Source organism: Quercus lobata, chromosome 9, assembly GCF_001633185.2.
Source record: "Quercus lobata isolate SW786 chromosome 9, ValleyOak3.0 Primary Assembly, whole genome shotgun sequence".
Lineage (NCBI taxonomy): Eukaryota > Viridiplantae > Streptophyta > Magnoliopsida > Fagales > Fagaceae > Quercus > Quercus lobata.
The window spans coordinates 47,655,051-47,727,139 of NC_044912.1; the positions used below are offsets into that span (position 1 = coordinate 47,655,051).

Sequence of the window (72,089 nt, forward strand, 5' to 3'; positions counted from 1 at the left end):
TCTCATGTGCATTTACTTCTCCCAATTCAAATATCCCACCCAACCCCATGTGCCCATCCACCCCACTCAATAGACAAGCCTCATGCCTCATGCCCCCAATCACAATAGCCAACTACTAGTGGTAATATTGATTAAATGATAAAGTAATTTAATCAATGAATTTAATGGGCTTAATTAATATTCTAACAATTTTGAAGGCAATGCCACCACCAAGGAAAATGAAAAGTGAGATAACTTTCTATAATGTTTTTTGACGAAGTGAAAATGAAATTATTATACAAACCAGACTTTTGCTTAAGGCATTGACTGGGTTATTTGGGTAACTTCCAAATTTAAAGGCCAAATTTGACTTTGTAAGAGAATGGTAAAGTTTGACTACAAAATTAATTGTAGTCAATAGTTACAATTCTCACAACAATACCTGCTCTATTAATGAAAATTGAAATACTTTTTGGTGAGAAATGCCAACACCCTGTATTCTCAAAACCTCACCATTTTTTTTTCTTGAAACTCTCGTGTATGACTCTCTCCTTCAATTTTGTCGCAAAATTAGCATCAAATTCCAATAAAACAATATGGGTTGTCATTGGACCCTTAATGCTACAAGTATCTTGAGAGATTTAGAACCTATCCCAAAATTTCAAATAAAAAGATTTGTTTGCTTATGTTGTAAATTCAAACTCACTCCATAGAATCCATATGACATATCAAAGTTGACCATATCGGCTATAATCATCTCTTTTTTTGGTAAGGGTAAGTGAGGCTTTGTCTTAAGTATTTTTTATTTTTTTTTTAATCTTTTGTCTTGTTTAAGATTCTAACTTAAGAGCAAACTAATATATACCTATTTAGTAAAAGATTTCTAATAACATTATTTAAATTTTGTGAAAATATATATGGTAATATTTAAATAATAATTTTTATTGTTTAAATATCATTACAAAATCGGTAAAACTACACCGACAGAGAGAGATCAGAGAAGGGACACGTGCACGTGATCCTACATAACGATAAATAGATGACACAAGTCAGCGGTTAACCCGTGCAGCCTCGATCGATCATCCGAGTTCGCATAGGAAGACATTTGTGTGATTCACATCATACATTGTGTGTGTCTCTCTTGCTTGAGACTTGGTTAATGGTTGGTGTGGGATGTGGTTTGTGATCCACAGTCTACCTTTTTAACTGCCGCGGGGACGTTTATCTGTGGAAATAAATGTGAGCAGTTGAGGCATTAAATGTAATGTCACGACCTTTCTTTTCATGTTGTCATAAGACTCATAAATGAATGAGTCTGACAAAGTCTTACCATTTTATCTGTCTGTGGAAATAAATGTGAGCAGTTGAGGCATTAATGGTTGTCGTTGGAGAATTAAGATAGCTATAAATATCACAACTTTCTTTTTCATGTTGTCATAAGACTCATAAATGAATGACTCTGGCACAATCTATCATTTTAGCTGAGGGACGGTAACATTTTCTATATATTTTGAAAATATGGGTAAGTAAAAGGATGTGAAAAAAATATGTAATGTAGTTTAGAAACTGAAAAACGTTGATTAAATTACCATATTAAACCGTTTCAAGAACAATACTTTTCTCACTTTTTACTATCAATCATTTATTTTAATAACTACTGGTTAGTATGACTCTAAATATTACTTGGGAAATGCTAACGAATGCGCTTAGAGTATTGATTGACAATTCTTTTACGTTTTGTTTGTTTCTACATTAATGTTTTTTGAAAAATTTCTCATTTTTCAAAGAGCATTTTCTAGAAAATTCTCTTATTTTCTAGTGTTTGGTAACGACCTTGAAAATGAGTTTGAGAATGTTTTCTAGTGTTTGGTATGCAATTTTTTTTTTTTAAATATTTCTTTTATAATTTAAAACATGTATATTATGTAAACTAACTAATGTAATCATTATAAATAAAAAACCAAGAATGAATTTGGTTTTCATACTAAAATTTTGACAATAGATACAATCAAAATTAATTAGTTGTCAAATTTTCATGATCTCTACCACTCATCTTGCTCATATATATAGACAGTAACGTACGTACACACACACATATATAAACCTGTAAGGACACAATTCTTTTGCGGCCCAATAATGATGTTGGGCTCGCACATGAAAGATCCCTCACAATATGATTTGTAGAGAGTGGGCTTGAAAAACTAGTCGTTGGTCACGGGGCGGTGCCCGGTCTTGGTTTTAGAGGAATTCATTGTAGAAAAAGGAGTTGGGCTTGAACATTTAAGCCCTACGGCGTCGCACCCTATGGGATGGGACTCCTCGGACTTGATCCGAGGACCTTTAAGGTCTTCCCCGGTTACCCAACGGTGGGCTTTTTCGGTGAAGTCAGGTGTTGTTGAGGCATTCTCACCCATGTAGTCTTTCTTTTTTGGAGGTGGGATGGGACTCTCCCTTAGATTTACTTACTTCCTTCTTTTATACTCGTCTGCGTTAACTGTCCTTCGTCCACGTGTAGGGTCAATCTTTACAAGACTGATATTTGTCCCATCAGTCTAATCCCAGAATTGTTGGGGATGATTGATAAAACTGAAGAATACGGCTCTGCTAGGTGCAAAGTCTTATCTGGGAAGGGTCATAAGGGTAACTTTCCCAAGATATTTTAGGTCTCTTTTCAAGTTTAGTCCTATGCCAGTTTTACCCCTTTATTCCGGTGGGATTTTGGATCTGCCGAGGACTGAACTGTCCTCGGCTGTATTCCAAAAACAGTCTTGTGCTCTATGTTATCGGGCTTGGGCCATAACTCTCCTCGGCTTGGGCCTTCGGACTCTCCACGAGCAAATGGGCCTGGCCCATAGATTATTGGGCCCCACAATAGCCCCTCAAAACCCGGCTGTCCAACCTCCCGGTTGGAAAGGGGGGTTTTGGCAATGCTGAGCCTTTATTACTGCTCCTTTAATTTAGCCCTCCATTAATGCTGACGGTTTCTCCACCTGCCCAGAAGATATATCGGCTTACAAGGCGCTCCCTTTAATTTGCTCGTGACCCGCTCCTGCCGTTTGGCTGTCCAAGATGCGCCTTTAATGACTTCCCTTTACGAGACTTATTTACGTCCGACGGCTCATCTGATGAGGTGGGGAAGTGGAACGAACGCACCTTTTGTTTTTCAGATTCTTTTGGAAACCAGAACGAATTTAATACCTTCCATTTTGCCCTCCCTATAAGAAGGCAAGTAGGAGGCCATCACTTTCGTACGGAGACCCTTTTGCCTCTCCGAGATCCGAGATCCTCAGCCCCTCCCCCTTAGCGTTTACTTAACCCAATTGTTATACACCCAATCAGAATACGTTTACCATAACGAGTGATGAAGGAGCCATACCCCTCCTCAAAGCACCGTGTTCTAATAAAGCTCGAAATGGCTCGGTCAGGGCAAGGGTGGCGGAGACTTAAGATTCGTCTCACCTTCCCTTCAGCCAAAATCCGAAGTAAGGACTCATCACGTCCAACTTTCGGCGTGACTGAGTCGAGAACTCCCATCATCATAACCAACCGCTCTCTTATGAGCTCACCTAATATGGCCCCAGCGTGTTAGGAGTCAGGACCGAGGCAGGGATTAAGTGTCTCTGCTTCTTCCTCTCTTCGTTCATTGGTGGCCCTCTCCGCCTCCCTCTCTTAGTCTTCCCAGCACCGGATCCATTCTGGTGCTTTATCTTCTCCCTCTTTTGCTCATTTTCTTTCTTTTCATCTCTTCTCTCTTCTTCTCCTCCTTCTTTACTCATGTCCTCCATCTTCCTCATTCATCTCCTCCATCTTCTTCATTGATTTCTTCCTTACTATTTCCTTCTCCTTCATCTCTTTTCAAAGAAGGTTCTTATCGTAATATGAGCAATATTGAGGCAGGGATTGGAGAGACTTTGAAGACGAGTTTAAAAGACGCCTGACTGTTTACTTATCTGTATTGCGGATGTTATCGTTGCTAAGGCAGTTCACATTTTGTATAGGCTTGTTTGAGCCCTTCTTTGTACGTTGTAATAATTTTTCGTATTAATAAAAATTGTTGTTATTTTATTTCGCATGTTCTGTCTCTATACTTTTTTTTTTTTTTTAATTTGCAAACGCTGCTCGGCACAATAATATAGCATTTGAATCAATGATAACTAAAGCCAAAATACTGGCTAATAAAAAGATGTCACCATAACTTTAATAGAATTGTTTGACATAGCAATGCGTACCTGTAAATAGCAATACTTGCCCGAAACAAAGCCGAGATTAGAACTGAATGTTCTACATGGTGTAGGAAGTAATTATTCGAAGGCATATCATCCGCAAAAATGAACAGCCCCCTTAGGCTGCCGAATAGCGGAGCGTCCCGCCATCATCCTAACACTCTTATTGGCCTTAACATTTTACAGTATTTGGGCCGAGGACTTTCCCTATCCGAGCAGTTGGTTTTCCCATAGGCTTGAGTCCGAGGACCATGCAAGGCCTTGGTACTGTCCAACACTTGTAATTTTTCTCTCCTTTTTTTTTTTTTTTTTTTTTTTTTTTTACTTGGTTTCCTCCATAGGCTTGAGTCCGAGGACCATGCAAGGCCTTGGTTCTGTCCAAAACTTGTAAGGTTTATTTTTTGTACTTGGTTTCCCCATAGGCTTGAGTCCGAGGACCATGCAAGGCCTTGGTTCTGTCCAAAACTTGTAATTTTTATTTTTTGTACTTGGTTTCCCCATAGGTTTGAGTCCGAGGACCATGCAAGGCCTTGGTTCTGTCCAAAACTTGTAATTTTTATTTTTTGTACTTGGTTTCCCCATAGGCTTGAGTCCGAGGACCATGCAAGGCCTTGGTTCTGTCCAAAACTTGTCATTTTTATTTTTTGTACTTGGTTTCCCCATAGGCTTGAGTCCGAGGACCATGCAAGGCCTTGGTTCTGTCCAAAACTTGTAATTTTTATTTTTTGTACTTGGTTTCCCCATAGGCTTGAGTCCGAGGACCATGCAAGGCCTTGGTTCTATCCTTGGGCCCCTATGCTAAACGGGCCTGGGCCCCGAATTTATTGGGCCCACAAATTAGGGGGCATTTCCGTAGTCTTAGGTCACGCAGTACTTTTTGGCGTCCCAGTGTTCGAGGTGCGCCTTCACAAGGCTCCTTTAATCTCAGGGTTGCAGACGGCATTGGAAATCGAGCCGGAGACGTTTTGTCTGTAGCGTTCCTTGGGACCCTGCGTGAATTAAATGCCACCACCTTATCTTTTAAATAAATAGGAGAGAAAGTTGCTTTACTTTCGCACAAATCCTTCAGTATCCTCTCCTAGTACATCATGTTTGAGGCGAGGGTTGGGGCAAAGGAACTCTCCCCGCCACAAAGGCGCCGTGTCCTCCTAAGACTCCAGATAGTGAGGTACGGGCAAAGGAGGCATAAATTCAAGAGAATATTCCAGTTTGACAGAGGGGAAAGGGCGTTTCTCCCTCTTTTAGTCAAAATCCGAAGCAGGTTCTGTTCATGCCAGAATTTTGGTGTGTCAGAAGAAAGATTCTCCGCCCCCAGCGCCTCTGCCTTGTCGCAGGCAAATTTTTGGTGAAGGCTCCTCAGCTTCCGGCTCCCTGCATCTTTCCTTCAGCGGTGTGAGGCTTAAGTCGGGTTCTTTTGCTGCCTGAGTTATGGGCGTGCAAAAGCATTGAGGAGGAATAAGGTCTCGAGGCAGTAACCAACTTCTCCTCTGTGCTACCTCCTCGGCTTTATCTTCACTCTCTTGTATTTTTCTTTACTTACGTAGTTAGCTTCAATGTAAGCTTGTTTCAGCTTTTCACTGTACACTGTACTGTTCCTTTGTCTTAATAAAATATGTGTCTATTTCTTTATACATACTTTTCTTCTCCGTAACGACTACTTTGTGCATGAATATTAAATGTAAGCTTGCCCTTAATGATATTCCGGGCAGAAAAATGCCTTAACACAGATTCCTACTGGTTTAAACTCACAAATATTATCAAGTATAACAATGGTAATCCTCAATAAATTAAACTCTTGGAACTAACCGGGATAGTCGCTGAGTGCTGTGCGATGCATGCTAGACCAATGTCCGAGAGGGTAGCCGAGTAGCGAGGGACTTTGATTGTGCTTTAGGGTAATATATTGCACCGTATCACATCAGTCCCTTTGGCGCTGCAGATCCAAAAGCAGACTTGAGAATCCTCGCTATTTAGGAACTAACCCAATTGTTAATGGAGAGTTTTCCTCGGATAAATCCTAAAGTGCATGTAATGTAGTTTTTCCTTACAAGTAGTTGGTTTCCCCATAGGCTTGAGTCCGAGGACCATGCAAGGCCTTGGTTTTGTCCAAAACTTGTGATTTGATCGATTTTTTTATGTACTTGGTTTCCCCATAGGCTTGAGTCCGAGGACCATGCAACGCCTTGGTTCTGTCCAGAACTTATGATTTTTTATATGTACTTGGTTTCCCCATAGGCTTGAGTCCGAGGACCATGCAAGGCCTTGGTTCTGCCCAAAACTTATGAGCTTTCTTTTTTGTACTTGGTTTCCCCATAGGCTTGAGTCCGAGGACCATGCAAGGCCTTGGTTTTATCCAAAACTTATGAGCTTTCTTTTTTGTACTTGGTTTCCCCATAAACTTGAGTCCGAGGACCATGCAAGGCCTTGGTTCTGTCCAAAACTTATGAGCTTTCTTTTTTGTACTTGGTTTCCCCATAGGCTTGAGTCCGAGGACCATCCAAGGCCTTGGTTCTGTCCAAAACTTATGAGCTTTCTTTTTTGTACTTGGTTTCCTCATAGGCTTGAGTCCGAGGACCATGCAAGGCCTTAGTTCTGCCCAAAACTTATGAGCTTTCTTTTTTGTACTTGGTTTCCCCATAGGCTTGAGTCCGAGGACCATGCAAGGCCTTGGTTCTGTTCAAAACTTATGAGCTTTCTTTTTACTTGGTTTATTTTTTTACCATAAGCCCCTATACCAGGGCGGGGAAAGTTGACTTGAGGCCGGAAGCCCCTAGAGATGCCCACGCCCTTGGCACTGCAAGGCGTAGCCCCTAGGAGAAGTTTATGCTGGAGCAGCAACTGTATGTCGCCGGAGACGGAGGAAACCCCAGGAATTTCTGCTTGCTAGAGAGTTGACTCCAACGCCACCCGCGCCAACGCGCAAGCTTCCCACAGACGGCGCCAATTGTAAGGACACAATTCTTTTGCGGCCCAATAATGATGTTGGGCTCGCACATGAAAGATCCCTCACAATATGATTTGTAGAGAGTGGGCTTGAAAAACTAGCCGTTGGTCACGGGGCAGTGCCCGGTCTTGGTTTTAGAGGAATTCATTGTAGAAAAAGGAGTTGGGCTTGAACATTTAAGCCCTACGGCATCGCACCCTATGGGATGGGACTCCTCGGACTTGATCCGAGGACCTTTAAGGTCTTCCCCGGTTACCCAAAGGTGGGCTTTTTCGGTGAAGTCAGGTGTTGTTGAGGCATTCTCACCCATGTAGTCTTTCTTTTTTGGAGGTGGGATGGGACTCTCCCTTAGATTTACTTACTTCCTTCTTTTATACTCGTCTGCGTTAACTGTCCTTCGTCCACGTGTAGGGTCAATCTTTACAAGACTGATATTTGTCCCATCAGTCTAATCCCAGAATTGTTGGGGATGATTGATAAAGCTGAAGAATACGGCTCTGCTAGGTGCAAAGTCTTATCTGGGAAGGGTCATAAGGGTAACTTTCCCAAGATATTTTAGGTCTCTTTTCAAGTTTAGTCCTATGCCAGTTTTACCCCTTTATTCCGGTGGGATTTTGGATCTGCCGAGAACTGAACTGTCCTCGGCTGTATTCCAAAAACAGTCTTGTGCTCTATGTTATCGGGCTTGGGCCATAGCTCTCCACGAGCAAATGGGCCTGGCCCATAGATTATTGGGCCCCACAAAACCATTTGTCTATATATATATATATATATATATATTTGACAAGGGAATACATTTTCAATAAGTATAAATAATAATAATTTTTAATTGTCTACTCTTTTTGTTGGTATACTAATTGTCTACTATGGTCAACCACAAGTCTCCAATATTATTCTAAATTATGTATTTACTTAATGTACTGTATAATATATCATCACTGCATAGTATCTGCCAACAAAAAAAGTATTTACCAACAAATGCAATTATCTTAAACAATTATCATTCATTATATAACAATATTATTAGTCCACGATAAAGATTGTCCTATGTAAAAGCAATTTAGAGCAATATAGGTACTATGTTTAAAATTTTCATCTTTTACTTCATTCTTTCTTTCTTCTTATTCTTCTTTTTATTTTTTTATTTTTTATTTTTTTGTACTTTATGTATGAAAAAGAAGTAACTTTTGCTTGGAATCCATCAAACCGAAAATTTCTTAGAGAAAAAAGAAAATTGAGCTTGAAATTCAAAGCAAAGAATTGGGATTTTGGTAGAGAGGAATGAAATAATTATCACTGCAAATTTGTTCTCCTTTGCAAGTCGGAGCTATTAATCGATTAGTGAAGGGAAAAAAAATCTAATTAGAGAATTGCGTTACAGAGGGGAAGAGAAACATGGAGAAAAGAGAGAAGAGAGACAGAGAGAGAGATCTACGGGAAGAGGAGAGACTAGAGTTAGTGACAGTGAGGGTGTGAGGAGAGAAAAAGCAAAGAGAAGAGAGAAAAAGTGAGAAAACTTACCATGAGAGAGAGAAGGCGCCAAAAAATTACATTTCTCACAGCTATAGACGAAGATAATATTTATAGGAGATGCAACGCATGAGAGAGAGATTGTTTTCCAAAAAAAAATTTTGGAAAAAAAACTTATAGAAAATAAGCATTATTTTTATTAGAGTTTTCTATTGACCAAAGATAGTTTTCTATTGACCATGTTTTTTTTGTGCTACCAAACATTAGAAAATGTGGAAAATTATCTTTACAGAAGGTTTTCCAATGAAACAAACAGAGCGTAAAGAAAATTTTTATGGGAAAATGAAAAAAAAAAAAATTTAATATTTTGGCAGCTTTTTTTCATTTCCCATAAAAATGGTATTAAAATTTTCTTAAAATGAATTGTTAACCAATTGTTAATTTTCCATGAAAGTGTTGTTAAAAACTTTCCTAATATAGTTTATTAACTATTGTCCTAAGAGCATCTATTAACATGACCCTACTTTTATTCAATATCTAATTGGTAATTTCCTTTTCAAATGCGTTAATTTTAGTCATTAAAATTATGATTTTAGTTGAAAATGAGCTGCTCATAATAATATGGATTATAAGGATGAGTACATTCCATTTATTAGGGACCAAATTAATTAACATACAACCTATTTAGAGAACAAAGACATAATTTACCCAAAAAGAGCTTATAATTATGGTAAGTGCCCCTACACAACTTAAACCTTGCATGTGTTATGATGTGTGACTACTTGGACTATTATTGAATTTATCATTACTTGAATTTACGAATTCTCAATTGTGATGAGTCTTAAAGCCTTTCTAGTTCCTACAATTACGCCACCTTGTTACAAACGTTTGTGATCTTTCTTCATTATTATTTCCAATCTTTTTATTTTGGGTCATTATTGGGTACTCCCAGAGTACCATAAATGCGTATTTTTCCCTTTCACATAATTGTGGATCTCACTAATTAAATTTATGGTTGAACTCACAATTCATGTGAGGGGAGGGAGTACACATTTATAGTACTCTCGGAGTATTTAATAATTTCCTTTTATTTTACCACAACAAACTTAAGAAAAAAAAATACATTTCCTATTCCTTCATTACATTAAGGGTGGCAAATGGGCGGGTTAGGTCATAAATGGGTTGGATGTGTAATTACACATTTATCCATTTATGACTTGTTTATATATAAATTAATTATCCATTACCAACTCAACCCATTTATTAATAGCCCACCCATTTAACCTAATATGACCCAAATACCTCTAAAATTACTTAAATACCCTCTTGACCTCCAAAATTACCAAAATACCCTTAAATACCTAAAATGACCCAAATTCCCCTACACTTCCAGAATTACCAATATACCCTTAGACATCCAAAATTACCCATGAAACCTCAAAAATTACCAAAATACCCCCGATATCTCTAAAATTACCAAATATGCTCAAAACCCATTAAAATGACCAAAATATCCCCAAAATCTCTAAAAAGAGAAAAATACCCATAAAATCTCAAAAATGACCATAATACCCCCGATATCTCTAAAATCACCAAATATGCTAAAAAAAACCACTAAAATGACCAAAATACCTCCAAAATCTCTAAAATTAGCAAAATACCCCCCAAAACCTCTAAAGTGTTCAAAATATCCCCAAAACCTAGAAAATTACCAAAATAGCCCCCCAATACTCAAAGATGACCAAAATACCCTCTAAACCAAAAAAATGACCGAAATACCCCGAAACATAAAAATTACCAAAATAGTAAAGTTTCACAATGAGTAATAATAACAAAATAGTGAGTGATTTTCTTAGTTTTCCCATACGATACATAGATTAATTCAAAATTTTACATAAAATAAATTTTAATTTTTACTAATATTATTGAGATTATCATAATAATTAGTGAGTCACTCAAAACTTTTTTTTTTTTTATACAAGATATAAATTTTACTCTAAGCTAATCTAAGTGTATATGTCATTCTAAAAAATAATTTAAGTGTATATACGTATGAAGCCTCCCTCTTTGAGACTTGTTAAGAAGGTGGCTTAAAATAATAATTAATCATTCAAACACATAGTTTAACTATAAAATTGGGTCGGGGTGTTACATTTAATCTCTCATTTAGCTTTAATCTTCATGATTTCTTCCATTATGATCTAGTAAGAAAACAGATTTTGTAAATTGTACTCTTAATCTAGCAAGTAAATTGATTTAACCGTGAATGTACTTTGCTATTTGGAGACCACCTAAACTTGTCTTGTGACATGGAAGAGGAAAGTATAAACTTATGGTCAATATATTTTTATTTGATGTAAATTTTGACAAATTTATCATTAGATTACATTGTCTTCTTATATCCTTTGTATTTACAAAATTTCTAGAAAATCTAAGATCAATAACTATATCATCAATAAAATGTTTAAATTTCAAGTTTTTGTAGTTTAAAATCTTGCATAAAAAAACAAGTTTATGGATTGAATAGTAATAACATCCAATTGACATGAAATTTGGCATGAGTGTTAAGAACACAAAAAACATGCAATTCAACGGTTAGATTTCCAAAATATATAGCCATATTAGTTTTTTTAGTAGGAGTTGTTGCTATTAGCTACAAACATGTTTGTAGCTAAATTTTGTCCTAATCTTATTAATGCATTTTGTTGTATTACTATAAAAGTCTTGATAATTCATTTTGATTCCGGTGAAAAATGTTGGGATTTCAATTGAAAAACCCAATTGATACATATGGGAGGTAGGTTTCCTAAAGGCCTATAGGGTAGGTATAAATATATATATTACTAAAAAATGAAGCGTAACGTTTAATGTTGCTGCTCTCACGTTACACCACATCAGCTGCCACATCATTTTTTTTAAAAAATATATAATTTTTCCTTCAATTTTAAAATGGTTTTTACAATTTTCATTCCTATAAATCCCAGCCCTATAAATGCAGCCCACTACTTATTTATTTACTTCCACTATCACTTTATAATAAATTTGTATAATTAATCCAGCCCACCTCTTATTTATTTAGTTCCACTATCAAGCCCTACCCAAAACCTTTTTAGTTCAGCTTAAAGGAAGGAAAAAAAAAAAAAAAAAAAAAGGTGGAAGCCTTCAGGGTTTTGCGTGACCAAATAGAAACATGAGGAGACAGAGAGTTTAAAAATTGTAACGTGGAGGGAAGCTTAAAGGGAGGGGGAAAAAAAAAGGTTGAAGCCTTCTTGCGTGAGAAAACAAAGAGTTTGAAAGCTACCCACCTTCTTGATCTACCGTTTCGCAGTAACGGCTGCCTCTCTGATTTCCTTCCTTCCATTATTCCTTTCCACACGATGTATAAATATTGACAGAAGTTGTCTGCTTTGGTTGAGGTATCTCTACATCTCAAATCTTTTTTTTTGGGTGCAAAACTTTTATGTTCTGTTTATATTAATATGAGACCCTTTTTTTTTTTTTTTTTCGTTTGTTTGTGTTTGTGTTTATATTAGACGGGCATTCTTGGCATGCCATTGATGTGTTTGTGAGATTGCCTGAATGTCGTTTCAATAGTGCTATAATTTTACAGCCAAAAAAACTATTTTATTTTACCTTGGTTTATTTGGAAATATCTCAGGTCTCTTTTTTAATGTGTTGTGGCTTATTGGAAGAATGTAAGACTCTGAAGTAATGAAGTATAAAGTGTTGGTGACACGTCTCAAATCACCTTCCAACGTATTTCAACATGTAAGACTCCATTTCTTGAATTGATCAAATTATCCTTCTTATTAATGTGTAGTTTTAGAATCAAAGCAAATTATTTTTGGTGTTTCAATTTTTGCGGTAAGATTTCTGCATAATTCTGCATAATTTTACTGCATAATCCTTGACAGCCAAAAAAACTATTTTATTTTACCATTGTATACTACATTATTTAGATTGATATCCACTTCCCACAATTGATATTAGATCGTACTTCATTTGTATAACATGGATTGGGTTTTAGAATCAAAGCAAATTGTTTTTGGTGTTTCAATTTTTGTGGAAAGTTTTCTGCATAATTCCGCATAATTTTACTGCATAATCCTTGGCATGCCATCAATGTGTTTGTGAGATTGTGTGAGTGTCGTTTCAAAAATAGAAGGAGCTGTTTATGTTGCTCATAATTGCTACCAAAGGCCAATCTTCAAAACATGGTTATATACATAATACTTTTTGAAGGTTGATAGGAACTCTTTTTATTATTAGTTTTTTTTAAAGATGACTACAGAGTAATCTAATGTACCTGAATTTAACAGAAATATCCCCCTTGAAGATTTAGGGCTAGCGGGTACAGGTTTCTCTGGCATGCTACCAGATTCAATCGGTAATCTCAAATCCTTACATTCCTTCGATGTTGGAGGATGTAATTTCTCTAGACCAATGCCATTCTCATTTGGTAACCTGACGGAGCTCACTTTTCTAGACCTTTCAAATACCAATTTCAACAGAGGGACTCTTTCTTGGGTTGGTTAGCAAACCAAACTCACCTTTTTGAACTTATATGAGACCAATTTATATGGTGACATCCCATTCTCTCTTGGAAACCTAACCTACCTTAAAACTTTAAAGTCTTTCTTTAAATGAATTAACTGGTCCTATCCCATCTTGGTTAGCAAACCTCACACAACTTATTGAACTGTGGCTTCAAAAAAATAAATTGCATGGTCCAATTCCAACGTCTGTTTACAAACTTAGGAATCTTCAAATTCTAGATCTGTGTTTAAATCGCTTGAGTGGTACAGTGGAATTTGGCTTGTTTCGAGAACTTAGTAGTCTCTTTTACCTCCAACTATCCGATAACAATCTTTCATTGCTTATTGATCCTAGTACTAACATTTCTACTCTTCAAAAATTTAAGGTATTAGGATTGGCTTCTTGTCACTTAAGTGAATTCCCAGAGATTCTCCGAAACCAAGATCAATTGCAAGTTTTACTACTTTCCTGGAACAAAATTCATGGCCAAATACCGAAATGGATCTCAAACTTGAGTAAAAACACTCGTGTCTTTAGATATGCCTGAAAACTTCCTAACAGGCTTTGATCAAGCCCCAAATTCTCTCCCTTGGACCAGTCTACTAATTTTGTACCTTTCAAATAACAAGCTTCAAGAGCCACTCCCAATTCCACCACCATCCACTGTCTATTATAAAGTCCATAGCAACATGTTGAGCGGAGAAATCACCCAAATGATTTGTAATCTGAGTTTTCTTTCTTATCTTGATTTGTCATACAACAACCTAAGCGGTTACCTTCCCCAATGTTTAGGCAACTTGAGTAACCTTTCAATTCTTAATCTACGACACAACACTTTCATGGCCACATTCCTCAAATGTTCATAGAAGGATGCCAATTGAGTATGATCAATTTGAATCAAAATTATTTTCAAGGGGCTTTACCAAGGTCATTGGTTAATTGTACCATGCTGGAAATTATTGATATTGGAAATAATCATATAAGTGATATTTTTCCCTCTTGGTTGGGCACTCTTCCAGAGCTTGGCGTTCTCATTTTGCGATCAAATGGCTTCCGTGGTCCTATTGGAAAACCTGAAACAAATTCTACATTCCCAAAATTACATGTCATTGACCTCTCCAACAATTATATTACTGGTAGGTTGCCACTTGAATACTTCCAAATTTGGAAAGGCATGCAAAGTTATGATGCAAGTGGCTTAACATATATGCAAGCAAGAGTAAAAATCCATATACCAAGTTGTGGATGGTTATACACCTACACTTACCAAATGACATCGACAAACAAAGGCATAAAGACAAAATATTGGAAAATCCAAGATTAGTTTGTGGCCATTGATCTCTCAGGCAACAGATTTGAAGGTGAAATTCCAAAAATTATAGGAAATTTAAAGGCACTTTGTATGCTCAACCTTTCCAACAATGTTCTTACTGGTTCTATTCCATCGTCAATCGTCATTGGTAAACTTAAAAAACCTAGAATCACTTGACCTTTCTCAAAATATGCTTGTTGGAGAGATTCCTCCACAATTGGTAGAACTTACATTCCTTGCTTTTTTTAATCTATCTCACAATCATCTTACGGGAACTATACCACAAGGGAAACAATTTCTCACATTTGAAAACAGTTCATTCAATGGAAATGTAGGATTATGTGGAAGCCCATTGTCAAAACGATATGCCAATTTGAAGGACCCACCACCTCAACCTTCAATATTTGTAGAAAATCAAGATGCGGTGTCTATATTTGAGTTTGATTGGAAAGTAGTTGCGATGGGGTACGAATGTGGATTTATATTTGGAGTTTTTGGTGGGAAAATAATTACCAAGAAGAAAAATGATTGGTTTATGAAGACTTTTGCAATTGGCCATCCACCATGAAGAAGGGTGAATTAGAGCGGACATCGAAAGGCAATATATATGTTTCCATAGTAAATAATTAAATCCATGCATATGTTGTCATTATTTCTATATTTTCCTTTGCTTTTACTTTTAAGGGTTTGGGAGGGGTTGTTAATAATATTACTGTATTTGATGGACATGTTTGCCTACACCAAATCAATGTAATATTTTCTTTTCATTTTTCTTCTCCCACCCTTTTCTTTGGGAGATCTTGGTTTTGCCATGGAATAATGTGATGTAGTGTATGATAGCGTATTATGTTATTTTTAGGCTAAATGGTTGATAGTTTGTTAGTACTAAATGGATACTTATTTGGATTTTTTTCTTCTTCTTATATTTCAGCCTCCCTAGTTTGAAATCCTAAGTTCATCCCTAGATAGTGGTAATGTTGTAGGGAAGGATATTAGGATTTTGGAAAGAGAGTTTAAAGTAAAAGCTGATATTGATGGGAATGGTGATGGGGATGTGCTTGGTGGAAGCATAAATGGGAGATTTCACAGTGGTGGAGGCTGTGGAGATGGTGGTGATGACAATGGGGATGATAAAGAAGAAGATGAGTTTGGGCCAATTTTGAAGTTTGAAGAGGTGATGAAGGAGACAGAAGATAGTCCAATTTTTTTTTTTTTTTTACCCTCTGCTTATGTTTTTGGAATTATTACATTTTGGTTGATGGCATAATGCGATTGTTTACATGCTTTCGATTTAGGTATTTGGAGTGATGATTGATGATTCCTTTGTGAGGTGCTATGTGGTTGATAAATTGATGATTCCTTGAGGTGCTTCGTTTGGGAGTTCATAAACAAATGGAACGGAATGATCATAAGGGAATGGAAAGAAATTGAATGGAATGGAATGCATTTAAGTAAGGGAAAGGAATGGAAAAGAATGGAATGAAATGGAATTAAGTAACCTAAATAAAATGAATGGAATATAAGTAATCTTATTTGGGAATAACATTTGTAAATCACAGTCCAATGTAGCCTCTGTTACAGTTTCAAAAGAAGGAGGTAATAGTGATAGTGGTAGGGACAAACCCACAGGGGGGCCAAGGGGGCTCGGGCCCCCCCTGGCATGAAGAAAAAAAAGGGAAAAAAAATATTTGGGCCCTCTAGCCCAAAGAAAAAAAAAGGAATTTTTTTAATGATTATATGTTTATTTTTATTTCTAGAGTTGTGCCTAGCTCTTCCAAAAACTTAGACTCCCTCTCTTTTAATTAGCTTAGCCCAACTAGCAACTAACCAACTAAAAAACTTAACAAAAACAAAATTTTAAAATAAAAAAGCCTAGTCAACCTAGTATTAGAGTACTAGCATTAGGTGTTCTAAATGGTAAATATTTAGTATTTATAACACCAAATACCAAAAACACTACTATTCGAGACATTTCAAATGCTATATTAAAGTAGCAAAAGTAAGTTTTAGTTTGTGAAAATAATTTTTTTTTTTTTTGGGCAACAATTGATGCTCTTAAGAAACAATATTATTTTGTATTTTTTTTTTTTTTTGGTCTTTGTTGGTAAATGATTGCATCTTAATGTATTAAGAAACAATAATTTTGTGTATTGATCTTGGTTGATAGTTTGTTAGTACCATATGGATACTTATTTGGATTTTTTTTTTCTTCTTATACTTCGACCTCCCTAGCTTGAAATCCTAAGTCTATCCCTGGATAGTGGTAATGTTGTAGGGAAGGATATTAGGATTTTGGAAAGAGAGTTTAAGTAAAAGCTGATATTGATGGGAATGGAGATGGGGGATGTGCTTGGTGGAAGCGTAAATGGGAGATTTCACAGTGGTGGAGGAGGTGGAGATGGTGGTGATGACAATGGGGATGATTAAGAAGAAGATGAGTTTGGGCCAATTTTGAAGTTTGTAGAGGTGATGAAGGAGACAAAAGATAGTCCATTTTTTTTTTTTTTTTTTTTTACCTCTTTGCTTATGTTTTTGGAATTATTACATTTTGGTACATGGCGTAATGTGATTGTTTACATGCTTTGGATTTAGGTATTTGGAGTGATGATTGATGATTCCTTCGTGAGGTGCTATGTAGGTGATGAATTGATGATTCCTTGTGGTGCTTCATTTGGGAGTTCATAAAGGAAATGAATAGAATGGAATGATTATAAAGGAATGGAAAGAAATGGAATTGAATGGAATGTCTTTAAGTAAGGGAAAGGAATGGAAAAGAATGAAATGGAATGAAATTAAGTAACCTTGATAAATTGAATGGAATGTAAGTAATCTTGTTTGGGAGTAACATAAAGGAAATGGAATGGAATCATTTTATGACAATATTACTATTAGATCCCTATTTTAAAATAAATGGTTGAATATATAGGGATATTTTGGGAGTTTTAGTAAAAAATTCATTAAATCTAATTTCATTTCTTCACATTCCTCCCGAAATTGAGAGGAATGAAAATTTGAGGTTTTAAGGGAATATAGAGGAATGAATGCTCCCTCCTACTTATTCCATTCCCTCTCACTTAAACTCTCAAACAATGGAATTGACTTTTCATTCCCTCTATTAAAACTTCCAAACAAGGGAATGGAATAATATTCTAAAATTATTATTTTCATTTTTTTTTCATTCCATTCTATTCTTTCCTCCCAAACAAGGGTTTAGGGTTTTGGTTTTGGAGATGCAAATTGGGTAATTTTGTTCCTTTTTTAATTATAATTTTTGTTTAAGTTTTTACTTCTAAAATCTGAAATGAAATAATAAAACCTAAATTGTAATAGCTGATGTGTCACTTTAGTTTTTTAATTTAGGCCATATGGCAATCCACATGGGAATTTATATGGCATAAAAATATATTTTTTTTCTTTAGCCTCGTCATCATTTTTCATCTATCACTTAACGGTAATGGCTATTTTGACACAATACCAAAAGGTTAAGGACCAAAATAAAGCATTTAAAAGATTATGAACCAAATTGACATATTTAAAATATTAGGAACCAAATTGACATATAGTGTAAAGGTTTGGAACCAAATATGTGACTTACCCTAATGAATGTTATGTTAGTTAGTTAGTATTATTGAACAATCATGTCTTTTAGATAAGGCATATATATTCATGAAAGGATGTCTATCACCAAGAGGCATGAGAGAGTTTATAAATAGATGGACTCTCATTTCTTTCCGTATATAAATTTCTCATTACAAATACATTGCAACATTGGTAATCACCCCATGAAAGGAGTGCCATCTATATTTGGGACCATAGTGATATCAGAGCCATGGTTGGTTTTTACAGACTGATGAGAATAAAAATTATGTTTAAATGGAAGTCTAACTAAAAAATATCCCATGGCAACCATTTAACAGAGTGTTGCTCCCTTAAGAATTTGGTAGCTGATAAATGATGTCTTGCATTGTTACTCGTGACATATTCCACATCTTTACATTTTGCTAAAATAAAATCATCTAGCAGATCTAGGCACAGATTCCATGAGCTCACACTTTTACTTTCAGGACCAATATGAAAAATTGCTTCATAGACAGGCTCCAACACAGCAACGCTAGCTTTACCACTGATGGATCATTGATAGAAGTATCAAGTTTATGCAGCAAATGGGTCTCATTGCACTTTTTAATACTATTCATGGGTCTCATTGTATTTTTTTTAAAACCCATTTTCTTGGATTTTATCACTAGTCTCTCTAGATTTTTGCAAAAGTTGTACATCATTCACCAACGTGGAACCTCATAAGCTGTGTCAAGGATCCTTTCTCTATTTACAACAATATATTTTGTTTTATGGAAAAAGTTCGGCAAAAAAATTGATTGTAGCTACTACAATTTCTATTAAAAAAATTAACATAACTACATATTTTGAGAATCTATTGTTGGATTGTATTCTTTTTAAGAAAAAAATTAGCTATAAAATTAGTTGTAGCCTAAGGCTACAATCTTATTTAATAAAATAAATATTACTACATATTTTAAAAATCTAATAATTGAAGTACATGTTTTTTATGCTCTTAATACACGTCAAATTTTGTGTCAAATGGATATTATTTATTATATGATCTGTAAGTTTATATTTTGATGATGCACGGAAATCAGTAGGTTGAATACTCCAAGCTACAATGACGATATAATGACTAGAAAAGAAAGAAAAAGGTTGTCGAGAGTGACTGGGGTGAACCGGCCAAGAACCCTCTAATGGTTAAGTCAGTTTTCTCTCTATAACACAAGGATAGTGAGTAGATGAATAATAGAACGTACCTTGGTTGAATGAGGCTTGATCCTTTTATAGAGAGTTGGGAGTGAGTCTACTTGTTAGAAACCACTAATATTGTGGGAGATGTGTGGACTTAGTGGGGAGAGTGGAGCAAATTTCGGGGAATTCTCCCCACGCTCCAAGATGTGGGTTAGTGGTCTAACCATTTAAAGTTGTAGAAAACACTCAGAATTTTAGTAAGTGTTTGGTGGTTGTCCATACTTGAATATGGTATGGACAACTGTGCTCTATTTGGACGATTGTATCTTTTATGGACGACTAGTGGGTCTTTGTTGAATGTTCATGACATGCACTTTACTTTTCCAAAGGGTATTCTAGACATTGTTGACATTGGACGATCACTATGGACGAAATACACCTATTGATCACTATTATTTTTATGCATAATTTTAAACTACAAAAACTTGCAAGTTAAATCATTTATTGATGACATAATTATTGATATTTAATTTTCTCGAAATCTTGTAAGTATAGAAGATATAGGAAGAAGATGTAATCTAAAGGTGAATTTTTCTAAATTCACCTCCAATATTGAGTAAGGTTGTATTCTTAGACTACAATCAATTTTATAGTTAAACTTTGTCATTCTTTTTATATTCTTTACACGCATATCAAATTTGTGTCAATCAGATGTTATTTACAATTAAATCCATAAATTTATTGTCTAAGCATAATTTTAAACTACAAAAACTTGAAATTTTAAATATTTGATTGATGATATAGTTATTGATCTTTGATTTTCTAGAAATTTTGCAAACATGAAAAATATAATAAGAAAATATTATCCAATGATGAATTTTTCAAAATTCACATCCAATGAAAAGATATTGAATGGAATTGTAGCTATTAGTTACAACCAAGTTTGTACCCAAACTTTGTCCTTATTTTATTAATCTCTTTTATCATGATTCTAAAAGGGGAAAAAATAATACTAGTTAATCAACTTGATCTTCTTATAACATTATCAATTTTAAATAGAATTTATCAATTTTAATTTTTAACAATTTCTTTTTATAAAAACAAGCGTAATAAGTATTGCAAGCAATTATATAAGCTTATAACATTATCAATTTTGAATAGAATTTATTATTTTTAATTTTTAACAATTTCTTTCCACAAAAACAACCGTAATAAGCATTGCGAGCAATTATATAAGCAATAAATGCATTTTGGGAAAAAAAAAATCTTTTTATATAATCCATAATTGTTATATTACTTAGAACATTATTACCCTAATGACCATTGTTATCTTTATGTTGTATCATTTTATTATCTTGTAATTTTTTTATGAATTTTTTATTTATTTCTTATATTTCCATTTAAATTATGAATTATCTACTACATTTTTTTATATTAATAATAAAAAAATTAATCAAAAGACACACATATATAATATTTATCTATTACTTATATATGGAATATTTATAATTTTAATTTAATATATGATATTTTATTACCTAAACAAAATATTTACATCAAATAAGTTTTTACATCTTTGCAAAAAGAGAGAGAGAGAGAGAGAGAGAGAGAGAGAGAGTAAGTTTTTATATGTCTAAAAACATACAAGTCAATTTAATAAAAATAAAAATATAATTAAATTACGTATGATATACATTAAATATAATTTTATCTAATGAATTATGTATGACATAAGATTAATTAGAACGAATAAAAAATGCATTACATCTTTTTAGCAAAAATCTAGGAAGGACCATTATTGAAATTTATGTTTTAATTTTTTTTTTTTTTACCAAAAATACCAAAAGGGAGAGGATTTTTGAAAAGTCTACCCCCCCGCCCCCCCTAAAGAATTTATAACTAGATATTGTATAGTAGAATATTAATTCCTAAATATTGTCAAATAATTTAAAAGAAAAATTGATTGATTCTCATTTTTTAGATTGCCATGTGCAAGCATATTATGATACTTTAAATTACGTATGTAGGTGCTTTGAAAATAAAGGCCCAAGTCCACTCAGAACGGTGATGCCTTGTCCTTCAAATCAAGCCCAACAATAAAATTTCTTTAGAGAGTGAGCAAATAATTAAAGTGCAATTCTCCTCTAAGTTTAACTTAGAGACCAAAGAGCCTAGGATAATAGAAAGGCATAACATAAGTTGATAATGAGGAAAAGAGTTCTCCTCGGGAAGGTCTAAGGATTAATTCTTATATATGAAGTTAGAATTATACACCAAATAAAGCACTGTTCATTTTCTCTTTTCTCTATTTTCTCACCCAAAATGTTCATCCCCTTTTTTTGGGAGCCCCCCTCCTTATATATCCCTCTTATTTGCATCATAATCTTCCACCTGTATGCCTCCAAGCGTTCCTAAGGATTCTTGTCCCATCAACACTCTGTTGAAAATGGTAGAATGGGGTTGGTAGCTGTACCAAGAGAGTCAATTTCGTACTAGTGGTCGTTTCGGTTTGGCTAGTGGAACGAAATATTTCGGTACCGGTTGATACCGATGTACCGTTTCAGGATTACCTCAATTTAAAAATTATATTTATATATTGATGAATTCAAATATATATATTATTTTCATGTAATATATATTATTTAATTCTTTGGTAAAAGTCCATATAATTTGTTACGGATATTTACTTTTAATAATAATAAAAAATAATCTTCCAAAAAAAAATAATAATAATAAAATAAGGAAAAAATTTAATGAGAACATTAAATTTTAGATGGGGACGTGGGATTTGGTGAAAGCATTAAATGGTTTGGTAAAAACTCCATTAAAGAATTTTAAAGCATTAACAATTTAACTTTTGAAAACTTAATCAGGTGATAAAACCAAAAATAAACCAACCAGTCTTTCACTTTTTTTCATGTGTTCCCAAGTTTCAACATGCTTTTCTAGCTGTTCCATTCTCACACATTAAACTTATTTCAGTTACTCCCTCCGTCCCATTTTGTTTATCCTGTTTGAAAAGTCAAACTTTTTAAGGGAACATCATTTATTGTTTTGTCTACCTTTTAAAAATGTATAAGTTTCCAAAACTACCCTTAAATAAATTTATCAAAAATTTGAATTATTAATAAAATAGGGGTATAATAGGAACATTAGTAAATTAATAACTTTTATTTTTAGAAACATGACAATATTTTGGGACATCCCAAAATGGAATAGAGGACAAACAAAGTGGGACAGAGGGAGTATTTGGGTTTCACGCCTCCCTCCATCCTTCCTACGGATTTTAGATCTCAGAAACTCTCTCTCTCTCTCTCTCTCTCTCTCTCTCTCTCTCTCTCTCTTGCAAGCTTTCAGCCTCTTTTCACAATCTCAACAAAGCTCTGGTGCCATCGTTCACTGCATATCAGAAGTCAGAACGTAGGATGATCACGATGAGACAGAGGAAGGTCGACTGTCATAAGGAGGTGTTTTTGGTCACTGGTTAGTACCGGCCTGGTATCCACTAATTGGCCGAAATTCGGTATTTATCCTGGTACGGCCGAAACAACTTCGGTATGGCTAGAATTTAAACTGGTATGAAATCAAAGTGTTTCGCTACCAGAACGGTAAATTTCGACAGTATCGGCTGGCATGGTATGAAATCATCTCCCTTGAACTGTATAGTTACTGTTTAGAGATCACTTCCTCATTAATGCAGTTGATAAAGTTGGTGCAGGGCATTCAATGCGGAGGAGGAAATTGTTCCTTCCAGGAAACTTCCTCTTCTCTTCCTTGATCCGCCACTACCCCCTCTCCTCATCATAGAACATTACAAGAGGCCCATTACTTTGAATACACTTCCATAATCGGATGGGTGAAATCCTCGGAGTGCATTTATCACCTCGGATGTAGGTTAGGCAATCTGGTCTTTAATCCAATCCCCATCGGGCCTCGGACCCCTCACAACATAAAATAATAATATGTTAACATGTTAGCTATCAATTTTCAAGATGATTTGTAATTTTTTAATAATAAAAAATTTTCATGTCTCACGTGATAAAATGCCATGTCCTTGCTCCCTTAACCACATAAACAAGGAAAGTAATGGAAGATGATAGACCCCACGCATTAATTAAACTCTAGTGATTAATAGCATTTTACTTAAAACTTCAAAAACCAAAAATGCTCGTTGTGCAAGCTTTAAACATCAACAATATATTTTTGGCTTTAATTTATATATTTTTTATTTTATATATAATTTAATTTTTATACATATCCTATTTTTGTAATTTTATTATTTATATAAATAATATTATCGTATTTCAAAACACTTATTTTCTCAATCTCTTTTATAGAACTCGCATGACTTGCCCTCACTTTTCTCTTGCACATATCTCATTATTATTGATTTGTTGAAACCATCTTATTAGAGATGACAAAATACCCCTAACTTGCTCCAACCCCAATCTACCCTACTCCTGCCCTGAAGAAAGAATAGGACGAGGACATGACTAGAAACCCCTCATCAATGGCGGTGTTAGGATTTTTGTAAGAGGGATAAAGATTAGAAAGAAAATTAATAATATTAATCAACATTTATAAAAAAATAAAAAATAAATTATATTATAATGTGATAGTCATAAAAAATGTAAAGTAATTATAAACTATAATTCATATTTTATATCTAGGTTAATTTACTTAGTTGCCCTCAACGCTTTTTTCATGTTATTATTATTTCTTAAAATAAGAATAACAATCATTTCAAGGGATTAACATAGATACATAAATTTTAAACATGTAATTTAATTATTCAGAAAAAAAAAATATAAAAGTGTTAAAGTATAACAATATACTTAGAAAGTTGTATATTGCCTCATAGCCTTATTGCTATTAAAATAGCTAAAATTCAAATTTATTTTTATATTTTTCTGATTGTTTAAAATTTAAATCTATAGCAAAAAATCATATTTTAAAAGAGTGAAAGTATGAAGAGACTGATGAGAAAAAAAGATTAGTGGTGGAATAGAGGCATAAGAGATTTATTGTTGCGATTAGGTGCTGCTGTTAGTAAAGCAAGTCAGTAGAGCGAGGGACTCGGTTGATTAAAAGAAATTCCCTCTTATGGCACTGCCCTTGCTTTGTGTACAAAATTCCGATCTAGCAAAAGCAAAAGACTTCCTAATGTAATTTGAATGGAGGCTTTATATAGTTATTTTAAGTTTAAAATGCAAAAAAGTCTTGTATCTTAACTAGTACTTCTTATTTTTGTTTAAATGAAGATATTTATAGTTCAAATTTTATTCTCAATTGTTTTATGAAATTATCCAAAAAGAAAAAAAGTTTGAAAATAGGAACCACAACGATGAAAATACTTTTTTGGGATAAAAATAGCATATTTTATTTAATTGAAAAATATCTGTTACAATTAACCGTACGTATTGTATTCTTAGTCATGTGGCAACCAACTAGCACATGCTAAGTTTAATAAAACTTAGATATTACACTCATAAAATCTTTGACAGACTAGCTCCTAGCTAAAAAAATCTCAACCATAGATGATAGATGACTTTGGTTATTAGAACCATGCAGGGGCGGAGCCACATAGTGGCTTGGGGGGGGCCGTGGCCGACAGCCGGCCCCCCTACCCATTTCTCACCCATTCTCCCAGCCCTCAACCAAAAATTAGGAACACCTCAAATTAAAAAAAAAAAAAAAAAAATTATCTGTTCTACTTTCAAGCAAAAAAAAAAAAAAAAGCCCAAAAAAAATTTGAACTAAAATCTGAAAAAAAAAAAAAAAAAATAACAGAGCATAGCCCACGGTGAGCCCAATAGATGACAGAGGTAGCTCGCTCACGGCAAGCCCACGGATTCTCAACCAAAAAAAAAAAAAAAAAAAAAATCAATACAGAGAATCAGAAAATGAACCCATCACGTCACTAGTCACGTCCCTGCCAGAAAAATCAAACCCCAATATTACTGCCTATACAGAGCAAATCAGCAAAAGCAAATCAAACTCCAGCAAAACCAAACACAGACTCACAGAGTGACAAAGGTGTTTATCTAAAAAAAAAAAAAAAAATCCCCAATACACAAACCAAAACCAAACCCAGAAACCCACGGTTACGTCGCTGCGATGCTGCAGCTCGTCGCCGCTGGCCCCTCATCGCAGATCGGAGATCGGAGATCGTAGATCGCAGATCGGAGATCGCTCTATCTTTGCTCCGGTGCTCGGTGCTCGGTGCTCCCTCCGGCCCTCCCTTAAGGTATTTCTCTCTTTTTCTCTCACTGAAATGAAAAAATGAAATGAAATGAAATTTTCGCAGACGGCAGATCGTAGATCGGTCATCGGAGATCGGCTCTACCTCTCTCCGGTGCAGCGGTGCTCGTTGCCGGTTGCTCCCTCCGGCAGTCCAGCCCTCCCTTAAGGTTTTTCTCTCTGACTCTCTCTCTATCTCATTGAAATACTGAATGAAAAAATGAAATGTAATTTATGAACGTTTCTCTCTTTATTCTTTAACTTTAATAGCCTATCTGAATATCTGAGCTCACATATCAGTAAGTCTCTCTCTCTTTTGAACGGTCTCTTATTGGCTGGCTTTTACTTTCTTTCTTTTTTTTCTGTTTTTGTCTTTTTTTAATTTGGCTTTATCTTATCCCATTTTGTTGGTCAGTGTGTTGGTCTTTTTTTTTTTTTTGCTAAAAGTCAGTGTGTTGGTCTTTAGTGTAATGTGTGTTTACTGTGTTGTGATTTGTGATTGGCATTGCGAAATTTTCTGATTGCAGCTAACTATTGTGATTGGGGCGCATGTTGTGCTTGTCTGTTGTCTGTTGAGTGGGGTGGGGAGGGGGTAGATGGGCTTATGGGGCCGAGTAAACAATAATTAAAGCAATGTAATGTGCAACACATTACTCTGCTTTAATTATTGTGTTGCACATGGAATGTACAATGTTCGGCTCTTTTAATGTAATATGTACAAGGGGCTAAACAATATAACAAATTAAAGCAGTATAATTAATGACAAATAAATTAAAGCAATATAGTTTATTGTTACGCTAAACAACAATAATTAAAGCTATATAATTAAATTAACCAATACATTATAAAAGACAAATTAATTAAATTATTTTTGTTTTTGTTTTTGTTTGAGGGATTATTATTAATTAAAGTTGTATTAAAAATGGGTTGAGTGTTTAAATTATAGTGGAAATTTTGTTTTTTTCTTGAGTATGAATAACATTCATATAACTAAATAAAAATTTCTAATTAATATTTTATTTTTTAAAATTCTTTTCAGGTTAATTTTTGAGTCATATTCTTAACCACGTAATTTTTGCCGAACCACGTAAATATTGTCTTGTACGTGTGATTGTTTTACTTTTGGCGTTTTGTTTTCTCTATTTTTTTGTTTCTCACAGGTTTGGAATTTCAGTTGAATTCCCAACATGTTCAAGTAGATAATGATATATGAAAGTTGATAATTTTGTATCCAATAGACTTAAGAATTATATTTAGTATATCTCTGTTACAACCCGACCCCCCCAAGTATGTATTCCTGGCTACGCCCCTGGAACCATGCATGCGGAACACCTTAATTTGAAGGGAAAAATCTGTTACATATAGTGTGTTACACACGCTATGTGCAATAATCAGTGCCCCAAGCAAATACATAAGATTTAGAGCACATCTGGATCTTGCAAGCTAGCAGGGTTTCTTATCACTTTGGGCCTATTTGGTACATGTGTTTAAATACATGTTTTTAGTTTTTAAATAACATTATATGTATTTCTACACATTTTTTTACCCATGCGTATTTCCAAAAAAAACTAAAAACTGTTGTTTAAACACACGTACCAAACGGCCCTTTATGTTCAGAGCTTTGGAAAGACTTAAGAATGCCAGCTTGAATGTGCCCGTTACAATCCACATGGAGAGAGAATCACGAATGATTGGTGGGTCACAGAAAGACACCAACGTTGAGTCGCGGAGAGTTGAAAAAAGTGACACAGCTAATTTCTGTTTTCCCTTTTTTTTGGGGTTCTTGGACTAAAATGTTATACTGATGAGTGATGACCACCAAGCAAGCTCGAATTTGGATCATGGATTTGATCTGTTTCGTTATCTTCGCAAAAAACTCGTTAAATGGTAAGATCCCATAACATGCGGGGATGACTTCGACTGATCCCATGACATGCGGAGATGACTACTGCTTGAAGTCGTGATTTCTTGACATTTCGAGACTACTCAACATGTCATGGGATCTACTTACATTATTCACACTTGCACTGTGGCAAATGCCAGACTCACCATCTCACTGCATTTGCCATATGGGACAACATCGTTACATTAACACCAAACTTATGAAAGAAAAATACAATTCCAATTTCTTCATTACATAGATAGATGCCAGATTTTCTCCTCACCGGTCTTTGTTTCTATCTTACTAAGCCAAATTCTCACGCGGAAAAGTGACTGTAGTCTAACCGGCCAAGACTTTCATAGTTGAGAATGATACATTTATCGTTTAGCATGGATGGCAATTTCTTATGGAAAATGTTAAGGAGGACTGAAAGGAGTAATTGGATAAGAAATGAATGGTGTGTGCGGGTGACGTAGAGATTGGTTTAGAAAATCCCTATTCTCTTCTCTATTTATTTGCTTCTCCAGCATACGTTACAGCAATACAAACTCCAATAGAACATTATGGGCTTATCACTTTCTTTCGTGATGTTCATGCAGTTTCTCTTTCTATTGTCACTGCTTTCTCTTGTTTCTGCTGCCTCTTTTTCTTCATTGCAGCCGCTATGTCATGATGAAGAGAGCTTTGCCTTGTTGCAATTCAAAGAAAGCCTTATCATCAATCAATCCACTTCCGCTTATTCTTAAAGATTTCGTCTTGGATGGCACAAAGTAGTGATTGCTGCACGTGGGATGGTATTCAATGTGATGAAATCACGGGTCATGTGATCAGCATTGACCTCAGTAACAGTGCTCTCTATGGTTTTATCAACTCCAGTAGCAGCCTCTTCCAGCTTGTTCACCTTCAAAAGCTAAGGGCCTGTTTAATTGTTTGATGAGTGAGTCTAAACTCACATTTTCATATTTTAAACAACATTACATACGTTTTCACATACTTTTTCACTCACAGATATTTTAAAAAACTCCAAACAACAATTCTCAAACTACTCTACCAAACACCCTCTAATCTCTCCAACAACAACTTCAATCACTCTTAAAATCCCCTTTGGAGTAAGGCGGCTTTCAAAGCTTACTTACCTTAACCTTGCTTATTTTGGATTTTCAAGTGAAATCCCAGCAGAAATTTTGCAGCTCTCTAAGTTGGTTTCCCTGGTTCTCTATTCAAATCCATTGAAGCTCCACAAGTCTGGTCTCAAAAGTATAGCTGAGAAGTTAACAAACTTGGAAGAACTAGTTCTGAGTGAGGTGGACATATCGTCCACTATTCCCAGTATCTTGGCAAACTTATCTTCTTTAACAACTATTTTTCTTAGAGATTGTGGTTTGCATGGTGAGTTTCCTACCGGAATTTTTCAGCTACCAAATCTCAAGTCTCTCAGTGTGCGCTTCAATCCAAAACTCACTGGTCATGTACCAGAATTTAATAGAAGTAGCCCCTTTGAAAATTTGAGGCTTGCGGGCGCAAGTTTCTCTGGAAAGCTACCAGATTCAATGGGTAACCTCCAGTCCTTATATTACTTGGATGTTGATAGTTGCAATTTCTCTGGACCAATACCATTGTCATTTGCTAACCTTACAAAACTCACGTATCTAGACCTTTCAAATAACAATTTCAACCGTGGGACTCTCTCTTGGGTTGGTAAGCAAACCAAACTCACCATGTTACTTCTAGGAAATATCAGTTTATATGGTGATATCCCATTTTCTATTGGAAACCTGACTAAACTTACATCATTATCACTTGGTTGGAATGAATTAACCGGTCCTATCCCATCGTGGCTAACAAACCTCACCCAACTAAATACTCTGTGGCTGCCAAAAAATAAATTGTTTGGTCCAATTCCAACATCTATTTCCAGCATTTTGAATCTTCAAATTTTAGATTTGTATTCAAATAACTTGAGTGGCACAATAGAATTTGACTTGTTTCGAAAGCTCAATAACCTCTCCCACGTCGATTTATCTTATAACAATCTTTCATTGATTATTGATCCTAGTACCGATTCTACCTTTCAAAAATTTAAGGTATTAGGACTAGGTTCTTGTAACTTAAGTGACTTCCCAAAGTTCTTTTGAAACCAAGATCAGTTGGAAGTTTTGGAACTTTCTCAAAACAACATTCATGGCCAAATACCAAAATGGATCTCTAACTTGAGTATAGATACTCTCTTGGTTTTAACCATGTCAGGAAACTCACTCACAAGTTTTGATCAAACCCCAAATGCTTTCCCTTGGCGTAGTCTACAAATTTTGTACCTTCCAAACAACAATCTTTAAGGGGCACTTCCAATTCCAGCTCCATCCATCATTTATTATTCTATCTCTAACAACATGCTTACTGGAGACATCTCTCAAATGATTTGTGAACTAATTTCTCTTTCTTATCTTGATGTTTCACACAACAACTTAAGTGGCTTCCTTCCCCATTGTTTAGGAGACTTGAGAAACCTTTCCGGTCTTAATCTCCAAAACAACAACTTTCATGGCAGCATTCCTCAAATATTCATGGAATGATGCAAATTGGGGATGATCCAATTGAGTCAAAATCGTTTTGAGGGGCCTTTACCAAGGTCATTGGCTAATTGTACAATGCTGGAATTTCTTGATATTGGAAACAATCATATAATTGATATTTTCCCCTCTTGGTTGGGCATTCTTCTAGAGCTAAAGGTTCTCATTTTGCAATCAAATGGATTATATGGTTTTATTGGAAAACTGGAAACAATTCCAAGATTCCCAAAATTACAAGTAATTGATGTCTCAAACAATAATATTAGAGGTAAGTTGCCATATGAATACTTCCAAATTTGGAAATCCATGCAAAGCTTTGACATAGGTAACTTAATGTATATGCAAGCAAATATTCAGATGCAAAAATATCCAAGCAATGGTTGGTTAATGCCGTCATATGCATACTCAATGACATTGACAAACAAAGGCATAAAGACAGAATATTCGAGAATTCAAGATTTCTTTGTGGCCATCGATCTATTGGGCAACAAGTTTGAAGGAGAAATTCCAAAAATTTGGGGGAATCTAAAAGTGCTTCACATGCTTAACCTTTCCAACAATATTCTTACTAGTTTTATCCCGTTGTCTTTGGCAACCTTAACAAACCTAGAATCATTGGATCTTTCTCAAAATATGCTAGTTGGAGAGATTCCTCCACAACTAGTGGAGCTCACCTTCCTTGCTTTCTTGAATGTGGCTCATAATAATTTTACAGGACCTATACCACAAGGAAAACAATTTCTCACATTTCAAAACAATTCATTTGATGGAAATGTAGAATTGTGTGGAAGCCCATTGTCCAAAAGATGTGCCAATTCAGAGCACCCACCAACTCCAACTTCTAATTTTGAAGCAAAACAAGGCTCAGAGTTTCCATTTGAGTTTGACTGGAAGGTAGTTGTGATGGTATATGGATGTGGATTTATAGTTGGAGTGTCCGTTGGACAAATTATAATCAAAAGGAAGAGTAGTGGTCGGTTTATAAATTCTTTTGCAATTGGCCATCCAGCAGGAAGGGTGAAGTGGAGGAGACGTCAAAAATAAATGGGTAAGAATTTTCCCTTAAAAATAAACCCATGCATATGGTGCTTCCATTACTAGTGTTTCCATTTTATTGCAAGAGTTTGGGAGGGGTATTTGATAATTTATCATACTAGATCGATAATGTTGTTGTTGTTGTTGTTGTTTTTTTTTTTTTGTGAGAAGCTGTGTTTATTGTCTACTCAATGTAATACGTTTTTGTGGTGCTTTTCTTACTGCAACTCTTCCTTTTGGTGATCTTGGTTTTGTCATAAAGGATAAAATGGTGTTGTATAACGTATTTTAGATTTAAAAACTTGAGGAAAAATATAGTCTTTCTAAATCTTTAAATTTAAAGTTTCATGTATAACAATTTTAGGCCTGTTGATAATGAACTAAGCCTATTAATTCCAATCAAAGTAAATTGGGTGGATTGTGTGCCATGTTAATAAAATCAAGGTATTGACCCCGTCAGTGGCAGAACCAGAAATTTTGCTTTGAGGGGGGAGGGGGGATGCCTTGACTACAACCAACACTTTTACTTGAGATCAACCACCTCTTTCTATTGCGTGACTTCAAAGCCTTATTAAAAATCTTGAATTTGATTATGCATTGGATATTTTGCTCCATCACATCACATATCTTACATATTTGAGAGATGGAGTTTGATTTTAATGTCAGTTTGATTTTTTTTTTTTTTTTGAATTGCAATTTTGTTGAGTTTTATTAATTTTGAGGATACACTTTTTTGACATTTTGTATTGTAGGGTGGGAAAAATTGAGTTTGAGAAAGTTTGTTTAAAACTTAGAGAATAATTTCCAAATTTTATATACTTTTTAATGATATTCAAATTGTTATAAATAATTGGGCAAATTAAAACTTTACCCACCTTAGGTTTAACCGAAATTTAAGTTGCCTATTTGTGGTTTGAAATCTCATGATGCAAGTGTTTCGATAGAATTTTTTTTTTTTTTTTAATATCTTATCCAATCTCGTATTTTTATGTTTTTTTGTGTTTTGAAGGAAAGAGACATAAGAGTGGAGCAAAATTACATATTTAATCCTGTTTTTAACAAAGGTGGGTTACAAAAATTTAGCTGAACTAACCTTAGGTGGGTACAATGTCAAATTTCAAACCACAAGTAAGCAACTAAAATTTCGGCCAAACCACATATAAGTAAGTTGTAATTTGCCCTTAGTAATTTTTATTAAAAAATGAATATTTTCACAAACTTGCCTTTTGAATTTTTTAGAAAAATTATACTATTTTCATTTTGGTACTATAGAAATTATATATGTGTGTGTGTATATATATATATATATATATATTTTTTTTTTTTATTTAAGACTTTCCTCTGCATAGTGCATGTTAGCAACTAATTTCTTACAGCAACAGTGGAACCCATTCCAGTCTTGATTGTACATCCATGTAGCTGTTTCCCAATTGAAACATACTTCTCACCTGAACTAATGCCAAACAATTGTTGCTAGAGAAATCTCATCCAAGACAATAGTCATTTGATTAAACCGTTCCAAATCTTCTTCCTCTAACTCAAAATATGCAAGTCCACTGATTAAATAAGTCTATGAAACTGCATTGTGCTCTGTGAAGCTATCAACAAGACTACTACCAACTAAAACATCAAGAGTAGTTCCATTTGAACAATCCAATCATGCAAATTAATACCCCCATTTATTCAAGATCATATATATATATATATATATATATACACAAAACTATATTGTGTTCAATGGCATAGGTCATGGAATTCAGTCTAACACCTTGACTCCACATCTTAACAAAAGTATTAAGGCTCTAAATCCAAAAGTCATGTTGAAAGAAGATCAATAACATTGTGTTCCAAGACACAGAGTCACGTTTAGACATCTAGTTGAACATTTCAAAAGTCATTCCCATCCAATACAATTTGGAGTATCCATAGATCATACTATTCCCAACAAAACGAATTTGGATTTGGAATCTTCAAATACTGTCCTAGCATAACTCACTTTTCCCAACTTATGTTGTAACTAGAAAGTAAAGTTATGTAATCTTCTCTATCTTAGATTGAATCTAGGATCAAATCCTTGTAAAAAACTTTCCAACAAATAAGTGGGTCTACAGAAAGCGTCACGAGTAATTTTAGAAACAATCATCACTTTCTGATGAAATTTATTTCTATACTGTTAAAGTTAGCTGAGCATTGAAATTAGATTATTCCTTAGATGGTGACATGAACTAATATTTTGTAACATATAAATTATAATTAATTGAGATGGGTAGTCTAGACTCTAAAAAACAGAATTTTCAACGAGGAAACTTATGGATTTTGAAACTGTGAGTAGATGAAACTCATACAATCAACCTAAAGCCCATTATTATTAACTCACGAGCCATCCAAGCCTACAGTTCACAAGTACAGCCCACACACTTGAAATAGCCATCCAAAATTAATTCAAGATGGGTCCATAATAAGCCCCATGACATCAGCTTCAAAGCCCATCCATACGGACAAGAAAGTTCAAAAGCCATTCCATGGAATCAACCAATTGAAGCCCACAATATTAGCAACAGCCTATGAAAGCCCACAACTATAAAAAATAAGCTTTAAGTACAAGAATTTCCCTCCATCACTGAGGAGAGAAACAGCCAAATAAGGGAAATAGAAGAGGTAAGGGAAATAGAAGAGCAATGGGTTGAAGGGCAAAATGGCCTTTTCGTGTAAATTTGGGCCCACCCAAAATTTAACAAATGAGCTTGGAGCACTTGTAACCGTTGGGTCTATAGTTTGATGCCATATATAAGTAGAAGAACTCATTAAAGCAATAATGCATCTATTGTGTTAAAGATTTGCGTGTGTTTGGGAATAACTTAGTATTTTTATGAAATTTTTTTGTTAAAATATACTTATACTTTGAAAAAAAATGAGAAAAATTAAGAAAAAGTGAGGTCTTGAAAAGCTTTATATATATATATATATATATATATTTTTTTTTTTTTTTGAGAAGCTGAAAAGCTTTATATTTTTTTTGAAAAGCTTTATATAAGATATAAAAATAAAAATAAAAGATAGCTAATAATCTAGTCTCAAACACACACAAAGTTTCAGCCAATGTCATCTTTGCCTCCACAAAATAAGGGCCAATTATCATTAATGCAAAGCTGCTACAACCTTTGATTTCATCAAGTTCAAATTGGGGTCTTCCCCTTAAGGAAGTAGTTTTTAGGGTAATTAGTTAGCCATGCTATTGTCCCTAAAAACAAGACATAAACAATGCCTCCTTTTGAGGAACACTACTTTGTTGAGAAATTATCTCAAATTCCTATTGTGACTTGGAAAGCTAATTGGATTTTCTTATTGAAGCAAGAAAAATAAAATTTGGTTATTTTCTTGAATTTCCTCAGTGTGGAAGGAAATATTCTTTCTTGAAATTTAAGGAAAGTTTATTCCTTATCAAAGAAGTAATGCATTCCTTGTGTATCAAGGAATTTGATTTGAAATCTTATAAATGACAGTGTTGCAAAGAATGTGATGCTTTTGGCCCAATGGTCCTCCCCTATGAAAAGAGGAGAAAAATAATAGAATTGGGCATGAAACTAAAAGAGAAAAATGAGATTTTTGCCTAGGAGGTACCCCAAGAAGAGAAACAACAAGGTTTGAGTTTTCTCTACAAAGCTTTTGTAAAGCACACAAATCAAGGAAAAATTGTGAGGCTTTAATTCATGTTGTGTGAAGTGAAGAATAGAAAAAAGGTGTTGCCGCAATGTGAGGATTGTGAAGAGCAAAATATCGTGTGAAAAGAAGAAGAAACCATAGTGACCAATTACTTCATTCTGTATTAATTGATTGTTCTGCAATTGCAAGCTCTGGGAACCAAATAGATTTCCAATAGCTTAAACGTTTTTCTTTTCTTCTTTTGTGGGAGCTTGAACGTTTGGTATTGCTTTGCTCCTTTAAACAACAGTAAGTTTCAAAGCTAGGAATAAAATGCTCCATAACTCAAAATAGCATACACGCTATACAATGGCACAATGCTAATGAAATACTGTTGTACATTCTGTACATAAGATCAATATAAATATTATATACAATACATCCATTTGTGGACTTCTAAAATAATTGATACAACTCACAACATCATCAATATAACAAGACTGATAAAATAGGTGACACACAAGACCAAAGAAATAACTGGGTGGCCATGACCATCTAGCATGCTTGGTTAAGTTGGGTGCCCCATCTAGAATTCCATGTTTCAAAGCAAGGCACGCAGATAAAAACAATTAAGTAGCTCTTTTTAACATCTCCATAATGGACTCCGGATCCCGAATTTCCTGGCTTTCTTGTGAATCCTCATTCCCCTGTGAAAAATCAACACTAGTGTAAGTCCGGATCCCCGGGCCATGTCCACTACAATCCCTCTCCCTTCCTTGCTGTGCTCGTCTTACTTCCTTTTGATGCTCAGTTAGTTCCAAACTTTTTCTTTTTAACCTTGGAGACAGCTTCTCCTCGTGCTGAAGTTGATTCACTGTATCCTCCACAAACTCTACTCTTTTGGAGCTCATGTTATGGGTTGCAGTCACCCTGTATCTTTGTAAAGCAGTGTTGACTCCTAGTCTAAAGCGACATCTTTCAAGATATGGTAAGCTTCTCTTGCGGAGGTTTATTTTTCCATTTCTCGAGAGCTTGTCTAAGACATGAAGCAAGCTTTGAGGGTAATCCAACTTGATTTGCTCACCATAAGTGGAATTCCAGAAGGTGATGGTAGGCTCTGAAAAGGATGGATTTGGGTGTTCAAGAGTTATTTCAAGAAGGGGTGACTGCAATTTGAGGAGTACAGAATCAAAGATTATAGGCGGCTGACTACTTTGCAAACAATTAAGGATTTCAGTCCACAAGAGTTGAAGATGATATTTGGTGCTTTCATCCCATATCTCTATATGTGACACCCATTGGAGCAGTGGACAAGATATTATCTGCAAGTACGTGAAAAGATCATATGCTAGTCAAACAGGATAGCAGTTTTCAAGAAATAGAATCTGTGTGTGAAAATATGAAACAAAAGAAGGAAACTTCAAGATCCTGATCACCAACTCCATTGGAAATGTTCTAAAGAAACTTTCAAGGAAGGTGACTCCAAATGTTCACTCCACTTTCTTTTATGCAAACATGTTTTCCATAAAAACACCCCCACCCCTTCTCCAAAAAAGAGAAGGAAAATTGAGAGAGAAAGTTAAAAGCAGGAGTAAGACTTTAAAAGCATACTCCCTCAACATATGGTTCAACTTAAGGGAAAAAATAAATAAAAGAGCATGGTACATGCTTAATTTAGCCACCGTTCATACGTAACTTCAATGAATTATTAGAGATCATGAGTTTCACTCTAGTAACAGTATATAAAATTGCTTCAGTTTTAACTGAAAGCATGATCTAATTATAAAGTTCATTGCAAAAACCTGGCCGGTGCACTACCTCAATGAACAAGAGGATATCTTGCTTCATGTGAAGACAACTGATAACGCATGCCAATGCAGAAAATAACCTGGGATTTCATGGCAAAGTTATATAGGCATAAGGAGATCACATATGTACTGACTCAAGCACAAAGGGCAAGAAGCCAGCTATAAAGTTACCTTGATGTCACAATAAGACCAGTTGGGGGCTCTGTTGCTAACTTTGTACATAATACCTTCAAATATCTGTATGAAGACACTTGGAAACATGAGCAATGGTAGATGGAAGAGACAAAACACTTGGATAGTGAGGGTTCTGTTTTAGATTAAATCATTTACGTGATACTATAAAACTGAATTGAATTTCATTTGTAGAAAGTTCCAAAACTCCATCTATGCACAAATCACAATGAGATAATATGGAACTGAAGGAATAAGCCAAATAACTTTTAAAAAATCAAAACTCATTCCTATTATTTGGATAGTGAAGATTCAATTTTAAATTAGATAATTTACTTGATATTATAAAACTGAATTGAATTTCATTTGTAGAGTGTCCAAAACTCCATCTATAAACAAATCACAATGAGATTATATGAAATGATGGGATCCCATAAGAACCCAAGTCCAGAGTTGGCAGCCAGCCAACCTGCAATGAAAGAATGCCTTAACACCCTATCATGCCTTAACCCAACTCTAAGAAGCAATGTTTGCACCTACCTGGAAGCAAATCTCAAGCTAACATTCATGTTACTGGATATTTTAGAGTCACCAATATGTTTGTGTCTACTTTTGTCTGAACCTACTTCTGAAGTACAGTTCTCTTCCAAGAAACATATTACTACATTGCCATATAAAGAAAGGAGATCCAAATCCAGATCCTTATAACTTAAATCAAGATCATTGGCACCATCAAGCATTCTGGCATGTTCGTCAAGGCACCCATTTAACATTGAATACAAATCCTCAAGGAAACTGTTTGTAGCAGAACAGTACACATTCTGAGAAGTTTTAAGAGAACTATAAAGTGTCTTCCACACTTCAAAAACATGTTCAAAGTCAAGCTTCCTCTGTGGTGAAACATGAGGCTGTTGTGAGAATCCACTAACCAGTGAGGCTGAATTTTTCTGGGGGCAAGAGCATACTGAAAGTGGATACAATAAGAGAGAGCATATGGCAAGAAAACCAGTGTTGTTGGACTCCATTCTCAATAATGAAAGTTCCTTGACATCATCTATGCAGTCTCTCAATCCTTTGGCTATTGCTATCCATACATTTAAGCAGTGGGGACCGACATAATTACATAGTAAACTGATCGTAGCAAGGAGAGTTTCCAGGGGATCATATGAAGAGAATAAAAATTTGAAATACTTGTGGATTCCCTGTAAAATTAACTCTGTTTTGGATGTCTTCATAGTTGATTGAAAGACCACACAGAGGTAGGCTACAAGTAAATAAACCATTGGTGAAACCATATTCATGTGAACGATAGAGCAGATATCCATAAATTTTGCATGTCTAATGTTATTAACTGATTGAATCTTGTCAATGTACTTGAGGTCCAATGAAACCTTGTACAGAGGGGATTCCAATGTAGCAGGTTGTAACTCCTTAGTGACAGCGTCTATAAACTGGAGACAAGCATGATGCAAATCACTACTATCACTGCCTTCTGAACTTACATCTTCACATATCTTCTTTATGAACCTTAATACTGTGCCCAAACACAACATAATATCATTATAATTGGTTGATGGCTCTTCCAACACCAATCGAACTCCTTTCAGAACAGATAAAAATAACCTTAAAGCAGCATCACATGCGAAACTTTTGTATTCATGGTTGACAGTTGCAATTGATGATTGACTGATGAGAATAAAAACTATGTTTAAATGGAAGTCCAACTGATAAATATCCCATGGCAACCATTTAACAGAGTATTGCTTCCATAAGAATTTGGTAGCTGATAAATGATGGCTTGCAGTGTTACTTGTGACATATTCTACATCTTTACATTTTGCTAAAATAAAATCATCAAGCAGATCTAGGCACAGATTCCATGAGCTCACACTTTTACTTTCAGGACCAATGCGAAAAATTGCTTCACAGATAGGCTCCAACACTAGCTTTATCACTGATGGATCATTGACAGAAGTATCAAGTTTATGCAGCAGATAACACCATGTGTTCAAGCATGATGAGTGGACGGATATATCACATTTACTTGATATGATTCCTGTCAGAGGAGTCATTACAAGCCTTATGCTTTTTAAAAACCCATTTGCCTGGATTTTATCACTGGTCTCTCTAGATTTTTGCAAATGTTGTACACCCTTCTCCTCCTTGGATGCATTTGTCTCACAAGCAACTATTGGAGGATGAATTAGAGCATCAATAAGACCTTCCCAAGCAAACTGCAAATTACGGTAAAAAAATCATACAAAAGAATGACATCTAAAGCATTATAACGTAGGACTTATGAAATATTTTAATCCAAAAGGTTACCATAATTGATGGAAGAATGACATTCTAAGTGCTGTAATGGAGTACTGGCATATTTAAATACAGAAATTACCATAGAAGATAATTGAACAGGTAACTAGGCAGTGATTTAGCTTTTTCTATTTGCATAGATTGCCATAAAAACTTGGGTAGACCCAGTCCTATGAGCTTACATGCAAGGACCACAACAACTCAAAAAGTTGATAACTAGACACCCTTTTCTGACTTAAGCAAGGACCATTTAGTCTCTTGATTTGGATTACCGCAAATTCTTTATGCGCCATAATAAATTTGTATCCTTCAAAAGATGTCCACTTCTATGCTATCATTGAACTAAGGAAATGGATGAAAGCACCTTCTATTTTTGAGGTGCTATTTTATTGATAATAAATTCAACAAATAAAGAATTATTTTCTTGGATAATATTATCAGTGATTGGTGATAGTGACCAGATTTCCAAAAAGTCCAACTGTATTAAAAATACCTGTGAAGCAATCTGAACTTGTGGGTTGAGATCTGAAAATGTATTTTCAGGAATTTTCAGCATTTCATTTGTTAATTGCCTGTTCTTCATAGCATAAGAACCTAGTAAGCGAATAAACCATCCCCATGCATGAATGGCTTGGACCTTCATACCCTGGTTTAGCAGCTCCTTCATCTTAGTGAGCAAAATTTGCTTCATATCTTTGACAAGAACCTGTTTAAAGATAGAATAAAGTACATTAGGGATCTTAGAATAAACAACAAGATAGATACAATATTGGAATGATTTTAGGCAAACCTTAACCTTGATACCAGAATCAAAGTTAGACAGAAGGAACCTTTCTCATGGTTCTACCTTAGACATTCAGGCCTGATTATGTGAGATAGGCACACATTAATGCACATGAGAGAGAGAGAGAGAGAGGATCATCGGTATTTGAAACTTTTGTGTCCTAGTCTTTATCATTGACTAAATTGCAATATAAAACTGTTAAGGTTAACTACCTATAATACTTTACAAATCTAATGAGGCACTCATTCATGATAGAAGTCAAGAAGTTTTGGAATTTCAAATTGAAAAATTTTCTACTCCATGATGCAGGGATATGGAATGAACCACCAGTACAGTGACTGGTCTTGATTTTGAGCTTCTAGATACCCATTGTGAATTTTATGAAAAACACTAATTCATATGAATTATGGAAGCTGGATTTAAACGACTGTGACCCAACCTCTTATTGATGGTTTGAAGGGTTTTTCTTTTTTTTGGATAAGTTTAAATATTTTTTTAAGATTTATTTCGATAATTAATGGAATTTTGTTTGGCCTAAACCTTTACAACATTTTGTCTTCACCCTCCACAAACACACACACACACACACACAAAGGGAAAAGAAAAGAGTGCTATTTCAATCTCTCAAAATGTCAAAATCATATATCCTACATTGTAAATGTAGCTACCACTACAGTTTGTATTTGAAAAGGAAATTTCCTGTGATGTTTCACTTTTGAAACCAGATACATAGTCATGGTAAAGAAGATAAGGTAGAAATGGTAGCTACAGGGATATTGAATGAACCACTGGTAGAGTTGACTAGTCTTGATTTTTAGCTTCTGGACACACAATTGGGAATTTTATGACAAACATTTATTCATATTAACTATTGAAGCTGATTTAGATAACAGTCAAATAAATCAATAGATCCAAACAGTCTGTGACACAACCTCTTACTATTGGTTTGAACTATTTTTAAGGATGTAATTTGAATTTTACTGGCATTTTGTGCTAAACCTTCACAGCAGTTTGGCTTCATCCACCAAAATAAAAATTTTCTACTTCATCTCTTAAAACTTCAAAATCATCTATTTTACCACCACTCTGGTTTGTATTACAAAAGGAAATTTCCCATGATGTTTCACTTTTAAAACCAGATTCAGTCACAGTAAAGAAACTGCTAGCTGTTTAGGCTCACAAATTTTCCTAAAACAAAAAGTTACACCTCAGATTCTGACAAGCACCAATAAGATATACAATGGGCAAAAATTAGTAATGATTTTTCAGATTCTGCAATGTTAGCATCAGCTAGTAAGATGTTTTATTTGAAATACTTCACATGCAAACACATTAAATCCATCTAAATTCTCAAACCTTTTAACAAAAATTTAGTGGAAAAAATATGGTGGAAACAGATTTAGCGAGCTATATCATCATATTAGCATGTTTAAGCTTTCCATGTTTAAAATGTATATCTCAACTATGAATACACCTTGATAGATGCACTTGCAAAATATAAAGAACATAAGCACATTTGTACCTTGGAGAGAACTATTGGAGGAGGTAATATTATAGGCTTAATCTTCGATAGACACCTTTCTGACATATCCCTCTCCTTCTTGTCAAAGCTGAGAAGTCTTCTATATATTGGAGGAGCCCATAAATGAGATGATTCTCTCATTCTCTCACTTAAATTAGATGCTAACTTTATCAAGGCCTATTATAATAGCAAGAAGGGTTAGCAGGAGAGACAAGTTGACCATACTCATTTATTGATTCTTGTTTAACATAAGATGCTAAGTTCAGCTGCGATATATAAAATATAAATAACCAACTTGATTACGCAACAATGTAAAATTTAACACTGGAATCATTAGTTTAGGACAAAAGTTTGACACAATTTGCTTGTGTAGCATAATGTTCCGTCCAAGTTTGGAAGAAAAAAAATTCCACAATTAAGCAAATAAAACCACTTCACTGCCAATTCTCTCTCTTTCTTTCTCCAGGACAAGTTATGCACATTAAACACTTTACAGAAAAGACGATATTGAAATTTATTAGTGACTGACTTAGTCAGTTTATATGCATAGACTTCCACTTAAGAAGTATCACTAGAAGTGCTTGAGGAGCATAAAATATAAAGCTTGGAAGAATTACTTATACCTGAATAGCCTCAAAAGTTGTTGATAAAGAACCAATTGGGTTGTCAAGTGCATGAACAACCGCCTGCAACAGAGAGTTGTAGTGGGAATCTAGAAATGGTGCATTAAACTGTTGGATGGATATGCACCACACTCCTAAGTTACAAACTGACTGAAATTAAGAGGCAGACAAGTCAAATCCACAAATAAATAAATAAAAAGAGCACAGCAACCCTTGAAAACTATCATTATTTGACAATGTGACATTTACCTTCATTTTTGTTGTTGTAATGAGCCTAACTAAAGACTCCATAACCAAATTGGCATCATCCACTACAAAACCAACATAGAGAAAATGCTGATTAAGTACTCATATCCAATTTTAAAGACAACTAAACAATACCAGTCAACTAGGAACATGGTTTAAGCCACTGTTTTGATAGGGTAAATTGCAAATTACACCTCTAAAGCTTGGAGGTGTTTGGATTTTACACCCTGAAGTTTCGAAATTTGGATTTTAGCCTTGAAGTTTGGAGATTTTTAGATTTTACACCCTAAAGATTTAGAATTTGGATTTACCTCTTAAAGTTTGAGGGTGTTTGGATTTTATACCCCAAAATTCTGAAACTTCAGGATGAAATATCCAAACAATCCTAAACTTTAGGAAATAAAAACCAAACACTTAGGTAAAATTCAAATTCTAACACGTTAAGGTATGAAATCCAAACAACCCCAAACTTCAAGTAGTAAAATTCAAATTCTGAAACTTCAAGATGTAAAATCCAAACACTGGGGTGTAATTTGTAATTTACCTTTTTTTTTTTTTTTTTAATATCTAAATTTTGAAAGGCAATAATTTACCAACACCCCATTACTAAAATGTTATACTAAACAATGGTGTACCACTAGCACAACATACCTGCAATTACGGCAACAAGGGACGGATGATAAATCATGAAACCCAAACACTTCAAAGCCAGTGCAGCACTGTCATCAATTCAAAACCAATATTTATACATATATTCAATCACCCTGCATTTGAAAGCTACTTAGATGGAAAGAGGAAACCCAAAAAAAAAAAAAAAAACTAAATTTTTTTTAAAAATCATCTATTTCAGTTCATAATTGTATTCCAAACTTCATTTCCTCTTCTTTTCCTACACATTTCCCAGCATCCAAACATATCATTTTGATTTGAAACTTACATTTCTTCATCGTCGTCTGAGATATCGGCAACGATTAAAGATAGAAGAGTCTGAGAAATTACAGCTAGGGCTTGAATTGAAGTAGGGTCGCCACTGGACTGTTCTTGGAAGTGTAAGAGGGTTGAGTAAGCGAGGCACTTTGAGCCAGAGGAAATTAGGGCTTTGATTTCCTCGAGCTGATCGGAGGAATTGGACATTGTTGAGGAAGAGCGTGAGACGAAGAAGCAGTGGCTCCGGATTAAACCCTAATTTGGAATTGGGATGTGTTTCTAATTTTCGCGCCAAATTCCGGTATTGAGTAATTTAGGGGTGTGCATGGTCGGGAGGGGACTTTTTTTTGACCAACCCACGTTATAAAGGGTCAAAAATAATTCAACCCAACTTAACCTATTATATAAGTTTAACCCAACTCACATGGATTGGATTGGTTCTAGTTGAATCCATGAGTTGGACAATTTTTTTATTAAATATTATTAAATTGAGTAAAAAAAATATATCACACTTACCACCTAAATTAATAAACAAAATATATATTAATATATAAACTAATATTCCAACTTAGTTGTAAATAAAATATGTTTAAGTATTGAACTAAGTTGATAAACAAAATATAAATTAACTAGTATCATAATTCACTTATAAATAAAATATACATGAGTTCCTAACTCAGTTATAAACAAAATAAATCTAAAATTTAAAAAAAAATTATTAATTATATAATATATTTAAATATATATTAAAAGAACTAATAGGATTTTATATTATATATGATAGTAGGACCGAGGAAGTGCTCTACAGCTGGTTTTTTTTTTTTTTTTTTTTATAAATTATTAAATATATAATATATTTTAAACATATATTAAAATATGGGGGTCAGGTCAAGTTTGGTAGGTTTGTAATTTTATGACACAAACCCAATCCGACCCACTATAAAAAAAATAAAAAAAAATGTAACCCAACTCAACCCACCAAGTCCTAAAAATTGACCTAACCCGGCAGGTTGGGTTGGGTCGGGTTTGGTGGGTTGGCGGGTTTTCTACACACCCCTAATTGAGTTTGAGCTACAATTGAATGACCTTGGGCTAGGTTTTGGGCTTTTGGCTCCACTAGTTGCTAGGACATAAAAATATACCAAGGTCAACAACTATAGCCTATCACATAAAAATTAATGAACCTAAATTGACAATAAGAGCAAACAAAAAACTCTTTTTTTTTTTTTTTAAGAGACTTTCAACCTATAGAGTCCACTCATGAAGCAAACAATAAACTTAAGATATTTTACAGTTATAACATATTAAAAATTTATAACTTAGAAAAGAAAAAAAAATTACTTTGGCTTAGATTAGTTCATTGGTGTCTATTTTTTTGTAATAAACAAAGCCAAAAAATCAAAACTATTCTAAGTCTGTACTAAAAGTAGTCAAGTATCACAGAGACCTGAAGTTTAGAAACACAAATTTACTACTCACTTGAAAGAGTGACCAACAATAAAATTACTAAATTTTATTACTTTTTCTTAATAAAGAACTAAAGTGTACTTGGACTACACACCACATCATATTTGTCATGTGAGTTATGAGCGTGGAACTCCTCCCTTCAAGGAACAAATTGCAACACTAAACTCTTGAGGAGGCAAGATTTAAAATGGTTATGCCCATGATTGGCTCTTGCTATAAGTGAGTTAAGCAATCACCTAAGACCACCAAATGTAAAAAGGCCCCTAAATTTTACTAATAAGGATATATCTTTACCTATAAATAAATAAAAAGTAACTTTTTATCAAAGAAAAAACATGAAAAAAACCTCTTCTTTGGATATGTGTTATAGACGGTTGATTTTATCTATGTAGAACTCATCATCTCTCAAATCCATAGGTGGCATTTGGTATTTAGTAATGTTTTAGGATTCTTAGGAATGTTAAAAAATTATCACGTTTAATAGCAAATTACACAAGAAAATTAGATGACAAGAATATTTGAATTTCCACTCAATACCCTTTTTGTGGGAATGTAGATTCCATTAAAATAAAAAAGATAGATATCTACGTTCCTATGCAAGATAAAGTTATATTTTATATAAACTAACAATTTTACCCATTCTTCTAACCGTTAGCCAATAGAAATAACTTTTTTTTTTATATATATATAAAAACTAATATTATAAATTAACAGTTTAACTAATTATTTTTTTGTAGTATATATGTAATTTAAAAAAGGGTATATATTATAGTTTCATTTTTTTTTTTAAAATGTTAGATCTTAATTTAGTTATCACCTTAAGCCCAGATGAATGGATAATTACTATTAACATTAGGCTCAAGGCCTTTTAACATAATGTAATGGGCTATATGCAAGGCCTCTTTTATCTCTTCATAAGAATTTCGGACCGTACTCTGCTCTGCCCTGCTTTCCCGTGAAAACGGAGAAGGAAAGAAAATTCGGCCAAAAATGGCACCGCAGCTATTAAAGCTTCCCATTGGCAGTATCTCACGCATACTTCATACCACTCCAAGCTTGTCTTTTCTCTCTCTTTCCAGATCTCCAAAGCTTTCTGGTACCCTCTTTACTCTCTCTATGTTCTTGTTTAGTTCGTTGTTGATTGAATCTTAATAATTTTAACAAACCCATTTCGTTTTATGTGGATTTGTGGTCTAATTATTGCTTTTTTTTCTTTTTGAAAATGATTTTAGTGAGATGGGTCAAAGCCCAAATTCACAGTCCCTTTAGAAGCTATGCTGTTGCAAGTTCTGGAAAGCTTCAAGCACCAAAGAAGTAAGCTTTTCTAGCTCCAATAGCAGTTTGTTAACTTGTTACTGTTATTCAGCATTTTAAAATGTGAAATGGGTGATGTGTACAGACGATTTACAATAAGAAGTGTGTAAGAATCAATGCCGATTTGTATATGGTGTATGAATCTACTACTTCTGCACTGTTTGTATGCTAGGAAAATTGAAGGGAGAAGAGATGAAAGTTGAGGATTTCTTATGTTTTGACTGGACTAAGAAAAAAGCCTAATCTTGATTGGTTCTAGCTTCTTATTCACTATGTTGCTTAGATTTTGTATTGATTACTCTCTAGGCATTGGATGGAAGTTCTACACTTTTCTCAAGTATAAGATTAGGATCAAGTTAGACTTGATAATTATTTGCGATGTTACACCATTTCATAAATTTTTATTAGATTGAATAATTCCACTGTTAAATCACATATTTTCTTTGTTCTTAATATGCACACCGAATTTCCTGTTAATTGGATTTTATTAACTATCTAATCGTTATTTTAAAGTTAAAAATACTTGAAATTTAATATTTTTTATGATGAGATGGTAATTAATCTCCGATCATTTTGATATTCTGCAAGCATGAGTATAACAAGGCAATGTAATCCTAACATTGTTGATGGAGTGGTGTAACATTGCAAAGAGTTACCCTAGGTCTATATATATAAGCACACATACATTTTTTATTTTGATTGATTAGACACACACATACATACTTATATATTGGTGAATTACGATGCTCTTGAACCTATGACCTCACCCTCCTCACCATACTTTGTGGGTAGTGGTTAAGCTAGTTGATGATATGTGATAAAATCGCCTCAGTTTTTCCAATTAGATGTCAATAGAGTGGAATGGAGAAACACTAAAACAATTGTAGGCTTAGTGGTAGCCCAAAGTGGGAGTTTTTAGTTTTGTGCACTGGGTAAAGGCATAGTTTGCACATATGGAGGCAGTGGTGGTATTAGTTGTCCTAGAGGAAATGCTTGTGATATTTTCAGAAGGAGAGGTACATAAAGTTTGTTGAGGGTCCATAGCCAACCTCAAAAAATATGGGACTAAGGCTTGGTTGTTTTGTTGATGACATATATGGTGGTGTTGGTTGTTAATGGTTGCAATGACCGATGATGGTGGAGGTGATGTAGTAGATGCTTATATGGTCACTTCCTTGCATAATTTTTCATAGTAGTGGCAGTCTCATCAGATTCATGGAGTAGGTGGTGGTGATGTCATCAGCAAAGAATACTTTATTTGAGTACTATCCATGCTATAATATCCTTTCAAAGAAATTTATGCTTTGAAATGCTATCTAAAGATTTAAAAGGCTGGCTTAGTTAACATTAACTAATAATCACAAATTACAATAGCAATTAAGCAAACCCAAAAATTTTATTGAATTTTAAAATTATGTAAACATAGTAATCAAGTTCATCCAAGTCCCTTAGAAACAAAATTAGAGCTGCTAAGATGAACCATTTTCTGTTAAGAAAAATTCCAGTATTATTGATTAAATATTTGGAGTAGCCATTTATTACTGATAATAGTCTCAAGACTAATTCAGAGAAGAAGATAAAAAAAACTGACCTTGTTGCAAATAAATATTGACTATTAATCTTGAAACCTTTTTATCATTTTTCATATATCATATTTCATTCTGCCATTGATGTTTTCAGGAAAAGGAGGCTGGATGAAATATGTCTTGAAAGATTTCAGCAATACAGCCGAACCTTTATTCAATCATGGATCCTACAAGGTAAGTGACATTTTTTAATATTATAACATATTGTGATGCACTTTAGTGAATGAATATGATTACATGTAGGTTTATGGATATTTTGTGGGTTTTTTTAATAATGTATGTCAATATCTGTGACATTTGGATTTAGGCAATTGCTTGTTTATGAACCTTAATGGTGGCAAAAACAAATAGCAAATGTTATGGTGGGAAATTGGTTAAAGTGATACCCTAACAAGTTGCTCACTAACTAACTGTAACTATGCATGTTTATCTTCAATTAAAAACAAGGCCATGCAGGAGATTAGGCCTGCTAGTAGTCTTGTGAACTGTCTTCAACTGTCAGTAATGACTGTTGGATTGACAACCACATCAAATAAATTGTCCAGTTTGTTTCAGTTTTTGGATCATCATCTGAAACTAAGACCAGTTCTCCCCCATTCGTGTCCACCCATACATCCTCCTGCCACCTAGGGTAATAACAAGTAGAGATAAATTCATATGGTGTTTCCTTAACACCCTTAGTTTTAGATTTAATATGGCCTTACCAATATCAACTGGTTATGTAATCCAGAAAAAAATTGAAATCAGGTTTTTCCCCATATATTTCCAAAATAAAACTGGGTGCAGTTTTAACTTTTAAACCAATGTGCATTTCCCACATAATTCAGTATTGCTTGGACCCTATACTAGTTTTATTGTGTTTGTGGGTATCTATCTTGCAAATTTCTAAGAACATGCTATTATCTTGGCTGAAAATTTTGATTATGGATTGCATTGTAAAGTGTAGACTACCCCCCCACCCCCCCACACATCAAATATCCTTCCTCTCTCTAACATGTTTCTGGTGTAGGAAAAGTGTCCGTTGATGGAAAGGTGGTGAACAAAGCTGGAACACCTGTCTCTGAGAAGGCTGTTGTGCAAATAATGGCTGAAATTCCAAAATATGTATGTAGGTGATTACTCTCCTAAACCAATGCATCATGCATGCTTAATACAAAAAAATTATATTACTGGTAGATTTGGTGAGGATATATATTAATTTAAGCTCTTTTTCTTTTTCTTTTTTTGGATATAGAGCAGGATATAAGCTGGAAGCTGCCATTGAACAGCTAGGCGTCAATGTTGCTGGTAAAGTAGCTCTTGATTCAGGGTTATCCACTGGAGGATTTACTGACTGCTTGCTTCAATATGGAGCATCATTTGTTTATGGGGTTGATGTAGGCTATGGGCAGGTGATGTGAAGTTCTAATTCTTTCTTTTTGCTCAGCGAATTTGTGCTAGACAGCATCTGGGCGTGAAGTCCCATTCCTTTTTAGTTTTGGATGGTAATACAAAAGGAAAAAAAAAAAGAAAAAAAGAAAAAGTAAATGGTTGTCTCTAATTGAAGATGTGATAGGAAATATTTGATGGCAATTCTATGCTTATTATGATGCTGAATCTTTCTTGCTGTCATATTTTAGGCCTTTCTAATTAGCACTCTTTAATTGATGATTTTCGTAAGTTAGTTTATTATAATTCAAAATATCAGTAAAATTTCCAAAATTGAGATGCCCATGAGTTACTTCCACTTTTTGAGTATTATTATAAATATTTGCATACTAATTTTGTGAAGCTTGGTAAGTAGTTTAAATAGTCAGTTAACTAAAAAAAAAAAATTGTAAAGAAGGAACATCCTTATCTTGCCAAAATCTACTTAAAATTAGTAGGATTTTTGAAGGTGTTGAATGTCCTCAGCACGCTATTAATTAGTCTTTTTGGGATCTGTGTATGACTGAATTACTATTATATGCAGTATAAGTTCCTCATCGGTTTTAGACCTTTTGAATTTCAGTTTGTAATTCTTTTGGTGTGTTTTGATACAGTTCATGTATATTGAAACTATCTTCTCTTTTTAATAAAGATTCTTTTACTTACGTTAGGAAAAAAAATCATCATAGCTTTTGTACATGAATTATCCCTAGAGCTTGATTTTGAGGCTCCTCGTGGATCTTGAGACTTGGATACCAAAAGTTGATATTTTATTATTAGCCTTAGAGCTTGACTTTCAGGGCTTTTTGGGTCTTAGAAGGTAACACAAAGTATTTTGTCATTTCATTATTCTAGAAATGGTTTGTTGAGAAACACTTGCCCAATCAAAGTTTGTAAGAGGACCAAAGGGTTGAATTTGTTTTTGGGACTAAAATGTTTGATTTTCACATAAGAATACTAAATTAGCATTTTAGTTTTCCATCAGCAATCACATCCTCTAAAGGAAAATTTATATAACCTCTGGTCTTAAATAATTTTTTTTTTTTTTTTTAAATTGCTTATTGTAGAAATTGAATAGAACTTATACATTTTTTGATAAGCGAATAGAACTTATACTTAATATGTTATTAGAGCAGCTTCTATTTTATTTTCATTTTTATGCCAGATTTTTTTTATTAGTGTAGATGCAATTTTTCGACATTTACCCAAAAATTATTAATATGATGATCCTCCCATGTCCACTTTTTTATAAGAACTGTTGATCATTAATGGCTCTATCGGTAATCACTGCTGACTTCTTTAGGTGGCTGACAAAATTCGTCGAGATGAACGTGTTTGTGTGATAGAAAGGACAAATCTAAGATACCTTTCTGAACTCCCCCAAAAGGTTGATTTGGTGACTCTGGATCTTTCATTCATCTCAATTCTCTTGGTAAGCTTTCAAATAGTGGTAGAAAATGTAGTGTTCTTATGTTTTAAAGAATTTATTGACTGGTTGCTTTCAATCCATCCTTTTGAAGTATCAAGTGGTTGTGTGGGTTTTTTTTTTTTTTTTTTTTTTTCAATAAATAGTTTTTTTGATTCCAAGGGGAGATTTGAACTAGTATCCGCTTCATGAGGTGTGGTTCCCATCCAATTATGCTACCCCTTGGGTTGATTATGATTCTTCTCCTTTTCCCTTCTTGGACTTTTGTCAATTCAAAGATTGAACTTTAGAGGCCTATTTTATTTAGAGCATGTTTTGTTGGAGTGATATTAGGAAGGATGAAAAAGAGAGGAGAGAGAGGAAGAAAAAAAAGTATATTCTCTTGTTTGCTAAGAGAGAAAAGAGAGGATGGAAAATGGGGTGGGGTTATTATCTCCCCTAGCCCACAATTTTAATCCATTCAAATTGAGAGGAATGATGAGAGGAAAATATCTGGCTAATGTTAAAAAATTGTTTTTTATATAATAGGGATTTAAAAGTAAATAGTTACAAATCACTATCTCTTTCCTCTCATTTTCCTTTCCTATCAAACAAAGAAAGATACCCTAATTTTCCGTTCTCCCATTTTTCAATCCTTCCTATCCTTTCCACCCTTTCACTTCTTCATCCTCCCTACTAAACAGGCCCTTAGGAATTAGAGATGTTCCACTTCTATACTTTTTTACATGTATCACCCTTCTCTTGATGCTTTAAATTATTACTACTTTCTTATACCCTTTTCTATAAAATAAAATGATATTTGAAAGAGATTGTACTAGTTATATGTATCACATACTAGTTTTTCTTTTCCACCACACACGCACGCACACTGTTGACAATTGCATTTCTAATATTTTGGTTCTTTATTCATTTTCTCCTTGAAATTTTTAGATCTTTATATGTTATTTACATTTTGAGCAGGTCATGCCCGCTGTAATCAATGTGATGAAGGAAGATGCAATCTTAGTTACCTTGGTTAAGCCTCAATTTGAAGCTCGAAGATCACAAGTAAGAAACTCTTATTGTTGTGTATATTTTAATCTTTCTGGCGGTCTTCCTACACAGGTCTCTATTCCCTGCAGTGATATGAGGCTAATTGAGAATAATGGTTCACATTGACATAGTTTTTACTGTTTTTCTGTCCTGCATTAGCACCCCATTCTAGTATAAGTACCAGGAGCTGTGTCAAATTTGATGAAAAAGATATTGCTTTGTGTTCAAATTCTTTAACAAAGGCAAAGATCTCTTTTTAGTGTTTCGGCTTGAGACTTAGCTGATTCTTGACATGCTTAACCTAAAGTATGAATTAGTGAAGAATTATGCAAGTTTACACACTTAATTTTGTAACTGGTTGAGGGTTGTGATTGTGGGGAAAGCACATGGACATCACATTGCTAAATAGAATGCTATTCAGCATCAACATTGATTGTTTTTCCTTTTCTGTGAGTAAATTAATTACAAGATGCCAAGATGATGTTACCTGGCACAATTGTATGTGAGAGAAGTGTTCCGAGGAAATTTTTTTCTTTTGGGTAAAAATTACACAAACCTCCCTTAAGGTTTGAGGAAATCAACACCTTAGTCCTTCCCTTAATAACAGTAACAGAATATTCTAAAATTTGAAAAGATTCCCTTGACCAAACCCTAACCACAGTTTGGTGACAAGGAACAATATCTAACCAAATAAAATTTCAATGACCATGGTTAGGGTTTGGTCAAGGTAATCTTTTCACCATTTGGAATATTATTTTATTGTTTGTAACGAAAGGACTAATGTGCTTAATTTCCTCAAATCTCAAGAAAGGGGAGCGTCATTTCCATTAAGATTTGGGGCGGAATGTCATTCCCCTAAACCTCATGGGAGGTATGTGTAATTTACACTTTCTTTTTATTAGTTTTTTTTATTTATTTTTTATTATTTTTTTATGATAAGATATAAGGATTTATTGATAACGAAAAGAGAGAGACACCCAAGTACACAGGAAGTGTACAGGGGTGTACATATCAAATACAGAAATTACATAAATCAAGAAAATCCAAAAAAGAAAAAAAAAATTATGGTTTCTCCATACTAAGAACCAGTCCAATAAGGTTCTGAAAAAAATAAGTTTGAGATCAGGCATAGAACGCTCATTGTCTTCAAAACACTTATTATTTCTTTCCTTCCAAATACACCACATCAAACAATGAGGGACAACCATCCATATATCTCCATTGCAATGGCGACCAAATCAACCTTGCCAGCAAGTAAAAAGCTCAACAACAAACATTGGCATAACCCAACAAACACCAAATAAACCAAAAACCATATCCCACAACTCCAGAGCAACTGGACAATGAAGGAATAGATGGTCAATGGTTTCACTGTTACACTTGCACATATAACACCAATCCAAAATGCAAACCTTTCTTTTCCTTAAATTGTCAATTGTTAGACATTTTCCCAAGACAGCGGTCCAAACAAAGAAAGCCACTCTAAAGGGAATCTTCTGCTTCCAAATGCTTTTTATTAGTATGGTTTGAACTATATGAGGTAGAGTTGCTTGAGATGATTTAGTCAAGTTCAGAGGAGAATGATTTTTGCATTGGTGAGAAAGAATGAGTTTATTCAAGTTGAGGAAAAAAAAAAATTAGTGGAAGACCAAAAATAACATTAGCAGAAGTAGTAAAAAGGACATGTCAATTAATGAAGTAATAGAGAGTTTGACTTTGGATTGAATAGAATGGCATAAAAGAATACAAATGGCTAACCCTGGATAATTTGTTGAGGATCAATAGCTTACCCTGAAAATTTGGGACTAAGGCTTGGTTATTGTGTTGATCATTTGAACTAAAGAGGAAATCTAATGGCAACCCGCTCTATTCCCACCTAAGCCATGGCCCAATGGCACCAAAAGCTCTAAATGTAATGAATTGGAAAAAAATTCTAAGAAGAGACATGAGAATCGAAAGAGAATCCAATTCACTCTCTGTACAGGAAGTAGTCCAGAACATAAACAGATTGATTAAAGATCACAAACAGAGCATTACACTCATTCAGGAGTTGGGCTATTGCATTTCATCATCGCACGTCAAAACAATTAGAGGACAGCTGTCTCCTATTGTTGTAATAGGTTGTCCCACAATTGTATCTGTTTTGAACAAAGATACACTAAAAAGATATTTACATAGGCATATTGTAATCGATTAAAGAGATTTATCCAAAAAAAGAATTTGTCCATATATATATTTAATAATTCGATAGTTGCAATAGGGGAAAGGAGATTTGAATCTTGGATCTTATATGCTTGTTTCTTTTAATGTTTTATATGGGTAGCATTTAATTGATAAAAGCAACGAAGTGTAATGTTTGATGCTAAGAGATCCCATTTATTTATGAATTTAAAATTTCAATTTCTTTGCAGGTAGGAAGTGGTGGGATCGTGAGAGATCCTATGGTTCATCAAGAGGTATGCATGTGTCACTGTTTTGGTTGATAATTGACTTTCAGATTTAGCCCTATATCCAAAGAAAGGCTTTAATTTATCCTTAAAAAAAAGAAAAAAAAACATAAGGTTACCTTCTAGAGCCAAGCCAACTACTTGAATTGCTATGCATTAAACACCTGAAGAGAGTCATCAAGACAAGTCCTGCAGCAAATTTTCTCTCAAGCATGAATTTGATAAGACTGATTTGTACCAGGATGAAACTTGATTTTATGCAATATTTTAGATTCTTAATTTTATCAACCTTCCATACTTTTGTTGGTGGGAATTCCTTAAAGTTTTGTTAATTTCCCTTTATTTTTCTTGTACCTTAAGGTGCCATTTATTTGCTAAGAAATGAGATATAATAGGACTACTTTGGAACCTTTCCTTTCTTTGTTCTTTTATTAGTAGTAAAACATAATTGGCATTAACTCTGAAAAACTTTTCTTTGTTTTAAAATCTAAGTTACTGATTGAGTTTGTTTATGCAGGTTCTTGAAAAAATTATAAAGGGTGTAGAGAATTTGGGATTCTGTAGCAATGGGTGGATAGAGTCACCATTGAAGGGTGCTGAGGGTAATACAGAATTTCTGGTTTACTTTAGCCGAACAGCTGAGAGAAACGCAAACTAATTTTGTATCTGCAATCTCATGGTAATACAAATTTGTCCTTAAAAACTATTTGCCCCATAAATTTCATGATCTTGCAATTTGGGTGACATGTTTCGATCACATTTCTCAAGTGGTTGGACATGTGTTGTTTATTTATTTTAATTTGCGTTCCCAAGAGCTGTCTAAAAAAGATTCTCAACTTTCATGTTTATTTTTTAGTCACAAAGAATCATCGTGGAAGTAGTGCGGTGTTTCTCAGATTACTTAGGAAAGTTATCAAGATTGGCTCAATATAGTTAGGGTTAAGGCATTAACTTCAAAGGACTTTTTTTTTATAGGATAAAATGTATTTTTGGTCTCTCAAATATGGGGTCTATTCGATTTTGGTCCCTCTCTTTAAGAGGGAAAAAAAGAGAGTGATATATATATATATATATGAAATTAGTTCAAGTTACACCTGATGTAATTCTATAAGAGTTACACTTTTTAAGCCGTAGATTCCTATAAGATCTAACGGTTAAAAGAAAATCTCGTTATTCATATCATCATTAAAGACTTACCTAATTAATAGCATTTCTCATTTACTCTCCCTTATTAATTACTCCTAACTTTTAGTACAAGAGAGAAAACAAACCCCCAAAGCTACGCCTATCCTGTCTTCTTTTGACGGCAATGACATAGACGAACCAAGTCTTGCAATTTTACACTGTAACCTTACAAAAACCATCAAGTTTCTCCTCTAGATCTACCCTCTATGTTTTAATTTTCTCCCATCCATTTTTATGTCATTAACTATGTCAAAAACCCAAAACAATATTGGGAGAAAAGATTATGTAATCGACCAAACTAAGAACCAAAAAAAAAAAAAAAAAAAAATTCTAAAAAAATCCAGAAACTTTTTAAAACCAGATGTATATATTCACCCACTTACTTCTTGTAATAGTAAAACCGAGGATTTCACGCTTGAAAAAAGATAAATAAATTGGAATAGTTCAACTACAATTCAAACTTAAATGAATATCTCTTAATCCATGACAAACTGCAAGAAAATATGAACTCAAATAGAACTCTCTCTTATGATTTTTTTTTTTTTTTTTAACCGTCTCTCTCCTTTCGCTACAAAAAGGTAACACAGCGCAACCCTCTTTGTCCTCTAAGACTCTAACTACAGATGTAAAGCTAGAAGAACTTCATATATTGTATGTACTGTGCTGTGTCCCAAAGCCTCGTATCTAGATTATTGTTACCAGCCAAGTAGTTTCAGTGAATCTGCTAAGAAGATTGCCTCCAAGAGTTTATTTCAATAAAGGACTCCTTCAGTTGCGTGTGACTAGGAAATTAGATTGCTTTTCTATCTTTTGTTATTAGATTTTTTTTATTATCATTTAGAAGGATAGGTGTTATAGTTATCTAATTTAGCCAATGTTTATGCTAAAGGAGAATAACTAGGTTGTTATTTTATTTATTTATTTATTTTTTTAAAAATGATCTGCGTTGTTTCTTGGAATGTATTTAAAGTGAGTAATGAGAAATAAGAGGGAGCAAAGAAATATTACATAGGATATTCGATCTCCAGCACCTCTTGTTACCGAAGCAGTGCCATCCATTCTATATTCCTAACAAGGTTGAGCACTAGCATCCGAGGATGCAAAAAAAAACCTATTTTGCATACTCAAACTCTACTTTATTTATTTTGCAAACTTATTTTACAACTCATCCTACATCTCAATTCTTATTTTTACATACAACACAATAAAATAATATAAATTACCTAATAAAATAATAAAAAATATTATTATCTCTCTCTTTCCTCCCACTATCTTTTTCTCTTCACACACAACCACAAGATTAAATATTATTCTTTCTCAACCTATGAATAGTAAGGTTGCATATTCATAGGTTGCAAATTTTTTTAGGTATACAAACCTGGATGGAGTGAGTTTTTGCTCTCTTGGGATGTAAAATAGCAATTGGGGGGTGTTTACACCCCCCAATGCTAGTGCTCTTTAAGGAGCTAGATTTGCTGCCAATGGGGAGGGTCAGGCACTAGATCAAGAGAGAGAGAGAGAGAGTCACATAATAAAGAGAGTAAGAGAGAGAAAGAGAGAGCATTCATTGAGCCTGTTGGCAAATACAAGGTAAAACATTAATGATTTTTAGAATATTAATGATATGATAATAGCTTTATTTCTATATATTAGATTTGTAAGGAATCTACTTTTATATAGAGTTATACGAGATATAACTTGAACCCATCTCTATATGTGTGTATATATATATATATTTAATTTGATGTCCATAGTATTTTCTATAAGAAATATTTACAAATAGAATAAAATACTATCTATGATATAATGTAATTGTAAAATAAAAAAATAAACAATTTTTAGATAAAATAAATTTTAAAACGTAGATCCCGTTCTAGTTACAAAACTAGTACATTGGCCCCATATTAGCAACAAAATAGAGTACAAAGGGAGAGACACCAAAACACGGGATAGGATAACTGGATAACCTCCCAGTTATTAGTTATTATTACACTCAAACTAAGCTTACAGAGAAGCTAAACAAAGCAAGCCAAAGCATCACAGGCAGTGCAACTGTCAACAAACCGCACACCCTCCCATCAAAGTTTATTACAAAGTAAACTAAACAGCCAAGCAGGGCTAACCAAATTTGGTCAAACACTCGCTAAAACAACGAATGAGTGTCAAGAAGAGGATTAGGAGAGTAACCACTTTGAAAGCCAGCAGCCACTTGCTGTCACTGTAACTAAAAAAAAAAAAAAGTGCATTAAAAAAAAGTATAATGTCAATTATCATTAAACATAAATAACTGAACTGTAGCCATTTTTACCCGTCAAAAAAAAGTGCAAGAACCAGGAGGAGGCTGTGGGGGTGGGGGATTAGTAAAAGTGTGAGCCATGGTGATGATTTTCTCGGAATAAAGCTTTTGTTTCTTGGTCATGGGTAGTGGAGCTTTCTACTTATAAACTAACTAGGTGTCAAGTATAAACGAGCCAAGAAGGTTCGTGCAGGAAAATTAAGTTTTGGAGCAGTGCTACCCCCTTTTCGGGAATTCCCAAGAATTGCACTTGTTTTTTCAGGGGAATGAGCTGAGAAGATTCGAGGTGGATATAACTATTTTTTCAGAGATGACTTTGTTTTGTTTTGCGGCCATTCTTCATTCTTGTGGTTGGTCAAAGGAAAGTGGAAACAAATTTAAACGAAGACCAATGACCTTGTACAGTCAGAAAATCATAACCACAAAAGATTTCTTTGTTGGATTTAAAATGTTAAAATAAATTACTACACAGAGAGTTTAATTACTTACTACCCACGTCAAACAAATGGGGAAAATGTCAATTTATATTACCAGATCATCTAATTTGTATATGTCAGTGGATTTAGTTGTAACTCGTGCAGTGCACGTGAGTAATTAATCAGTTGTAATGATCCTATAGGTTAGCTTATCTAACTATATTATTAGTTCAACAACACAAACTACATTGATTGATGAATCTCATCCTTTGTATTTGCAGTTGCACCATGAAGAAAGCCTAAGTGCTGTGTTGGTGTCGCAGACTCTCATAGGAGAGGATTACCCAACTTGGGCACCTTTGCGAAAATCATGTGAGGGTTTGTTGATGACACTCTGTCTCTCACTGCATCAATTGTGAAATCCCCTTCTAATTCTAAGGTGCAAGCTTGGACACTCTGCAACAGTATATTTGCTTTCTAGATTCACAATTCAGTTTCACCAAAGATTGCTACAAGTTTGATCTGTTGCAATAGCGCGTTAGAGGTTTGAAAATTGAAATGATCCCAAAATGAGATTTTCCCAAGGAAATGGATCAATGGAATTCCAATTGTAGAATGATCTTGCAAGCATTTCTAACTGTGAACTTTCTATTACTACTGATTACTTTACTCAGGTTCTGTTGGGATGAAATTCAGAATTTTGAAGCTTTCCCTTGTTCTTGTACATGTGATATCAATGAGAAATTGACTAAGCATCAACTTCAAGAATTTGTTATGCAATTCTTCATGGGTTTAAATAAGGCTTATGCCCAAATTTGAGGTCAAGTATGTTAATGGATCCTCTCCCACATATTATTAGAGTTTATTCTTTGCTGATTGTGAAAGATTGCATCCCAACCCATTTATTCAAGTTGGGCAAAGCCTGCATGAACGAGTGGAGTCACATTGGTGCCTCTCAAAATGACAGTTCAACTGATTATATTTGTCCCCTTAGATAGAGGGTTTATAATTACAATTAAGTCGCCACTTATTTAAATATTGGAAAAATAAGAAAACCATAATAAAATAATATAATTTTAATGAATAATTTAAATATTGCATCAATTAGAAAATTACATGGTCTTGGTATTGATCGTATTTGTCCACCCTTGATTTGCGAATAAAATTCCAATTTAAGCCTATAATTTTTTTAAAAAAATTATAATTTTGACCCTAGGATCATGGGAATACTAAATTTAATACAAATTGTGCCCATTGGATGCTGGAATCACCAATTTATGTGTCAAGAGTTGAAATGACCAAAAATACCCTTTGTTGATCAAACTTTGATCAAGTTAACCAATGGGCATATGAAGTCAAAAAATCATCTAAACTCCAAAATCCATCATTTTACATTAAAATCAATATTTTAAATCACTTTTTCCATGTTTAATCAAGTTTAATCGTGGTCAACTTGAATTTGACATTTATTTGATGAAAAATTCAACCATTCGATTGAGATAAATTCAAGCCCATATCAAAGATAACATAATTCCCTTTTAAATGACTTAACACATGTCTATATCAGACTTATAATAAGCAAGATAATTACAAAAATAATGAAATTGTGCTTAACACTTAGCGAATTTTGAGAGTAAGTATACAAAACTTGATCTAGACTGAATTGTAATCAAATAATCATCAATTCCCAATATAAAGAGGTGTTGGAAATATCTTATTACAAACTTCAAATAGTTATGGTTGGACTGCAAACTTCTACTTAAATCAACAGAAATTTACAAAGCGAATACTTTAGAAAGTAAACATAACGATCTTTCCATCGACGCCTCATTTGAATCAAATGGAGGTCGGAAAGGCCAGAAAGCAATGTACTAATGTTGCAAAAATATGAAAAATCATACGAGACTCACAAGAATCAAGTTGAGGTGCCCTCTTTACACTCAGATCAAAAATTTTGATACGTAATTAAAGAGGAAGTGATTATCTACATCCCATAGAAAATAAAATCTCAAGACCACTTTCGAATTGTGAGATATCGCATGTACAAAATATACAAGAATCAACTTCGGAGCCTCTTTCCATTTGGACTAGCCTACTTTTGGGGCCAATAGCTTTTTACAAGGTACACCAAATGAAATAAAGTTGGATCTCTTTTGGAAAGTACATTGTAAGAGCTTTCCAATAATAGCAAGAACATCGCGAACGGAGTTCGATAAGGCCTCTAATTAAGTGCACAAAGTTTAGTATCTCGAAACTATGAAAACTGGGTAGGGATATGTGAGAGACCGTGCCCCCAACCCAAACCTTTCACATAAAGGTTTTTGGCACTTGTCCCATGAGAATGGGATGGAGTCGCGTTGGTTGGCTCTCAAGAGATAGTGGGGGATCAAGGGTTGTACATTGGAGTTGTCACTTATTTTAATAAAGAAAATAAGAAATTAAGAGAATTGAAAAAATACATCATTTAGTGATGATTTGAAATTGAAATTATAAATCTCTTTGATAATAACTAAAAATTACATTACTTTGGTCCCAGATACAATCTACAATAAAAGTAAAACGTTTTGAATCCTAGCTACAATTTAAAAAGAGAAGATTAAAAGGGTAAGTCTAATCTACTAACAATCGATCTAAGTTCGGAGCTTAGGTTACAGCCTTACAAGATTGAGAAGTTGTTAGACACCCAACCTACCTGGTAAAACTAGTTTTCTAGACTGTGGTAGCCATTAATTATATCACATCATTCAAACAATTTATATCATCAAAAACATGTGATTGCAAAGATTGAAACAAACATTGATAAGGATGGTGGAAATATGTGTGGTGTGTGACAAACCCTAATCTAAGAACATATGAACATGTTATTTAGATTGACAAACTCTAATTCTAAGAGCATGTGAACATGTTATTGAAATTGGCAAACACTAATTCTAAGTGCATGTGAACATGTTATTGAAATTGAAAAACCCTCATTTTAAGAGCATCACCATCCTAGATCTAACATGCTAACAAACAAGAACATGTAAAAAACCTAGAAACTAAATATGCTTCAATCTAAAAGGCTAAGGCATAAAAGTAAAAAGGACGTTTAGAAATCTTACCTACATGCATAACATTCCAAGCACTCCAAACTAAGCAGCACCTCAAGAGAGAGGAAGAAATCTGAAATTTCTGAAGATTTTGAGAGACTCGGTATGTTTTTTTCCCTTTCTTTTGAACTGATGGTGGAGGGGTATTTATACTAGAAGTGGGGGAGCTAGTGTGATGTCTCTAGGTAATGTGGGACTCAGAAAAATTAGATTTTCTAAGCAAAAAACGTAGGAATCAAGAATCAATGTCAACTTGTGTGGGGAGCAAGCTGAACTGAAAAGGGAAGAAAAGATGGAGGTTCTGACCCAAGTGTAGATTAGCACTTGGTTCTAGATCCTCCATATCTTTTATTTTATTTAAATTTTTGTCTTTTTTTGTTTTCAATTTCGATTTGCTCTCCTCCGATTTTTGACTTCTTTTATGATTTTTTTTTTGTCCTCAAGGCCAAAAAATTAATTTCAAATAAGTTTAATAAATTAATTAATTGTCTAATTAATCAATTTCTGACTATTTTGTTAGGAATCAGTAAATGCTTTGAGTTTGGATTAAATTAGATGCATGCAACCTTACCACAAATCATATCCTTAGTTAATAGAAATATGACACATCATTTAATTTAAATTGGACTAAAAATAGCCAATTAGAATTAAGAGATTATAATCCCCTATGGTTGGGACCGGTTTCATGTAGGTGCACTTTGTCGTTGAAACTTGTTTATTTGATATCTTTTAATCCAGTGGTCCGATTAATACTCATGAACTATCATTTTGATATTTATGACCTCAAGATTTGTTTTATGAAAAGTATTTGGAGATCAAGCAGTCAAAATTATAGTCTTGCATTGGAGATTTGTTTTGATGATGTGTAATGCAATGCAAATGAGGTTAAATGGAAGGAGCAAAATCGGGAGTCTATAGGATGGCACGAGAAGTTGCCAAAAAGTGGGGAAACAAGTTTGTGAGGGATGGTCATAATAAGGTCTACAAGTCATTTTCGGATGTAATTGAAACCAAAGAGGGAAGATTTTGTGTGTTTGTGCTTGGCAAACAGGTGGATTATTTGGGTCGCTCTGTCATTTCGTGGGTTCCTCCCTTTCATTACATCAATGTGGATTGCCTCGCAAAATAGCAATAGAAATTTTCAAGCTATTTCGTAATATGTGGTCTAAGTAGACAACATAATGCTTTCAACTAGAAACCAAGAACCTCTAAAGAACTATAAATAAAAGCATGTTTTAATCTAAAAAACTAGGGCATAAATAAAGAGAAAGGTCTAGAAACCTTACCTACATGCAGCAACACTCCTAAGCACTCTAAGCAGGAAAGCTTCTCTAGAGAGAGTACATAGGAGGTTGATAGCTTGAGACTAGGAGGTCCAAACTATCCCTTCTAGTGAATTGAGATAGTGATGTCCAAGATACCTTCCAACTACTAACTTGAGAGAGAGAGAGAGAGAGAGAGAGAGAGAGAGAGAGAGAGAGAGAGAGAGAGAGAGAGAGAGAGAGAGAGAGAGAGAGAGAGAGAGAAGAAAAATAGGTTTTTTGAAAGAAAAATCGTAGGATCAAAGTCAAGTTGAGTGGGGAGAAAACTGGAGCAAAAATGGAAGATTTTTGAAGATTATGGTCTGTTAAATATTAGTATTGACACACCATGTTGAATATGCTAGTATGGATGCGGAAGCAAAAACATAAAGTATAAAATACAGTAACACACGAGGGTTACGTGGTTCAGCCTAACGGCCTACATCCACAGAGGAAACCCTAAGGGGCTATATCAATAATATAATATAGTGTAATACAAATCCTGTGTTACAATGAATTATAACATGTGTATATATAGTAGACTAAACCCTAGACTAATAGACTTCTAATACAAGTAGGAGACTTGGCTTGCACACAAAGTAGAATTAGACTTGAGCCTATGCTAATGGGCTAATATATCTTTAACATGGTCCAAGTGCAAATCGGCACTTAGTCTAGATTCTCCATATTCTTTTCATTTGTTGGTTCTATATGTTTCCGTTTCAATTGTGATCTGAATCCTTCCAAATTTTGACTATTTCTTAAGACTTTCTTGATCCCCAAGTTCAGCAAATCAATTCCAAATATGCCTAATTAATTGATTATTTAATTAATCAATTTTTACCAATTTTACAATAAATCAATAAATGTTTTGTCTTCAAATTAAGTTGAATACATGCAACCTTACCATAAACTTTATCCTTAACTAATAGTATTATGACACATTATTTAATTTAAATTGAATTAAAATTAGACCAATTAGAATTAAGAGTTCATAATCATGTGTGGTCGGGATTTAATTCATGCAAGTGCACATTACGGTTAAAACTTGCTTTCTTGATATCTTTTAATAAGGTTGTCTGATTGAGACCCATGAAATGTCGTTTTAATGGTTATGACCTTAGGAGTTTTTTCATGAAATGTATTTGGAGATCAAGCAGCCAAAAGTACAATTTTGCCCTTGTGACATGATATAGTGATGACATGCAATGCAAGTGAGATGCAATGAAATGCAAATGTAGTTAAATGAGAGTTGTAAAATAAGGCGTCTACATCTATACAAAAATTTTTAAAATTTTTAAATATAAATGGGTCGGGTTAGGGTGGAAAAGGTTAACCTCGTCCCTACTCCATTTGTTTGCGGGCGGGTTTAAATTGCCATCACTAACTCTAATACCTAAGTTTACTTTTACCTAGACCCAAAAAAAAAAAAAAAAAAATCTAATATCAACATCTAATCACATTTTTTTTATTATAAAAAAGTGGGTAAATTATGTGTTTGGTTCTTGACATTTATGTTGTGTGTTAATTTGGTCTATGACATTTCAAATGTGTCAATTTGGTCTATAACTTTATGGTATTTTTTTTTATTATAAAAAATATATATATCAAAAGGTTAGGGGCCAACACATTTTGGCATTGTGTCAAAATAATTCATGCTTTTAAGCGATGGATGAAAAATGCTAACGTGACTAATGATAAAAATAAAATATCATTTGCATGCCACATAGACTATCACATGTATTGCCATATGGCCTTAAATTAAAAACTTAAGTGACATGTTAGTTATTTCAAAACCTAAGCCTAAATTTGAATGTCAAATTTAATTTTTATTATTTAATTTTTTTTTTAAATTTAGGTTTTAGTTTTAAAACCTAGATTTCTTTATACATGATTTGTATTGTTGTGGAGTTTGGATTTTGGATAGTGTGTGCATTATGTGGATTCCTTAATAAGATGCTACGTGGCAATTTAGGTTTTAAAATAGTTGTGTCACTTTAGTTTTTAATTTTAGGCCATATATGGCCGTACATGTGTCATGGAAATAATATTTTATTTTGGCCACTAAATACATTAGTATTTTCTATTTATCATTTAATGACAGAGACTATTTTAACATAATATCAAAAAATTAAGAACCAAGCTGGTATATTTGAAGATTTTCAACAAAGAAAAAGAAAATTGATATATTTGAAAGATCAGTGACTAAATTGACACATCTAATTTAAACAAAAAATAATTTTTTTTGAGTAAATAACAAAACTTATTAGAACACACACGAAAATGATAATAATATTTTAAACCGAATTTATAATATCTTATATAATCAAAGTACAATTATAAAAGGATCTAACAGTAAAATATTGACACAGTAATTACCCAAATTTTTTTCTTTTAAGAGAATCGAATATTTTTTGGATTGGTCTTCTCATATTTCCGTTGGAGAAGAATGAGTACATGTTTCATAAAATAAAAAGTAAATGAGAACGGGCACACAGATCGATGACGTGGGAAATCGCTTAGTTTAAAACAACGGTTCAAATTAAAAAGAATTGCAACTCCTGTCTCCAGCTGCCTCAGAGATTTTGTGTTATGAAGATGGGAATAACATTTGGGAGGAACATGTATAATCATTCCAGCTGGATTTGATGGGGTAGCTGGGCCGCATTTCCATAAGTCTAAGTTTATGTTTCTTCAACAAGTGATGGGTCTCGCCTTATCTTCTTTTACTTGTAAGAGAATAGGAGAAGCTAGTTATCACTAGTCAGTATTGTCTAAAACACTGTAATATTTATCTAATGCTATTCTAAACCAAAGTTAAGTGAGGGTTTTAAAGTATTTTATAAAGAGTTATGTGCATCTGTTTTTGTTAGTTTTTCCTTTTCAGTTTTCACATATTCTCCACAACTACACAAATACTCCGGTATATGTTTATATCCCAAATTTCAGCTGTCCCCCAAAATCCTCTTTTTTCTCTTTTCTCTCTGCTCATTCTCATCATTACATTTCAGTCAATTTCTTTCTTTGTAGAGATGACGTTGGTTCTCTCTACAATCTAGAGTCTCTAATTTCATCAAAGAAAAGGTACTGATTTATTTTCCTAATATTCTCTTCCATTATGGTTTTCTGTCAATCTATGAATTCCCATTCGTAAACCTTTTCCTCTCTATTTGTTGAAATCAGGGAAAACCCTTAGAAGATGAAATTCTACCCGAGTCTTAATGGTTACTGATTTTTTAAACTCAAATCATTTTACTTTAATTTTCGGGTTTTTCCACCTGTTCTGTTATTTGTAAGCAGGGAGTTTGGAATTGTGGGATTTTGAATTATAAAATTATTGCTCAAGGTTGATTTTTTTATTTTTTCCCTTGAAGAGATAGGTAATGAGTATATGAATGAGACAGGTTCTTTTGTAAGGGACATATATGGTTCATATGAGGAAGGCATTTTCCTGCAATTGCATTCTTCATATCTTTTGGTTCTTTAACCTGCCATCTGGGGCTCTACAACTGTTACTCTTTTTTGACGGAGTCCAACAACAATCCACTTTTGAGTTTTTGACAATTGTTTCATTGTTATGAACTTCATTATGTGTGTTTAAAGAGTTTGATCCTGTTTTTTAATTCCTTGGTGATATAGTCTAAAAATTCATCATAAATACCTAGTTCTTCTTTTTCAGTCTCCCTTATTCTTATCACTCCCAAAATCTAACCTTCATCTATTTCTCCTCTCTAACTTATTTGTATATATTTTCCTCCCACTTTTGTTTCAAAAATCTGCAAGCAAAATTTTTCATAAATGTTATGGTTGTCAAATGTTCTTTGCTCTCATGCTTTTATAAATTGTGGTTCATAGGAATGGTAGATGAGAATCCCATGCTTGTCAAGTAAGTTTCAGAACTGGTGTGATTCAAGTTTATAATTCTTTTATTAGTTTAACACATATTCTTTTATTTGCTCTCATATATAAAATTGTTTCTGTGTAGCATTTTTTAAGGTTCTTGCTTGGAGCAGATTACTAAATGCTTTAAAAAATAACTTAAAATGTTCGTGAGGACATGGAAACTCTTATAGTTTGTATGTGTTAGCATATGGACCCTCTCTAATAATGGTTTTGGATGCCATAATAAAGATTGAAAATTTGCAACTTTCAAGACTTGATTTTACACAAATCACTGTGACCCTTGTAATTGGATGCTTTATTTAATATGAAGGTCGATATATCATGATCATTGTGTTTGCATGATGCATTTGTTGTCATTATCATAAGATGCTCAGTTATTATAAGTAGTATGTATGCATATCATTTTTAATCATCAGTTGTGAAGTTTGTTTATTAGAATGTTTTTTGATGCAACTATATTTATTATAATGTTGTGGGCTATAGTTTTCTAATGCTTTTTGTAGTACCCAAAAGAGAAAAAAAAAAAAAGGCAGGGGGTTGGGGATCATCAATGGTGAAATTGGGCTTCATCTACACAACTAATAAGAGGAGATCTCTTTGATTTCAACTTTTTATATGTTCCATATTACGCTTACACCAATTATGATACCTCAAATTATATATTTTCCCCCTACTTTCTGTTTCATAAATAACCATTTTCTCCTTTTACACTTTTTGTTGTGAAATGTTCTAGTCTCATGGTTTGATTGTTGTGGTTCCTAAGAATGTCAGAAAAGGAAAAAATCAAAAACAAAAGAAAATGAAATGAAGTTTGTGTAATTAACTGTGAGACTGTTTGGTTATTGAGGTAAAAGATAAGATAAGAAAAGCATCTTACTATGATGATGACAGTAATTATCATTTTTTGATTTCATCATTTTAGTTCTAAGAAAACTCAAAATCATTTTCAACTATTACTTGTAAAATTATCTGTTAGAAATTTTTACAAGAAGCCATCATGTTCATGTCTTCTCTATTGTTTTCTTTTTGTTAGCTTGAAAAAGAAGGAAGCCCAAAGGATGGCTAAACCTCTTCTTGAATGCGAAAGAGGCTACAGAGAAGCATCTGTTGATATGTGTGAATACTTATCAGAGGGAGAGAGTTTACAAGTCTCTAGATGGCCGGTAGGTTTTGCAGCTTGTTTGGTTTCCAATTTTCATTTCATTACCCTGATCATTGGCTAGTTCAATCATTGAATACTGTTTTTTTTTCGGTCTTGTATGGTTCTTTTCACATACTTTTGTCTATGCAGTGGCTTGTTCTGAACAAGCAGTTGAAGAAACCACTGCAAATCAGGTGCAATCTATAAATTCTTGAATTTTGAAATCAGCCCTGTCAAAAGGTTTTTCTAAATCCATTTAGCAACTTTCATAAATTCTTGAATTTTGAAATCCTTATAGGCTTTTTAGGACTTTTTGGGGTTAACTTTGATTTGCTCTGGTTTGGATTGGTTAATTTTGTAAATCAAACCAGCTGGTCTTAAAGCTGGTTTGTATAAGTTATGCAGAGAATTTAGAGTAGTGGGGTGCATAACATGTGACTTAGGTGTTTGTTGTGAGAGTTAAATAAGGAAGCTTTGTAAGCACCTTTCACCTTAAGTGAAGGCAATTTTAGCACATTCAGTTTGCAATTTGGCTGAGTACTATCTCTTTTTATGGACGTTTTTTGGTGGTTCTTTGCACTTTAAAATTTATCATGTTTATGAAGCCTTAATTAGCATGGAATAAACCTGTATTGTACATAAGAGATTTTTAATTCTCATGCTCACAGAGATGAAGATACAGATATTATAGGTAGCTGTTACTTTTGTCAATTTGATTGTTTGGAAGAACTGCTTCAATAAGCCTTTTTTTTGGGATCCTTTTGACCTTTACAGGCTTAATTAGCAGCTCTACTGTATAAGAAAACATGGCTTGTTTGTGTACGTGGCCTAGATAGTGCCCGAGGGTTATTAGCTTATATTCTTAAATTTGTAAAGGTTACTCTTTCAAATTCTAAATGGGCAAGCTTACTTTGCTTGACATGAAAAAAAGTTGAAGTAATTAGCCTTTCATGTTTATGTTATCTAATTGTACTATTTGAACTCCTCGCTTGCTTTAAGTAAATTTCCATCTATTATCAATAGTAGTTTTTGTTCCAATCTTTCCTATTGACCTAGGGAGGTTGGTCTCTGACAAGTTATCTGGTAAGAAATCTTTTTTTGGGTTAGATTGGACATGAACTATAGCTATAAATAACTTAATAAAATGGGCTAAAATAGAATCTGTATATATATAAATTCATTAGGAAAAAAAAATTCAACTATGGTCTACTTTATGATGTATGGTTCCCAGGTCACACATATATTTGAAATATGTATTCTCCTACAATAATATTTGTGTTTCATTTTTATATGATAAAATTAAGAGTAATGTTATGTTCACGTTATTTTCAATATAATTTCTAAACAAAACTTAGGTAGCAAGCTATTATTGGTTTCAATGTGAGCTCACAACTAACGTCGCTTTTTTTATTCACCAATAACAACTAGTAACCTATGATTTGTTATGAAATTGTTGTAAAAATGTTATGAAGGTAGCATTACTCTAAAATTGGTGACTCTTTTAATTAATGGTAAGATTACTAAGCACCTTAAAAATCAACTGATTTATAGATTTGGTTTGTTATAAGTAAACTCCAAGTATAACTTAAAATGGCAAGCATGTGCCTTGCACGTGCAGCCAAACCTAGTGCTTTAAAGCTTAAGGTTATCTACAAGCATGAGATGAGGGATTCTTGGACACCACCTACCTACTTGTACAGCCCTTAAAAAGCCAGTTTGCTAATGAAGAGTCTAGAGAGAATGTTAGTTGCCATGATAAATAAAAATGGGATAAGGGGTCAACGTGACTTAAGCCTAGTGAGTCTGGAAATGACCAACAGGACTTCCATTTTGGAGAATGGCAAAGGTGGGAGTGGAGATGGAGATGCATTGGCGTGTGACTTGAATTTATTTGTGGGAAAATCCAAGAATTTTCTTGACAGCAAGTATAAAAGACAAATCAGCCCTGTCAAAAGACTTTTCTAAATCCATTTAGCAACTTCACCAGTATTTTTTTTTTTTTTCATTAAATGAATGATTTCATGGACTAAGATCAGCATATCTTGACTAATATGCCCAGGAATAAATGCAGCTTGCCAAGGTGTAATGAATTTATTAAGTAATATATTTTAGTCAATTAGCAAGAAGCTTAGAAATTAACTTGTATGTGACATTATATAAACTTGAATGGCAATTGTTATCACATCTAGATAGAACTTGGGTACAAATATAGAAAGCTAAATATTTGAGAGACATCTTTCTTAAATTCACAACCTAAATCTAATTCCTCACCTGTGGAGAGGAATCTACAAGGCTGAGGATGAACTAAAAAAGGGCCTTTTAAAAAAAAATCTTATTGGCTTGGTTTTCTTATTTACCTCTTCACTCCCAATATGCAGGCAGATTAAACTCCTTCCATTCAATGGGTTTATGAACTTAGCACACAAGTAGACAGTGTGATCGTGATAGATAAAGAAGGCTCTTTGATAGGTAAATGTTAATCAAATACTGTGTATTCACCTCTCATCCTCTAACTCTGAAGACAAATCTATTTGGATCCTTAATAACAGTAAATATTTCTGTGTGCCAATCATCTAGATCATCAATCAATTAGATTTGCATCTTCCAGTCTTCTCCAACTGAAAGAATGAAACAGTTTGTGGAAGCTTAAAATCATCTTGTGGAAGCTAGTATGGGAGATTTTGCCTTCTAAGTTCTAACTATGTCATTTACAAGGGAATGCAATTTCTAGAGTCTTCTTGACTTCTTGTTCCTAATGTTATTCAAATTAAGAAACTCTTGAGCATATTTTCTTCAGATGCCCATTTGCCTTCTAAGTTCTATCCCAAATCCACTGCTGATTGGACTAGAATGATTATTTATACTGTATGCAAAAAGAAGAAAAATAATTTTTTTTTTTAATTTTCTTAAATCCTCATTGACAATATCTCGCAGGCCCATAATAAACTTGTGTTCCAAGAAGTAGATTCCTCCCCCATTGTTGCTTGCAAATGTTATCCACAAATCATACATCTCTCACATCTACGTCGGCATCTTTACGAAATTCCTATGAGTAAATGTCACAATCCGCATCTCAAGGTTGGTGGAAAATAAAATTTGAACCAGCTATCAGACAATGGGGAGTTTTTCTTGCGGAAGTTTTTAGTGGTATCTCAATCTCATACCATTTTTTAAGCTCCCAATCTTGGTCTACAATATGCCATTTTTGCCATATCTTATAACCATCACTTTTATATGGACTCATTATTTTTTCTTAACCAATCACATTCTGCCACGTCACAGTTGTAGCAAAAAGTTATGAAAAAATTTGTGGTTGTAGACTTTTCATTAAAAAAACTTTCATTCAATAGACACATTTTCATTCAATAAGCATATTTTCAGTCAATAGACACATTTTCGTTCAACAGGCACATTTTTGGTCAATAGACACAATTTTGTTCAATAGACACTTTTTGGTATATCCAATTTGAATGGTTATGACTTTTCAATAGGCACTTTTGGTATATATATTATAACATATCTTGTATATATCTATATATACAAAACAAACTAAATTAGAGACACAACATTATACTCCAAAAAATTAGTAAATGTGCCTGGATTATAGCCAAAGTAGATATATATATATAGCCAAAGTTTAGAGAAAATCCAATTAAAATCAAAACTGGATTTTGCTTTTGTTTGCTTTCCTTACAAATTAAATTATTTAGATTTTTACTATTATTTTTTTCTCAAAACTAAACGATCTTATGCACCTATCTCATACAATTTAGGAGATACTATTGAACAAATTTATTCTTTTATTTTGTATTATATTTAGTAGAATTTTATGAAAACTGATTGTGAATTGATATTGTATATGTAGTAGCTAATAGTAGAGGGAAAAATTACTCCTAAAATGCCAAGGGCCAAATAAAGAGACATTTTTTTTATTATATAATTTGACAGTTACAATGGGAAGCGGGGATTTGAACCCTAGATGTCTCTATTGAAAACACCAGGAGTTGCCAACTAGTTGAGCTATAAGGGTCTTGGCGCCAAATAGAAATACTTGACCTTAAAATGATGAATCCTACCTAGGCTAAACCACTCCAAATCCTCCCAAGCTCCCATTATGCTATCCCTATAGAACAAAGCAAAAAAACTCACCAATAAAGGCAATAATATCCAACCACCAATCATCTAAAGCCCTATAAATAACAACAGTTGTCCTTCCCCTAATAAGGCCAGTTAAGTATCATCATATGCAGGAATGTTAAACAAAAGGGAAAGGTGCCTTTGGAAGGTGATTTCCACACCATAACATTGCAAAAGTAAATCCAACAAGCTATTTCTTGAGGGGAAAATTTTGATGTTCCCAAATAGAATATGAGGTAGCCAAGCCGAAACTCGATGATGGGCCCTTGAAATAAAGCCCAAAGGCTTTCGGTGTCGTGTAAGTCCGCCCAAGCAGAGGTTGCACCCTAACAATAAGAGAACAATAAAACACAATAAACACATTACTATTGTTAGTTTGTTATATTATTAGTTCTTTTATAGTATCATAGTTCAAATCAGTCCTCTAGCGATATGGTATTATCTCCAGCGGTAGGGTAATTTCATGTTAATAAGTGTGTTTCCATGGTAAAAATCATATGTTTTCCTTATTATTATTAAGTCAACATAAGGGAAAACTTTCATAATATCCAAAACATTATGGCCCCCATCATAATAATAATAAACAAGGATTAAAGGCTCCATAGTTACAAATAAAAGAGGAAAAATAGGATGGAATGAAGGGAGAGAGAGATCCCAGCTCAGTGCAGTAAGTATTAAACTAAGATTTTGGTGAGTATGTGTACATAAGACATGGATGAGGTAATGTGGGCTGTTTTGAGTGAGTGGAATGGGATTAACACTGAGGTTAAGGCTCTTTATGAGTGGTGGGCTGTTTATGACTAGTTGAGAGACATTCATGGACTGTGGTTGTGTGAAAGGGGGAAAAGAGTATCTGAGATTAGATGAGTGTGGGCTAAAAATGATGAGTGGTGAACTTGAGAAAAGCTAAACCATGAGCAAAGTAGTAAACAAACCAAGAGTTTTAGAGAGGGTAGCTGT

The 72,089-nt window shown here is 33.9% G+C and overlaps 4 protein-coding genes and 2 long non-coding RNA genes across 8 annotated transcripts; 4 read left to right on the forward strand and 2 right to left on the reverse strand.

Annotated features, from left to right (window-relative positions):
- The first annotated feature begins 28,101 nt into the window (after window positions 1-28,101).
- On the forward strand, window positions 28,102-29,476 carry LOC115961890 (receptor-like protein 7). Its single transcript, XM_031080792.1, has 2 exons — window positions 28,102-28,261; window positions 28,350-29,476. Exons 1-2 carry the CDS (start codon window positions 28,102-28,104, stop codon window positions 29,474-29,476), a joined length of 1,287 nt encoding a protein of 428 aa, XP_030936652.1.
- Window positions 29,477-29,989: 513 nt separating this feature from the next.
- Window positions 29,990-30,955, forward strand: LOC115961891 (putative receptor like protein 25). Its single transcript, XM_031080794.1, has one exon. It carries the CDS (start codon window positions 29,990-29,992, stop codon window positions 30,953-30,955), a length of 966 nt encoding a protein of 321 aa, XP_030936654.1.
- Window positions 30,956-34,902: 3,947 nt separating this feature from the next.
- On the reverse strand, window positions 34,903-43,313 carry LOC115960846. Of its 2 annotated transcripts, XM_031079840.1 has the most exons (10): window positions 42,993-43,313; window positions 42,707-42,774; window positions 42,059-42,120; window positions 41,810-41,959; window positions 41,187-41,363; window positions 39,374-39,586; window positions 37,108-38,801; window positions 36,568-36,633; window positions 36,407-36,476; window positions 34,903-35,910 (listed from the first exon to the last, which is right to left on the reverse strand). In XM_031079840.1, exons 1-10 carry the CDS (start codon window positions 43,187-43,189, stop codon window positions 35,218-35,220), a joined length of 3,390 nt encoding a protein of 1,129 aa, XP_030935700.1. In that variant the 5' UTR covers window positions 43,190-43,313; the 3' UTR covers window positions 34,903-35,217. The 2 variants fall into 2 exon arrangements, with proteins under 2 accessions (XP_030935700.1, XP_030935701.1); XM_031079841.1 differs by lacking the exon at window positions 42,707-42,774 and having other exon boundaries at window positions 42,993-43,074.
- A 2,039-nt stretch (window positions 43,314-45,352) lies between these two features.
- Window positions 45,353-54,473, forward strand: LOC115962166 (hemolysin A). The gene is made up of 9 exons (XM_031081053.1): window positions 45,353-45,545; window positions 45,682-45,763; window positions 47,444-47,523; window positions 48,359-48,461; window positions 48,584-48,740; window positions 50,060-50,188; window positions 51,143-51,229; window positions 53,626-53,670; window positions 54,179-54,473. The coding sequence occupies exons 1-9, from the start codon at window positions 45,440-45,442 to the stop codon at window positions 54,317-54,319; spliced, it is 930 nt and encodes a 309-aa protein (XP_030936913.1). The 5' UTR covers window positions 45,353-45,439; the 3' UTR covers window positions 54,320-54,473.
- A 2,323-nt stretch (window positions 54,474-56,796) lies between these two features.
- LOC115959075 lies at window positions 56,797-57,475 on the reverse strand. Its single transcript, XR_004084754.1, has 2 exons — window positions 57,155-57,475; window positions 56,797-57,064 (listed from the first exon to the last, which is right to left on the reverse strand). It is a non-coding gene; the product is annotated as an uncharacterized LOC115959075 (long non-coding RNA).
- A 7,050-nt stretch (window positions 57,476-64,525) lies between these two features.
- LOC115959381 lies at window positions 64,526-69,848 on the forward strand. 2 transcript variants are annotated; one of them, XR_004084861.1, is made up of 5 exons: window positions 64,526-65,834; window positions 66,885-67,014; window positions 67,143-67,186; window positions 69,371-69,461; window positions 69,570-69,848. It is a non-coding gene; the product is annotated as an uncharacterized LOC115959381 (long non-coding RNA). The 2 variants fall into 2 exon arrangements; XR_004084860.1 differs by lacking the exons at window positions 69,371-69,461; window positions 69,570-69,848 and having other exon boundaries at window positions 67,143-67,520.
- The last annotated feature ends 2,241 nt before the right edge of the window (window positions 69,849-72,089 follow it).

Coding starts and splice junctions, on each gene's coding strand:
- LOC115962166 (XM_031081053.1), top strand. CDS start 45,440: ATGGCACCGCAGCTATTAAAGCTTCCCATTGGCAGTATCTCACGCATA. Junction 48,462..48,583: donor ATTCCAAAATATGTATGTAG/GTGATTACTCTC, acceptor TTTTGGATATAG/AGCAGGATATAAGCTGGAAG. Junction 48,741..50,059: donor TTGATGTAGGCTATGGGCAG/GTGATGTGAAGT, acceptor TGACTTCTTTAG/GTGGCTGACAAAATTCGTCG.
- LOC115961890 (XM_031080792.1), top strand. CDS start 28,102: ATGGCACAAAGTAGTGATTGCTGCACGTGGGATGGTATTCAATGTGAT. Junction 28,262..28,349: donor CCTTCAAAAGCTAAGGGCCT/GTTTAATTGTTT, acceptor TTTCACTCACAG/ATATTTTAAAAAACTCCAAA.
- LOC115961891 (XM_031080794.1), top strand. CDS start 29,990: ATGCTGGAATTTCTTGATATTGGAAACAATCATATAATTGATATTTTC.
- LOC115960846 (XM_031079840.1), bottom strand. CDS start 43,189: ATGTCCAATTCCTCCGATCAGCTCGAGGAAATCAAAGCCCTAATTTCC. Junction 42,121..42,706: donor CCTTGTTGCCGTAATTGCAG/GTATGTTGTGCT, acceptor TTGGTTTTGTAG/TGGATGATGCCAATTTGGTT. Junction 38,802..39,373: donor AAGTTCAGATTGCTTCACAG/GTATTTTTAATA, acceptor CGTAATTTGCAG/TTTGCTTGGGAAGGTCTTAT.